The 72,089-nt window shown below is 43.1% G+C and overlaps 2 protein-coding genes and 1 pseudogene across 5 annotated transcripts in view; 2 read left to right on the forward strand and 1 right to left on the reverse strand.

Annotated features, from left to right (window-relative positions):
- The window catches only part of LOC311589901 (uncharacterized protein), a 15,346-nt gene extending 5,437 nt beyond the window's left edge, over nt 1–9,909 (forward strand). Inside the window, exons 2-4 of one of the 2 annotated variants that reach the window (XM_084768623.1) lie at nt 4,146–4,272; nt 4,744–4,839; nt 5,082–9,909. In XM_084768623.1, the coding sequence (XP_084624749.1) occupies nt 4,146–4,272; nt 4,744–4,839; nt 5,082–7,237 (2,379 nt within the window). In that variant the 3' untranslated portion in view covers nt 7,238–9,909. The remainder of the gene's footprint in view (nt 1–4,145; nt 4,273–4,743; nt 4,840–5,081) is intronic. The other variant, XM_084768624.1, reaches the window with a different exon arrangement.
- A 12,194-nt stretch (nt 9,910–22,103) lies between these two features.
- LOC311590003 (coordinator of PRMT5 and differentiation stimulator-like) lies at nt 22,104–22,620 on the forward strand (annotated as a pseudogene). Its single transcript has one exon. The product of its transcript is annotated as a coordinator of PRMT5 and differentiation stimulator-like (transcript).
- Nucleotides 22,621–27,667: 5,047 nt separating this feature from the next.
- On the reverse strand, nt 27,668–59,555 carry LOC311590042 (pyroglutamylated RF-amide peptide receptor). 2 transcript variants are annotated; one of them, XM_084768833.1, is made up of 6 exons: nt 59,195–59,555; nt 38,957–39,115; nt 35,751–35,812; nt 30,779–31,014; nt 29,351–29,448; nt 27,668–28,376 (listed from the first exon to the last, which is right to left on the reverse strand). In XM_084768833.1, the coding sequence occupies exons 1-6, from the start codon at nt 59,532–59,534 to the stop codon at nt 28,114–28,116; spliced, it is 1,158 nt and encodes a 385-aa protein (XP_084624959.1). In that variant the 5' UTR covers nt 59,535–59,555; the 3' UTR covers nt 27,668–28,113. The 2 variants fall into 2 exon arrangements, with proteins under 2 accessions (XP_084624959.1, XP_084624958.1); XM_084768832.1 differs by having other exon boundaries at nt 27,668–28,520.
- Nucleotides 59,556–72,089: the final 12,534 nt, after the last annotated feature.

A 72,089-nucleotide genomic window follows, 5' to 3' on the forward strand; every position in this document is an offset into this window, starting at 1 on the left:
AACAGCAGGACTAGCCAGCCAAAGAGTGGGACAGAGACAGAGCAGGCAGCGCTGGGGGAGGGGAAGGGAGGAGAGGCAAATGGTTAGCTTCGGTTAGCGAGCAGGCTCCTGGAGGGAGCTGAGAGACCAACCGCAAGCAGGGTGTAGGAGAGACTTAGTAAGTGCTGTGGTGACAGGAATCTCAGTTTGGGCTGTCCCCATGCAGACCAAGAGACTTGTCAGAGAGATGACCAGGATCAGTGCAGGGGCATCCTTCCTCCACACGATGGGGCACCTTATGGGGTGTGGGAGTCTTCTTGACAAACCTGCGGTTCTGTGGTAAGCTCCTGGTGAACAAAAGCTGCCTTAAGAGATCCACCTTTCTGATGGACAGAACCAACGACAACCCTTCTTTTTACCTGGCTAAAGTCCTATTTAGGACATTGTCACCATCACTGCCATGGGGGGGGGGGGAAGGGAAGCTTTGCACCTAACAGTATGTACATATTTTACTCTGTCTTTACAACTGTGTAAAGTGTGTGCATTTATTTTAAGGTTAGAAATAAGGATATTCCAATACCTCAGCTTGCCTCATAACATAATAATTACTAAGTTTAAAAAAGGCTATAGGCTTCATCCCAGATATTGAGTTAAACTTGCACCATTGGGAATCTTGCCTCAATTGTAATGGTCACCTTTTCGTGAATAGATATTGCACAAAAAGTAGAGTAGAAACACTAAATAAATGCTGAGAAGAGATGTCCTCGAAAAACATACTAATATCTATTAGAAAAAAAATTGAAGCATACGAACATATTTTACAGGACTATTGGCTTCAGAATGCAGATTAAAGACAGATTAAACAGATTAAAGAGAGGCATGGGTTAAAAAGTACACAGCATTCCTAGGCCAATAGGATCAAATCCGCCTTGAGGCTCCCGGGACCTAGAAATTCAAGAGTGAGCTCTTCAAATGGGAAAGTGTCTCAGGAAATGGTCACATTGCCTATTTCAAATTACGTGAGAAAAGATAGACTGGTCTAGTGAATTTGTTCTTAAGTACTGTAGCAAGTAGAGGAAGAAGAGGCAGCGCCTAACCGTTGCATTGTTTTTCTAACTCAGTACTTTTTAATTAAACCTTTCTATTACATGTATGTATTTTTGTGTATATATGGAACATGCATGTGCCACAATACATATATGACGGTCAGAGAACATCTTGTGGGAGTCAGTCCTCTTTTTCTATCATGTGTGTCCTTGAGTGTTGAACTCAAGCTGGTAGGCTTGGTAGCAAGCGCCTTTACCTGCTGGTTATTAATATTCCTTTAATTGTAGACAGAATCAATTCTAATTATAACTAAATTAATTACATATTATATATGTAAATATATAGCGTAGTATCACTTTGCAAATATAATTTTGTTTTGTTTAATTTTTATTTCCCTTTTTCAAGGGTATATAGACATATACTGGCATGCTGTATTAAAATACATTTCTTATAATGGGCTAAATTTATAAAAAGCAAAAACCACACATTATTGTTACTCAGCTTCCCTTTGAAATGTCTTTAAGGAACTTCTTGTTTACACTGTAATTATAACACGCACCTGCCTGTTACAAGGCAACAGCTGGTCTTGTGACCCGTATTGCTTTCTGTGCTTTGATATCTTCTCATGTGGCCTTTGCTGCAGTTGCTTAGTGCTTCATGACCCCAGGCCTGGAATGAAGACCTTAGACAAAATCACCTGTGTATATTACTGAACTCAAATTGCTGGGGGTGGGATTACCATGAGGAGAAGTTGGTCATGAGGTACATGGTGCAGGAGACTTGGGTGGCTGACAGTATAGGGCAAACTAGGGTCACTTCTGTGTCCCACGGAAAATGCTGGCCCCATCCTTAGCTGGAGTTTCCTGTTCTCTTCACAGAAGAGCGCTTTCTCCCCTCCCTTTCACAACAAAGCTCTTAGTGCACTGGGGCTCTGGGAAATGCAAGCTAGAATTAGCAAGTCTAAGTATCACTCAGAGCTAGCTCATTGGCACTCTTTTCTAGCTTGTAGAGCTTTGGACTCTGCATCTGCTTTATCCTAACACTCCGTTTTCCCCTTCCCCCTTCATTTTGTGACCCTTGGGCTGATGGTTAGAGGAAGAGCTGGTGGCCACCTGACAACAGCGAGAGATGGAGGGTAACCAACAGAGTAAAGGACATGGTGACACATGGTCAGCACAGGACTGCCCTCTGCACTTCTACAGTTTTGGAGGTGGAACTTCTCTGGAAGGAACTTGGATGCAGTTTTAAAAAAATTTTATTTTTCAGGACAGGGTTTCTCTGTGTAGCTTTGACTGTCTTGGACTTGCTTTGTAGACTAGGCTGGCCTCAAACTCACAGTGATCCACCTGCCTCTGCCTCCCACGTGCTGGGATGAAAGGTGTGTGTCACCACCACCCAACTAAGGAACTTGGATGTTTTTAATATACATAACTTATATATCTTGGGCTAGAGAGATGGCTCAGCAGTTAAGAGCACTGGCTGCTCTTGGAGAGGTCCTGAGTTCAATTTCCAGCAACCACGTGGTGGCTCGCAACTATCTGTAATGCAATATGATTCTCTCTTCTGGTATGTGTGAATACAGAGCACGTGCACACACACACACACACACACACAAAATAAATAAATAGATACACATTAAAAGAACTTATATATCCTGTGAGTGAGATTTTATCACCAGGCCAGCCTGGTTTCTCTGAGCCCTCTTCTGGACTAGGCTTAGCTTCCTCTGTGAAGACTTAAAGCAACCTCAACTGTCTTGAGGGTCTAGGATGTATTTTCTGGGATGGTCCTAGCACCCATTAGGATGCCCATCAGAGCAAACTGGAAGCAGACAGCAGCACTAACCTGTAGTATAAGCATAGTTTTTGGGCAACTGAAGACACTTACTAGGTCATAAAAAAGAAGGAGGAGGAGGAGGAGGTAGAAGGCGACTAGGTAGGAAGAAGATGGGCAGGTGTGGGAGGGCGAATATAATCTAAATACATATATACATGTATGGAAATGAAATCATCATGTGCACTTAATATATATTAAAATGTCTTTCTCTTAATTTGCTTCTGTGGGGTATTTTGTCATAACACAGCTACAATAACTAACATAGCCTGGCACATAAAATAGAAATGTTATTTTTTTTTCTGCTTTCCTGTTTAGATGTCCATTACTCTTTTCAACTGCTCTGGATGTACTTTATTTTGGTTTTTGTGTTCCTATCGTATGAATTCTAGATCAGCTAGAATTTTATTCAAACCCTGGCGTTAACATTTATAGATGTTTGACAAAATGTCATAGAAGAGGAAAAACCATTCCTGGTGTCATGGATTATTTGGGGGTTTTATGCATCAGTGTATCAAAAACTCAGTGACAGTATACTTTAAATGTTCAGAAAGGATAGTTTCTGTACTGCTTTACAATAAAAATGCAAATTCCATAAGCTGCTTTCAAATCTACCTCCACTAAGATTCCCTTAGTATCTGCGTGATTGCTGTTCAGTATTTTCTTTTTTGGCCCACTGACACTGGTGTTACTAGTGAGCTTGCTGCATTGTGAGAAATCTGCTCCCAGCTGACCTACTAAATTAGAATATCTGATTTTAGAGCTGGCATGTAGTTTAGTAATAGATCACTTTCCCAGCTCATATAAAGCCCCAGGTCTGAACCCCACCCCACCCCCAAATCAGGTAGCAATGTTTCAAAAAGTCATTCTTTTTGACTTTTTGACTCTGGAAAACATAATTCTAATAGGAAATTATATTTTAATACTTCCCATTTATGGTTATACATGGTTTGAAAAGTACCTTTCTCAGTATGTCCTTTTCACCTGAAAAATAGATATACATTATCTTACATTAATATAGAGCTGAAAATATAAGTACTTATGTTTATGCCTTTACATTTAGTTTTCCATAAAATTATATTATTTGTCCCACTTCTGTGTATTTCGTGTCATCTTTGCTCAAGGTTAGGTAATACATTAGCTAATATCACTATGTTAAAGCATGTCAGTGAATAGTCAAGACCACTTACTGTATGAAAATAGTCCTCCTAACTCATTTCATCCGGGGTTAGATAAGAACCAAACCAATGGCCACATGACCATTGTGCTGCGTACTTTCATTCCAGGAACCGCTGACCTTCAAGGATGTGGCCATTGACTTCTCTGGAGAGGAATGGGAATGCCTGAACGCTGAGCAGCAGAGTCTGTATAAAGACGTGATGCTGGAAAACTATAAGAACCTGGTCTTCTTGGGTAAGAATAACCCTCTACAGAATTCCTAATTTGTATTAAAATTCACTTTTTTTTTTTTTTGCATTGCTGAATATATCTTAGAAGCCTCTGTTTTCAGGGGAGAGATGGGGGCATTGAATTTGAATAGATAATAAATATTACTATTTTTAAATCTTTATCCTTGACCTCAAATTAAAATTAGTGGTAATTATAGCAGCCAAGAGGCATAAAATATTATAATTTACATTTTAAAGTTCAATTATTCCTCCTTTAGCTGTGATTTGGTAGTACACAAAAGTGAAGCTCAGAATCTATGAATTGAATGTGTATTACTATAGGGATGGATATATATATATATGGAAACAATGTTCTAGAATATTGTTATATATCTCTTATGTATCTTCTTTCCTACTGAACAATAGTCTAGGTCAGACATCTTAGTAGTTATGAGGAAAACCAAATAAGTGTCATGTTCTGTCTTCCAATAACCAGGGCTTGCTGTGTCTAAGCCATACCTGGTTACCTGTCTGGAGCAAAGGAAAGAGCCCTGGAATATAAGCAGGCAAAAGACAGTGATCTTGTTCCCAGGTAAGTAGGAGGGAATGAAGCAGAGCACACCGACGAGAGACCAGTATTTATAAACAAAAAGGAGTACTTCACCTCTTCCAGAGTCACTGTGGTCAGTGTTACTGGAGCACTGAAGGCCAGAGATTCCCCTTTCTGCTGTTTGCTGATGTGCTAGGCTCCATATAATTTTACATGCTAGTTTTATAAGTTACATTCACCAGAGTCTGGCGAGAGAAATGATTTCTTGTCTTGCCTTCTTTCAGCTATGTTTCCTCATCATAGCCAAGATGACTTTTCGCCAGAGCAGAACATGAAATATTCCTTCCAGGAACTCATGAATGGAAGTTGTGGGAATTGTGGTTTTGCCAGTTTGTACTTCAGAGAAGAAAGGGAAACGGTAGAGAAGAGTGACGTTCAGAAAAGCTGTTACAGTGGGCGTGACCACTTTGTGACAACTGCTCATAGCTCTACTCCCAGGAGAGATCAAAAAAACCCTCAGTTTGTGTCAGTCACTTATGAAGAGCCTTGTGCTTCTTTCAGTAAACAACAGAGTCCGTTTTTGAAACATGCCTCTTCTTTTAAAGATAATTTGGGAAATACACAAAGGGGTTTAGTCCTTTCTTCAGTTAATGACTTCAACAATTTTAAATGTAGCTTCGGGTTAAGCTTTCACTCAAACATTTTTGTAGGCGAGGAACTTAAAAATGAAGAAAAAATTTTGAAATGTAATCAATTTGAAAAAGCCATCATGAAAAATTCATTAGAATATAATCAACAAATAGGTCTTTCATGTGCCAAAACGCAGAGTTTTCATAAATATGGTAGGTTCTTCACACATCCAGTGTCACCTAACCAAAATTCAAATACAGATATTTTGGAAATTCAGTATATATGTAAAGAAAATAAGAAGGCCTTTCCTGAGGAACCTACCTTAAGTAATAACCAGGGCACGTATATTGGAGAGACAGTCTATCAGTGCAATGAAGAGAACAGTGACTTAACCCACGAGTCAGGCCCTGCCAGTCATCAGTCTGCTCATTTTCCAAAGAACCTGTACAAATGTTACAAATGTGACACAGCCTTTCATCAATACTCAGAACTCATTATCCACCAGTATATCCATATTCAAGATCAAATTTCCAAGGATATGGATTGCAACCCAGCTTTCAATCAAAGCTCAAGCCTTACTAGAAGCCATGCTGGAGAGAAGCCCTACAAATGTAAGGAATGTGGCAAAGCCTTTACCTATTGTTCAAGCCTTAGGCAACATCACAGGATTCACTCTGGAGTCAAACACCACAAATGCAAAGAATGCGGCAAAGCCTTCTACCATAAGTCACTCCTTACACAGCACCAGAGCATTCATGCTGGAAAGAAGCCCTACTGCTGTAAATTTTGTGGCAAAGCCTTTAATCAAAGATCCACTGTGACCCAGCACCAGAGAATCCATACTGGAGAGAGGCCCTACCATTGTAAAGACTGTGGCAAATCTTTTCATCAAAGATCAAGCCTTAGCTTGCACCAGAGAGTTCATACTGGAGAAAAGCCGTACAAATGCAAAGACTGTGGCAAAGCTTTCAACCGTAATTCACTCCTTACTCAGCACCAGAGAATCCACACTGGAGAGAGGCCCTACCATTGTAAAGACTGTGGCAAATCTTTTAATAAAAAGTCAAGCCTTACTCAACACCAGAGAATTCATACCGGAGAAAAGCCCTATTCTTGCAAAGATTGTGGCAAAGCTTTTAATCAAAGATCAAGCCTCAGCTTACACCAGAGAGGTCATACTGGGGAGAAACCCAATAAATGTAATGAGTGTGGCAAAGCCTTTAACCGTGTTTTCTTCCTTACTCAACACCAGAAAATTCACACTGGAGAGAAGGCTTACCACTGTAAAGACTGTGGCAAAGCTTTTAAGCAGAGGTCAAGCCTTACGCAACACCAGAGAGTTCACACTGGAGATAAGCCCTATCATTGCAAGCACTGCGGCAAGGCTTTTACTCAGAGATCAAGCTTCACTCGGCACCAGAGAATTCATACTGGAGAGAAGCCCTACAAGTGTCAAGACTGTGACAAAGCTTTCAGCCGTAATTTACTTCTGATTCAACACCAGAGAATTCATACAGGAGAGAAGCCTTACCACTGTCAAGATTGTGGTAGGGCATTTAATCAAAGATCAAGCCTTACTCAGCATCAGAGAGTTCACACCGGGGACAAGCCCTTTTGTTGTAAAGATTGCGGCAAGGCTTTTACTCAGAGATCAAGCTTTAACCGACACCAGAGGATTCATACAGGAGAGAAGCCCTACAAGTGTAAAGAATGTGATAGCACCTTTAAGTGCAGTTCCCACCTTGCTGAGCACCAGTGCACTCCGCTAGGCAGCTGCTTCCAAGACACAAAGTTTCTCCAATATATGTGAGTTTATTCAGTTAAAACCAGTTAACATACACAGATGGATTTATTTTAAAGGCTTGTGCCACCGTGCCCGGCTCCACGAGATGGATTTAATTTTAAAACGTGTAATTTGCTTGATTATGTAAAAGATAATTCTTTCTGTTGCAATACCTTACTGGATTTTCAGAATCACATTCTGGTTTAGTTGAATAATAATGTTTTTCTTTTTTTGTCGTCTTGTCAACTGGTTCTGTGTTAATAGTTGCAATCTCAAATGTATGTTTCAAACACTGTCCAGAATGTATACATAAAACTTACACATTGTCCAGTGTGTACATAAAAGTGCACACCAGGGTTTCACAGTAGTGTAGTCTTTGGCAGGTATCATTCAAAGTCCTTTACTGTCCCACCTCTAAATTATGTAGCATAGAGCTTTCCAAAAACATGTAAACTGTGTTTATGTCTCTTCTACAGCACAGATAAGATGAGATTTTTTTATAAGGATAACTTCAATAAGCAGCTTTAACCCTGCATGTATATTTTTTCTTCAGTTATGAAACTGAGAAACTGTAGAGCCCAGATAGCAAAAAGGAAGGAAGGAAGGAAGGAAGGAAGGAAGGAAGGAAGGAAGGAAGGAAGAAAGAAAGAAAGAAAGGAAGGAAGAAAGAAAGCCTTCAAGTGTATGTTGAATTGGTCTGAGAATCTTGACTTCTGAGTTTACTGATTAAAAGACTGCAAATATAAAGCTGATGCATGCTGAGTCCACACTTTTATACGGAAGGGGCTGTTGTGTGCCACAGCAATCATGTAAGAGTCAGAGGATAACTTACATTCCTTTCTTTCATTTCGTTGTTAGAAATTAAACTCGGCTCTTCAGGCTTAGCTGTGAGCGCCTTTCCCTGCTGAGGCCTCTCTTAGGTGATTGTACTGCATGCAGGGTCTAAGACGTTTCTGGCTTGACCAGAACAGCCTCTGTGGCACAGAACCCTGCTGTTTTCTACCCTTTTATAATTAGAAAGTTAGGCAGACCACCTACAGTTTCATTGCAATGCATATAATCTCCCTGTGATTTGAGGACATGACCATATTTAAAAATGAGACTGTTAAGAAAATGTAGGATGACATTTTTATATTGAGAGTTCAAAATGGACTCCTTAAAGCTAAAGGCCTTTCTGGGTAAGTTCTCCAGTGACCTTCGGGGATGTGTTGCCACTGATAGAAGGCTGTATGTTAGTCTTCTGTGGTGAGCATAGAGTCTGTAAGGGCACAGAAACATTGACATTGTACTTGGATTTGATGCAGTGTCAGAAAGGAGAAGAGCTGATAATAATGAAAGATAATTAAGCTCCTAATCCAAAGCTGTAAAACAACTGTTTGTAAACTATATACCAGAGTGTTGTTTCCCTTAGCTGATGGAGAACCAGTTCATCACACTGTCTAGGGTTTGTACCGGGGCTGTTTCATTCTCTTATGTTTGCCTGCAGTCAGCCTGGGCCTCGCCTGCCTGGATCATTATTCTCACTGCACCTGGGACCTGCCAAACATTTAGGTGCTCATTTGCACATTTGGGTCAGACTAACAGTGTCCCCACCTTACTCCATTTCGTGGGAAAAGCAATGAATGACTCAGAACTCCTTCACAGAAGCACTTTTGGTTCTCTAGAGGAATTATTCCAGGTTCCTGGGACTCAAGGGAGGAAACCTGTGGACATCTCAAGGCAAAATATACTCCATACATAATTTCTTCATGTGGTCTCTCTGTCCAAGACAACAAGAAAAAAAACAAACACAAAGCTGGAAACTTCTCAGTGTAAAACAAGTGGAGCAATGGTTGAACTTTGTATGATAGTATCAGTATGGAGAAGGGAAGGAGTGATTGACAAGTTGCAGTTCGCGCGGGAAGGTTTTCTTTAATTGCTGTATCATACGTTCTGATGCACTTCCACAGGGCCTACTCGGGAAGAGTTGTTTCTATTTGTTGTTTCCACCTTGTTGAAAAATATGGACTTTTATTACCTTAGTTAGAGTTCTGTTAACTTGGTTGTTCTTTTGTGTTATTAAGTTGGAAAATAACTGTAGTTTGCTTTCTCTTCCTGTGATAAATACGGTAATCAAAAGCAACTTGGAGGAAAAGGTTTGTTCAGGATAGGAGCTAAAGCAGGAACAGGGAATGGTACCATGTAAGACAGATGCTTACTGGCTTGCGCCCTCTGGCTCACGCTCAACCAGCCTCCCTAAACATCCCAGGACTGCCTGGCCATGGGGGGCACTGTCCACAGTAATCTGGAGCGAGAACCATTACAGACACGGCCGCAGGCCATGCTGATCTGGGCAGTTCCTCAGTCCTGTAATTGAGACTCACGTTTCACATGACACTTGGTTGTGTGAAACTGACAATGAAAACAAACCAGAGTAGTAATGTGTAAGGTAGTGTTAGGGGGGACAAAAGAGTGACACTATAGCAACACAGCAGTCAGAAGCCTACGTCCAATTTTGGGTTCTGCACAGATGTGCAGAGAATATTCTGAGGCTGTGTCCAAGTTGAGACCAACCATCACTCTCCCCTCAAGAGAAGAAATAATACTTCAGCATTGGTGGATACTTCGGCCTTAAATTTTGCTCAGGCCCGAAAGAAGGTAAGTTTGTTTGACAGGATGTCTCCTTGATTTCTCATTAAAGCTGTGTGTCCAGCAGTATTTTCTCAGACCCTCTGCCTTTTGATTTCTGCAGGTCTAGTAGCTGCTCCCCGTACAAAATAACAAGTACAAACTCAGTAAGATTTCCTCTGAACCACTTTGGGGATTTTCCTTTATTCTCCCCTCCCCCACCCAGTTATGGTGTTTAGTTCTTAATTCTCTGCATTAAAAATAAATGAATGGTACAGAAACAAAAGAAATAGAGCTGGTTCTGAGATCTGTGTGTTCATCTACGTGATGAAACAGTTCCCAGCTTCTAGGTCTTATGTCAGTTAATGTAAGTAATATGAAGTCTCCTGCTCACACATTCACAATATTCTCTGGGCACATAATATTTGCTTAAATAGACATTTTCTAAGTGACTAAATACATCTTGTGTTCCAAACTGTAACTTATGAACAGTTGCCTACAGCCGATATTAAAGAAGCAAAGAATGATTGAAGATTTCTACTGAGAACTGAGAACATCTGTTTTGAGGACGGCTAGTTTGCGTGAACCTTGTGGTGCTCATTTTTCTACCTTAGTGCTGCAAATGGCCGATGTAAACCCCCAAAAAGAATGTGTTTAAGATGCCAGCTCATGTGTGCCCCTCTAGTTTCTTCAGAATCACAATCAGCTCCTTAGATCTGAGTCCTATAATACCACATAAATGCTAGGTGACTGACATAAGGTAGTCTGCATGTTTGTTTTTGTGCCAGTGCCATGCAGTTACTTATTATTCATTCATCTATTTATATTGCTTTGTAAGGTTTTGTTTCTGCACATCTATATTTTTTTCCTAAAAAAACCATTTTATGGATTCTCTGTGAATTTCACATCATACACCCAGTTCCACTCATCTCCTCATCCATCTATATATCCACCTTCTGACCTTGAAACCTCCCCCAAAAGAAAACAAAAGATAAAGACAAAAGGGAGGGAAGCGGAGGGAGGAGGAGGAGAGACAGGGAGGGGACACACACACACGCACACACACACATGCACACACACACACACATGCACACACACACACACACATGCACACACACACACACACATGCACACACACACACACATGCACACACACACACACACACATGCACACACACACACATGCACACACACACACACACATGCACACACACACACACACACATGCACACACACACACACATGCACACACACACACACACACATGCACACACACACACATGCACACACACACACACAGAGAGAGAGAGAGAGAGAGAGAGAGAGAGAGAGAGAGAGAGAGAGAGAGAGAGAAAACATTAAAAAAATAAAGCATCTCACTGTGGAAGCTGTGGTGTGTCATGGTGTATCACACAATGTACCCTTTTGCCCACACAGGATTACTAGCAATTGTTGATTGCAGTGAGTCATTATGTGGTTCAAGGCCCCTGGCTTCTGCAACACTATCAATTTTGGATTCTCAGCAGGGCTCCTCTCAGATGTCCTGTTGTTGCCCTGTGTCATGGAGATGCTACAGCTTTGTTCTGCAGGGCTGGCCCCTTCGTGAGCTCCAGCAGTCCATAGATGGGGTGGATGTTGGGTTGGGCCAACTTGAAGCCCTGGATCTGGGCCTGGGTGGTGACCATGTTCAGTTCACCAGCTGTCTTGTGCCTGTGCCACCAGGGACAGCTCTCCTTTGGGCAGGCGATGGGCAGGGCTTGAGACAGTGTCAAGAAGCTTGGACTAGCTCTTTGGCTCACACCATTGGGGTCAGCTAATACTATTTACATTTAGGTTTGTTATTGAGATACACATATTTAAATGTCTTTTTTCTGGTAATATTGTTTTCTTCTAAATCATAGTGTATTGCTGTTTATTGTGATGATACTGTTTCTAGCCTAATTATCATTTGATTATTTTTAGTGAGATTTAAGCCCTTAGCATTAGTAGTTGTAGGAGTCTTTTATATACCATTTGCAATACTGGCTTAATGTCCTTGAGTAATTTTGGAAGGTTTTGTGTCTCCAGTGATTTTAAAGTATAGTTTTAGTTGTAAGCATTACTATTGGTTAGTAGCTATTTTGCTTTAGGGTTTGAAGTATATTATTCCATGTTGTCTTGGCCCTAAGATTTTTGTGGATAGTTCTACTGTTACTCTGCTACGTTTTCATTGGTCTATAACTAGATGTGTATTTCTTGGTGCTCTCAATATTCTGATTGGTACTCCTGGAATTTCACTAGAATGTTACACAGAGAAGTGAATAGCCATATATTTCCTTAGATTTGGATTATTTTAAGCTATTTCATGAAACAGATTTTCTGTTTTTCTAGGTTGTATTTCCACTCCCTTTTCTGTACAGTAGATTTATACGTTCTGTCTCTTATCGTGTCCTATCATTCTGGGATAGTACAGCCATGATCTCCCAGGGTTATTACTCTCTGTAATACTTTGTAAGCTTTTTAAAATTTGTATTATTTTAAAGTTATTGATACTTTTTTAGAATTTTTTTTGGTCAAGTATTTCATCTGCATTATTATCTTTTGCACTCAAATATTTGAAGGTTATTGGTTTGGTGGAGTTATGTTGTCCTGCTTTTTCATCCTGTGTTTTTTGTTCACCTTTTGGGACAGATACCTCTTCCACTGTTCTATGAGAGTCTTAGTGGTCAGCTTTCTCTTAAGGGCTCAACCCCTGGTTGGACTTCATGGGAACAAAACAACCTGAGATGATAATAACAACACAAAACAAACCAGATGTATAAATACAGTATGAAACAAAACACACCACACTCCCAACAACAACAACAACAACAAAGGGGCCTCAAAAATAAGAAAGGTTAAAGAAATGGGGACGTAATAGTTTGAAATTGAATGGTGAAAGGAAAAAAGAAAATAGACTACCAAGATTTGAGAAAAAAGGAGGAAGCAGCACCCAATCAAAATAAAGAGAAAAGTAAAAATTTCCTTGTGGAAGACACACACATCCCTCTCCCTGCACCTTTGGTCCACAAGGTATCCACATGGGGGAAGTGGGAGCAGTGTGCCATATTTCTTGCCCTCTAAATAGGTAAAGTCAGATTGCCAGTACAGAGGCTGACACTTGCCCCGCCATCCAGAAGGAGGTAAGACAAAGTGTCTAGGGTTCTATGCACACTGGTGTGTGCTGATAGGGAATGTTTGCAATACTGGCAGATTTATGCAAAACACCTGTCTGCTGAGCCTGTGGATGGGTTTCAACTGGCACCAAAATCCCTGTCAGCGTGGCTTGGAGCATGTTGGAACATATCCTCTAAATGGCTCTGAGCATGGAAAAGTGACCAAGCCAAGTTAATTTGCCAGATGCAGAAAGTCTCAGACACCAAATGACCACAGACCCTGGCCATGCGTCTCTATCTCAGCCCCTATGTAGATGGGCATACAGCTAGTTTCACTCTCCCTGGAAAGTAGACCACTGCTTTTCACAGGAACAATCTACTAATGTTCTCCTGCCCTGTAGAACTGTGGTAAAATTTAAAATAACAAACATTTTCTTGCGGTGGTTGCCTAGCTCCCTGTTTTATCACTAGTGACCCAGCTAGAAAGGACAGGAGACAACTCTCCAGCACCAGCATGCTCCCAGGAGCACAGATGTGTTCCACACCCTGCAAGATGCCGACTTTAATGTTTTCAAAAACAGTTTGACTTACCTCCTGGTATAGCCCTGCAAAGTGGCAGCTTTCCCTTTACTTACCATCCTCTGGGTCACACATCGTTAGTACTGTGTTTCAATTGCGACGACAAGATCTCTTATTTCTAGATTTAATCTGATGGCAGTCCACTCCAACCTGGATGGTGGTAGGTAGCACTGCGTGGCTTCTGATTGGAGCCTGACCTCTTGAACCTGGACATCTCTTGGCCCTCAGACCCCATTGTACATGAAAGGCCAGGCTGGGGAGCCAGAGGCAGAACACTGTTTTGGTGGATTGATGCAGCAAGTCTCCAGAGAAGTCTTGAACTGGTTGGTTCCTGACCTGGACAAATAACAACTCAAGGTGAGATGCTGTCATGGAAAATACTAGGCCTGCCTGCAAAATTTGGTGTCAGGAGCAGCAAGAGCCCTCTATCAGATGAGAGGTAGCCATCCTGAGGTTTCTCTGTGTAGGTTGTGGTGAGGGCCAGGGACACATCATAGGATTCCCAAGTACTGCTCATGGACCAGACCTTATCCCTCAAGGGCAGGCTAATCTAAAAGCAGTAATTCCTGCAGAACCCTACCCACCTTCCTTCACTCTTGTCTTCTAGGCAGCCAAGTTACAATGGTAATGACAACAGCAGGCCCTGAACTAGGTGCACTGGGTGAAAATGGCAGAGGATGTGCACGAAAGATATTGGCAGGTCAGGGAGCTGCTTTGGTTTGTAAAGTTGAACTTGGCCAACGAGCTCCTCACAGAGTCTACAGAGGCTTACGTTCCACCTGTCTTGGTCTCCCACCTCTGGCTTCCCAGTGTAGAAAAACAGCTCAATTCCCATTGGCTAAAGGGAACTGCTGCTCATTTTTTAAAAAAATTTACCTAAACCCTTCCCCAGTAAAGTGGGATTAAAAGAAAGAAAACTAAGCAAAAACCACAGTGTTTGCTGAGAGTTAAATCAGTTAAATTTATAGTGAATTTTGTCTTATCTAAAAACAAACAAGGAAACAAAACAAAACAAAACCAAGCCCATCGTGGTGCTGTACACCTTTCACCCTAGCGCTCAGGGGACCAAGGCCAGCACAGTCTACAAAGGAGTCCAGGACAGCCAGGGTTTGTGGCACAGAGAAACCCTGTCTCAAACAACCTCCCCAAAAAGAAGAAAACCAAACCCCACTGTGAATAAATAAAAACTTTCCATTGTTCAAGAAACCTTGATAAAAGAATACTAAGAAACCAGGTATGTGCCAGATATCTTTTTAAATCTCAGCACTAACAAGTCTGTGCAGCTAGAAATGAATAGCTATCTGATTCATCATCTTTGGCAATTGGTGAGACCAAGGTGACATTATGCTTGTTAGATTTATACAAATTAGGGTTGGGAAGTGAGGAAAGAGAAGTTCCTTATGTTGTAGTGACCTCCCAGACGTAGTTATTTTTGTTGCTTCTTCATAACTAATTTTGCTGCTGTTATGAATTGTAATGTAAGCATCTTTGGAGATAGACATTTGCCAAACTGATCGTGACCCACAGGTTGAAAACTGCTACCCTAGATGCTTGTCCAACAACATCTTGAAGCAGCTGAGCCTACTTATTACTTCAGGTCTCTGTGAACAAGGAGATTTGTTCTGTACATCACTTCTTCCTTGCCTCACCTTCTTAAACAACCCCATTGTCGCAATGACGGCCGCCCCGCTGCTTAGGGAATTGCACAACAGAACAGTTCTGTAGAGAACTTATGACCTAGAGTTGCACGTAAACTACAAATCTGGCAAACGTTTCGGTGCCTCCAAATGAGATCTCTTAAATAACGACTCCATATTATGATATAAGGAATCAGCTAAATAAGACTATACAGGCGCTGTAAATCTGTAGGCATTTATGACCTAGCGCATCCCCATCATTTGGGAGGCTGAAGTAGAACCAAGAATCTGTGGCCAGCCGAGCTATGTAGCAACATCCTGCCTCCTGCACTTAGTAGGGAAGCACCCAGCTGGGCAGTGGTGGCTCACACCTTTAATCCCAGCACATGGGAGGAAGAGGCAGGTGGTTCTCTATGAGTTCAAAACCGCCTCCTCTACAAAGTGAGTCCAGGACAGCTAAGGCTACACAGTGAAACCCTGTCTCCAAAAGAAAACAACAAAAGTAAAGCTCCCAACTTTATAAGATATATGATTAGACTCAAAGGGGAAAGATAGGCTCAAATTTAGTAATAGAGGGTTTCAAAACGCTGTCAACTGACAATTAATTAGACACTATATCAGGGCATGCATTGTTAACAAGAGCTTACAAATTAACAAAGCTGAAAATTTGTATCTTCTGATCATACTAGACTGAAACTATAAGTTAACAAAAGAAACCCTGGCTAGTTTTTTTTTTCCTAACTTGACACAAGCTAGAGGCATTTGGAAGAGGGAACTTCAACTAAAAAAAAAAAAAATGCCCTGTCCACATTGAGCTGTGTATACACTTTTCTTGATTGCCACCGGATGTGGAAGCCCAGCTCATCACTGGCAGTGCTACTCCTGCTTGGTCTCAGCTGCTCTAGGGACAAGCCAGTAACCTCTGGTGTCTACTTCACTTCCTGCCTCTAGCTTGCTGACACATTTCTCTCCCTGACATGTTTCTGTGATGGACTTGAATGTAAAAGTGTAAGCCCAATACCACCCCCACACCCCCCAAGCAAGTTGCTTTTGATAATAATGTTTTATCACAGCCCTAGAGATCCCAATTAATACAGAAATTGGTATTAGGTTGTGGGCTATTGCCATGGCAGACCTGGCCATGTGTCTTTGGGAGGATTGTAGTGGTATTTGAACTTGGGGCTGGAGAAGTCATTGAGTGTTCAGAGCTAAGTGTCATGTTCTGTGGGAGCTCAGAAGGTGAGGGTATTGAGAACAGTGCAGATGCTGGAAGCCCGCCTTGGAAACTTTAGAAGGAAGCAAAGACTCTATCAGAGCCATTTGTGTGATATTCTCAATTAAGAGTCAGTAAGGGGCTTCACTATTAAGTGCACATATATACTGTTTTGAGACAGGATGTTGCCACAAATTCTTGGTTCTACTTCAGTCTCCCAAATGATGGAGATGTGCTGCCATGTTGGTCTATAAATGCATATAGATTTACAGTCACTGTATATTTGCTGGGACAATTGATGTTGGACAACTGAGGCTGAAGAGTCAGCCGTGATTAAGAAGAGACCAGCATCATTGAGGATCTCAGGGTCAACACACAGACTCTGTGGGCCAATGCTGCACCTCGTGTTGACAGTGGAAGTTGGTAGTATTGAACAGTTGCCCATATGGTACTGGTTTTGGAAGCGTAAAGTGGGCGTGGAGAGCAGCTGAGGCTTGGCACAATATAGTGGGGGTAGACTCCCTGGAAAGAACCCAGGAGAGGCTCTGAATGAAGGCTCAGCTGTGTTGAAATAGAACCCCCCCCCAACATTTTGGAGGTGTCATTACATTGGATGGCTGCCGAGGACAATCCAAACCTAAGAGACAAGCTGTGTGTACTGACAAAAGTGGAGCGCCCAGGTGTTCAGGATTAAGTCCCAGATAGCAAGGACTGAACTTTTTACACTGTTGACCTTTGGTTTTTCTTTGATCTCATTCACTGTGACTGTGCCCTGCTTCTTCCCTTTTGGAATAAGACAGTATTTAATTAATTTTTAAAAACTTTACAGGAACTCAGTTATGAGGTGTAGAGTATTTTATAGAAACTTTGGAAATTTAGAGAAACTTTGATATTTTAAAGACACTCTAGAAGTTTAGAGAGAGGCTTGCAACTTTGAAAGACACTATGGGCATTTTAAAGAGAATGAACTTTTAAAGTGTTTGAAGTATTTTTAAAGACAGAAGGACTTAAACGTTGGAATGTTTTGTTTTTGTTTTTGTTTTTTTGAGACAAGGTTTTTCTGTAGCCTTGGCTGTCCTGGACTCACTTTGTAGACCAGGCTGGCCTCGAACTCACAGCAATCTGCCTGCCTCTGCCCTCCCCCCCCCCCCCCCCCCCCCCCCCCCGCGAGTTCTGGGATTAAAGGTGTGTGCCACCACCGCCTGGCTTAAACATTGGATTGTGATATTAATTAATATGAGTTCTTGGGGATGAACAATAAAGGAAAGATTATAATTAAACGGTAATGTGTCTGTGTGTCTAGTTGACAAGGGGCCAATTGTTCTGGTTAGTTTTTGTCAAATTGACAAATTGGAGTCATTTGAGAAGAGTGAATCTTACCTGAGACAGTGGTGGCCTGTGGGCAAGCCTAGAGGACATTTACTTGATTAATGGTTGATATGGGCTGATCTCCCTGGGTGGTGCCACCCCTGGCAGGTGGTCCAGCGTGGTATAAGAAAGCAGCCTGAGCAAGCCGCATGGGTCAAGCCAAGCGGTAGCATCCTCCATGGTCTTCGCATCAGTTCCTGCCTCCAGGTTCCTACCTTGAGCTGCTGCCCTGTGGGTTAGTGGGAAAAATCAGGAAAGATATTGAAATTTTTCTTTACACAGTCAATAACTATAAACACAACATGCCCAAATCTGTGGTGCATAGCAAAAGCCACACTGAAGGAAATGTATAACAATAAATGCCTACATTAAAAATAGAAATGTTTTTTTAACTTAATGGTGCACTTAAAAGACTTTAAAAAGCAAAATCAAAACTTTTCAAAAACTCATAAAAGGACAGAAACAGAACAGGACTAAAGAAAATGGAGACAGGCAAGAGAGGGAGAGAGGAAGGAAGGCCATGCCATGGGGTAGGTGGAGGGGAAGCACATGGCCGGCGTGGATGGAGGCTTCGGCCCAGAAGAAGAGCATTAGCAAGCACTGTCAAGGCACAGCCTGCTGTCTCCGTTGCTTAGTGTCACAAGGTTCAGATGCTTCCACAGAGCCTCTTTGCTGAAGAAAATCTGCACAGCACGACAGAAGCAGCTGGGCCTCTGCGATCGCCTGGCTAATGAGCCTAGCAGTGACTGGGGTATCGACTACTGGGCCCCAGAAGCAAAACCAGAATCTGCTGAGAGAATTTGTCAAAAGCCAAAACAAAGAGCAGAGACCGCGTGCCCCAGATCTGGAGCATCTCTCTGTAAAACCTCCTTAAGCTGTGTGCCACTGCCTGGCACCGTGGGCAGGCAGAATACAGGCACACACCGCTTCTGGCACTGACCTCGGCTTCCTGCTCTTTAGGCACCTGAACCTCTCCTAGGACAGACATGTAAGGTGCAAGATGATTCACTCTAACCTGTGCTTGTTTGTACAGCACGGGTCAGACCTCTTGCAGGCTGTGGTGCAGGTCTGCCACAAGGGGGCACTGTAGGGGAAATCTTTCAGCTGCCTCAGCCCCAACAACGCAAAAGACACAGCTGCTTTCTATCTGAAGAGCTGCCTGCTCCACCCTCCTTTACCCAGTGACTCAGGGCTTTATTAAAACTGCTCCTTTCCAACCTGATCCAGTTCTTTCTGCCAAAGAGAGCCGGTCCAAACCCCTGAACTGAGCCCATCAAAGGCACAACAAGATGAATCCCACACCCAGCAGGAATGCTGTGAGCACTCTGCTTAAGTCAACATCCTCATCAAATTTTCTTCACAACATGCACTTTGTAAACTGAAAGATAATTGATTATTGAAGGATATCAAGAGAAAGAGAGGTAGAGAAGGAGACATCACAATGGATGCCAAAGACTCAGAGATGGGAAGATGGCGGGCGACATCCATTCATCAACTGCTTAGGATCTCTTGGAAGGGAAAGCAGCTATCCACTGAAGCAGATCTTGTCAGGAAGGCACTGAGGTTACGGTAGCAAGGAAAAAAAGAAACTTTAAACAGAATGTAATAAAGTTTGGTCTTGAGGCCTCTGCCCCAAGTGGGGAGTATGCAACTCCAAGTGCATTGCACATGTAATGGGAGAGACTGGGAACCACAGCCTAAGACAGAGGCCCCTAAGAATATGTACTCTGATTTTCAGTATCAAATAATTCAGAGGGTAGAGGTGGGTATTGGCTGCAAGAGACAAACGTTACATGGCAAAGAGAGGGGCAGGGGCTAAAACCCACCATATAAGGAGCCAGGTGTGATGAAACGTGTCTTTAATTTCAGCACTCAAGAGGTAGAGGCTAATGAATCTCTGTGAGTTTGAGGTCACACCAGTCTATATAGTGAGTTCAGGACACCCAGGGCTATACAACAGACCCTATATGAAAACAAAAGGAAGAGCGAGCACCAAGAACTCATCATATTGGGCTCATCATTTGGTACGTTTGTAATCTGATTAGACAGGCATCAAAGGGCCTGCATGCATGTAAGGTGCCCGGAAACTCCTGTCATTGGCATTTAGGAGGCTAGTGGCAAGAAATGATCAAAAGCCCTTGGTGATTGAGGGGCTGCATGCTCTAGAGGCAGAATTTCCTCCCTGTCTGTACAGTCCATGCTGGTGCCCCAGGGCAACTGTCAGGAGCTATAACTGAGATCTGGGCTGCAGAACCCCTCTAGTAGCTAGAGTCTCGCCGGAAGGATTTCAAGTCAGAACTGCAGTGCCCTGCGGTGTAGAAGTCAAGTCTGAGCAAGTGGGAGCAAGAAGGATGAACCGTGTAGTGCTTAAAGGGGCGGGTGTGGAAGACACCAGTGCCAACAGCTGTTGACAGTCTTCAGGGACAGAAAGAGCAGGACCAAGAGAAGGAACGACCACAGCTGGGCTCATGAACTCCCTCAGGCCGAAGCCTTAGCATAACAAAGATCATCACAGTAGGGCGCAATGCCATCAGTTCTTCTCTCATCGGAAGACACAAACCCACACATCCAGAGAATTTGTAAAAGGGACAAATTTAATTTAATGGAGCCATTTGTTTCACAGATGGCTACAAAATAAATATAGGAAAAAAGTGAACCATGTAGAGTTTATATGGAAAAATGAGCATGTACATAAATTTTGATTACACACACACACACACACACAAACCCCACCAAAATATTTTTAATTACTTAAATGGAAAATTGTAAAGGTCGTGGAGGAAGATCTACACATCTTGTCCTCTAAAATAATGCCAACTAGGTAGGCCAGTGAGTAAAGGCACCTGCTGCCAACCTAGCAATTGGAGATCAATCCCTGAGAGCCACGTGGTGAAAGGCGAAAACTGGCTCTCGCTCATTGTGTTCTGAAGAGCAAGAAGCAAAACTTTTGTAGCTGGTGACTGATCCTTTGCCCTTCCTGGAACCCAGAAAACCCAAAGCTACACACTCCTCCCTTCTCATTTTTTCCAGTCCTCACTCTGAGCTATGCACAACTTAGAACGGCCAGGATGATGTCCCTATGTGTCCACCTGCATGCTTGCACTTTCTCTCTTTCACCAGTTTGACTCTAAAATGCACAGCACACTGGACCGTCAGAGAGCTCCCCATCCTTAGTAACAAGGTATGGGTGGGTGGGGGGTGGGCGGGTGGATCAGCAGTGGAACATTCTCCTCTTAGGAGATACCTGATTGTACAGAATCTTCCAGGTCCTTGTCTCACACTCATCAATTCCCACATGGAGGAAACCCACTTGGTGCTTCCTGGAACACAGGCGGCTGGCACTCAAGACTATTCAAACAGGGCTAAGGCGCCATTGATGCTTGTTAGCAGAATTCTCCAGGGAACCCTGGGAATTTCTATTGCATTGAGGATAAATCTTGGTGTGGAGTGTTGAACAGCATGTCAGCCCATGTCTGTTCCTCTTTACCTGGTTTCCCAGGCATGGTTGGCTTGACTGCTTCTAGAAACTGCAGTGTCCTTGCTTCTCATGTCTGGAGGCCTGGCCACTATGCCACTGTATCTGGAAACCAATAAAGTATCTATCACTCATAGACGTGACCTTTGCCAATCTCCAGTTTACTTTCTTACCTGGGCACTTGTTGACCTTGTCAGACACACTCTGGAGTGGGCAACCCTTGCACCAGCATGCAGTCCATTAATGCTCAGGCATGAGCCTCTCTGCTTATTCACTTTGGTGAGGCTTATTTGTTCCATAAAGCTCATAAAGAATCAAGTTAGTATAAAAATAATTACTTTTTACCAAAAGCCTGTCTGGGTCCCCTACCAGATGCCATCAGGGTGTCAGTGTGATATCACTCCCATGATGTCTACAAGGACCTTATGATAGAGACTGCAATATTACTTAATTTCCATTGGAAGATAAACAGAGGGATTTAGATTACATAGTATTTTTATTATCAATGTGGTGTGTGTGTGTGTGTGTGTGTGTGTGTGTGTACTTGTGTGAGTCTGTATGTACCACACACACATGGATAGCTAATGAGATCAGACTCCTGGAATTGGACTTATAAGCAGTTTTCAACCATGGGCGCTGGGAGCTAAACCTTGGTAGTCCACAAAATCAGTAAAGTGCTCTCGACTGCTGAGCCATCTTTCCAGCCCCAGATTCTCTACATCCATCCATCCTTCTGTTCATTTCCAATTTTGTTAAGTCAGTGCTTACAAAATTTGATAGTAAGTCCTGTAAGTGTGTTGTCTCCCAGGTTCCTTCTTCTCACTAGCTTCTCTACAAACTATCCTTTTGAAGTGTACCAACTTCAAGTGGGCGTTGGGGCATGGACCCTCAGGCAGCAGTCACTGGTCAGGCCCAGGCAAGCCAAGTGCCCCCAGTGAGGAGGCTGGCTTTGCCACAGCTGGCCTCTCTGGTCAGGACACAGAGACCGACATGGCCATGGATTGCCTAGCCAGTGGAGCCCAGAGCGTCCCTAATGATGTTCCTACCCATGCTAAGAGCCCACATTGCAAAGAGGAAGGCTTTGCTGGGGAGAAGGAAGCTGGTGGGGACCTGTATGCCCAGGGGCTGTCAGAAGGTCCACCCTGCACATCCATGCAACAGGCTGCCAATCTTTTTAATGAGGACTGAGACTCGGAACTGAAAGCTGACCATGAGAACCCTTAGGATGCCGACGATGTGCAGGGGAGCATGTCTCAAGAGAGTAAACCTTGGCTGTGCAGTGCCCCAGAAGAAGACGTGATGTATGGCCCCCAGTGGGCACCACCCACCTCTGCTGACACCACATTATTCAAAGATGGTCTCTGAAGACAGGACAGTTTGATGATGCCGAGGACTAAAAGTGTTGCTTTCTGTCGTGGGGGAGTTTTTGTATCTTCCAGATCAAGGATTGTTTCCTGTGTTTTAAGTGAGATATCCTTTCCAGGGCCTGGTTCCCAGTGGCTCCTTGGGGGCTCCAGACAGGTGTTAGCCAGGTCCCGCTGCTGTCCCATTTTGTTGCTATTGTTAGTGGGCTCTTTGGGGTGTGTTGGTTTTTTTTTATCTGTGTCAGAGTTGTGTTCTTTATAAATGAAGGTGGGGCTGGGGAAGAAATGTACCAAATTCTGGGAATTTGTATAGATAGATTCTCAAGCTTTGTCTCAATCCTAACTGGACTATCATTTAGTAAGTCTGGTGATTTTTTAGTTTCTTTTTTTGGTAGAAGGAGGGCTAGAAAAATAGCTCATCATTGCTCTTCAAGAACATCCATGTTCAGTTTCCGTCATCCACATGAAGTAGTTCAAAGCCACCTGTAATTCCAGCTCCAGGGCATCTGATGTCCTCCTCTGGCTCCTGTGGGAAACTCCACTTGTGTGCACAAAAGGTTTTTTTAAATTATTATTTTACTATTTATTAAAGAGTTTTATTTATTTGTATTGTATACATATGAGTGTTTGCCTCCATGTATGTGTGTTTACCATGTGTCTGTAAGAAGCAGACAGAGTGCTAGTTTTCAGATCCTCTGGAACTGAAGCTACAAATGGTTGTGAGCTTCCAGGTGGGTGCTGGGAACTGAACCCAGGTCCTTTGCAAGAGCAGCAAGTGCTCTCAGCCACAGAGCCACCTCTCCAGACACCTTATTATTTTTAACTATATGTATGCATGTGTGAGTGCATGCACATGAGTTTGGGTGCTTGAAGAGACCAGAAGAGGGTGTCAGACATCCTGGAGCTGGAGTTACACATGTTTATAAGCTGCCCAATGTAGGTGCTGTGAACTGAACTCTGGTCCTCTCCAAGAGCAGTAAGTGATCTTAACTGCTGCGCCATCTGTCTAGCCTCGCCTCAGCTCTTTAGAGAGCAGAGTATGCATGTGTACTAGGTGTGATGGTAAACAGTAAGAGCGAGAACCTTCTGGATAGGAATTCTGTTGATCATGTCTAGTGGAAGACACTGGAATAACTACCTGCTCTGTAACTAGTGACCATTTGTATTCATCTTCTCAGTAGAAACCACCGCAGAGACCCTCAGTTTCCCCCAAGATGCTGCTGAAGAAAACTCTCCTCTAGGCATATGCTATGGTTTCCTGTATTCTCTTCACAATTAAACATTTGCCATTAAAATTCAGTTTTCGTTATCATGAACTTTATTGTGATTTCTCACTTGCTCTGGCTACCCTCCCTTTTTCATCATTGTTGTAGCTTTGTACATTTGTTACTTTTTAAAATTAGCAATCTAGTAGAAGAAATACATGTTTATTCAACCTGCCATTTTGATGAAGAAGTCAATGCACAATTACTTTTGAACCAACAACTGTTATTGGAGTTTTAAGAACAACCACACACTTGATGCGCTTGCTTCCTGCGGAGAAGAAGCACAGTACTGGGTTTTCAGATGTTACTTTGCCTTGAAGCCTTTTAAAAATTGCTTGTGTCAAATAATTAAAGATTCAATAGTAAAGTCCTCTTCTTGTGTAAATTTTCCTGATTTAGCATCACTTTGCAAATATAAAGGAAACCAGGGGTTGGAGCATACTGATCAGAAATTGCTGGAGTTAGAGCAATGGGTTTTCTACTGTCCTCTCAAAAGTACAGGATTCACATAGGCTTATTTAAAAAACCCATTCTTTACCTAATTTATTTATTTTTATATAAGCTAAATCATAGTCATGTTTGAAATGAAAAATGTTTTCAAAGTAAGAAGAAACCATGCCTGAGATCTAAGTTGATAGAGATATGTTTAATTTGAAAACATACGGATTCTCCTGATTATTTTTAGAACTGAGTTTTCTCTATTATTTCATAGGCAAATCAACCCACAATCAATCAACCAGCATTATCTGGGTCTTGATTTGGGAAGGGAGAGAAGGTGTCTAAGTTGGACACACTACAGGAGGGTCAAAAATAATGGTTGAATTCCCACACCTAGGGCAACATGGAGGAAGAGAGGACAGAAAGACTGTAAGAGCTGGAGGGTCAGAGAGTTTGCTGTGAGGTTGTGTCTCCTAGCAATGTCAGAAGCTTCACGCAGAAAGTCTCACCAACACGGTTTCCCACACATGCGCTGAACAGGGACACCATCAATGGCCATGCCACAGTGGAGGAGGAAACGCCCAGGGGGTCTGACCCTACAGAAAGAGCTATAGGCAACTAACAAAAGATGGGAGTGGGAGAGGTGGTCTTCCTCAATGAAGAGAACACTACTTGGTTGCCTAGTGCCTAATCGTCAGCTCTGAAAGCACAGATACAGGTAGCATTATACAGACTGAGCAGGTTATATTTAGGAATATGTATGTATGCACACATACATATATGCATACAATAATGATTAGTGGGGAAAAAGGTTTGAAGAATTTGAAGAAGAGTAGGAAAAGGTATATGTGAGGGTTTGGAGGAAGGAAAGAAAAGAGAAATGTAACTATATTATAATCTAAAAGATAAAATTAAGAAAAATAATAGCTGAATAGCGTCCATTTTAAAAACACATCTCATAAAAACCTTTAGCTACTCTGTGTGAAAAGTAGTAGCACTTTCACATCCAATTTTGCTTACAGAAATACCTTCTCTCTCGCCATTTCATCTAAAGAATCTACTATTCTTGCAAGAAATGGAGTTACGTGGCTACATGTTAAACTTTGGGCAATATAAGTGAAAATTGTTAGAGTAGTGCAAAAAAATTCTTAATGGAATGTCACATAAAGGGTGACATTTATAGGTTTGATGGTAGTAAAGATCAATTTAAACATTAGGAAGAATGACCCAGTGGTCCAGAGCACTGGCTGCTCCTCCAGAGGACCCAGGTACTATTCCCAGCACCTGTGTGGCCGTTCTATCTCCAGCACTCACATGGCAGCTCGTTACCACCTGTAAACCAGTTTCAGGGAATCTGTTGCCCTTTTCTGACGTCCGTGGGCACCAGGCATGCACGTGGTACATAGACATGTGAGCAACGCACCGCCCCCCCTCCCTTCACCCTGGACACACATTAGAAGTTGTGTCATTTCCGATAACTAAAACTACTTCATCCGTCACATAACCATCTACGCTCCTTGAAGAGATGAGCTGTGCTGATGTAGCATTGTCCATTTGGGAAGCCAACAGGGGTGGCTTTCTACTTTGAGTTTAGTATTTATAGATAAATACATAAATATACACATAGCTTTTTATTGTCACACTGAAGTCAGATGACTATTTAACAGTTAAGTAAAGATATCTAACACCAGCGCATTCGTTCCATGTTTAAGGACTTATCAGTGTAGGGACCACTGTTTTGATAGAGGGTAACTAGATAAAAAGATGGCACTTGACAAAAGTGATCCATAAAAAAACAATAAGCTTTCTTTTCTTCTCTTTGCTAATTTTCCTGTGCCATGCAATTTGTCTTTCTTATTTGACACCCTGTTTTGCCCTTTTCCTTTTCTTTTTAAATTATCTTTATGTAATGTGCGTTTGCACTGTGCCTGCATTTATGTTAAGGATGTTGAGATCCCTGCAACTACAGTTACAGACAGTTGAGCCGCTATGTGGGTCCCGGGCACTGAACCTGGGTCCTCTGTTAGAAGAGCCAGTGCTCTTAACCACCACGCCGTCTCTCCAGCCCGCCTTTCTCCTTTTCAATAGCACTTCATTGATGCACATGAAATGAAACGCCTGTGACCAAGGAAACCCAAGTAGTTTGTCCTCTTTGGCTTCTAAAGCTTAAAGTTTAAATTATAAAATATTCCGAGTTTTTCAGATGGAAAATGAGTGATCAAAAACTGGAGGCAGAAGAAACATTTTGGCTCCACTGGGAGCACTAAAAATGGCATGGAAGGGTTGAGGGATGGAAGGATCCAGAGGGTTCAGGAGCCCCACAGGGAGACCACCCAGGCCAGCCATCAAGGCTCTGGAATCAGGGGGACCTGCATAAACTGATGCACCAACCAAGGACAATTCATGCAGAGAGCCTAGACTGCCCCCGCCCCCGTCAAATCTAGCCGATGGACAGCTCATTCTCCAAGGCTGTCGGGGGTGGGGGTGGGGAGTGGGACTGCCTCTGACATGAAGTCTGATGTTCTTGATCTATCACTTCCCCTTGGCAGGGAGGCCTGGCAGGCTCCCAGAAGAAAGGGGATGCAGGCTAGCCAGATAAGACCTAGTTGACTGGAGTCTGATGATGAAGGAGGAAGGCCCTTGTCAGAGGCCTAGGGGAGGGGAATAGGGCAGAAGAGGGAGGGAGGGTGGGAATGGGAAGACAGAAGTGAGGGGATAACGATCGGGATGTAAGATGAATAAATTATAATGAATAAAAAATTTTATAAGCTACAGAGAAAGTCTCTCTTAATACGTAACAACAACAACAACAACAACAACAACAACAACAACAACAACAACAAAAGCCTTTTATCCCACCGGAGGAAATAAAGAGCCAAAAGAAATAAACATGATATCTCTATCACCTATCTTTTATCTATCTATCTATCTATCTATCTATCTATCTATCTATCTATCTATCATCTATTATTTGTCTATTCATCTATCATCTATCTATTATCTATCTATCTACCTATCTATCTACTTATCAGTGAACAAGGTTGCCCCATCTTTCTTTTGATGGGAAAAACCAGTTACAAAACAGTAACAGAGGAGGCGAGGCAGGGCTGGACTAAATAGCAGAAGGGAAAGCAGAGCAGGAAAGGGGGCAGGAGACAGGAGGGGCAGGGCCAGGACAGAGCTCATCACTGTAGAATGAAAATTGTCTTCCTTTTCTGGCACACTTTTTTTCCATGACTACTCCATGAAGTGAGTGAGATAAAGGCTCCATTCATACAGGAACAAATAGAGACTTAAAAAGATGAGGTGACTTGTCATCACAGAGACGGCCACATAAAGGACCATGTGCAGCTCCAGTGTGATGTTTGTCTCTTAGGTTTTATTACTTGTCATTTGCCTGATTCTTCATCATCTTTGACTTTTTTTAATTATGGTACAAATGTCAGTTGCAAGGATCGTTTTCCTAACTTCAACAATACACTATAAATTACATTACAACGTTCATTGTTTCATATTCAAGGACGATAATACAATTTTAACAGTTTTCATCCATTTTAGCAATACACAGTCACATTACATTAACTACATGGATTAAAAAACTGCTGTCAAAAATCATTGATTTATGTACAATGTCTTTTATAAATGTACTTAAATAATCTGCAAAGCTGTTTTAACAAACTTCTGAAGTGAAAGCTTCACATACTACGATGGTTTAAATGGAAAACATGTCTTGTTCTCCTTCTTTTCATATTTCAAAAAAATAGTCTTTGATTTTTGCTCAAAAGGACTTTCCAAACAAATGATATTAATTTTAAAGATGTCATTATAATTCCTGTCCACTGCCGAACGTAGAATTTTCAGAAAGTTCAGAACTGAGGAAGGCAAGCTGCCGCCTGAGCTGCCTTTTCTGCCCCGGCTGCTCACACAGTTTGACCTCGATGTTGGCGTCACTGAACGCATCCCCTTTGGTTTCCTCTACTGGGCGCTGTTGGCGTGATAGCTTTGCTCTCGTCTGCATCATAGAAATTCCAGAATTTCCAAGCTTCCGTTCCGGGGAGAAGGTTTCTCTTACTATGCAATAACAAACTGCAGACAGGAAATTCTTTTTGAAGTTTTCATTCATAAACGCATACACAATGGGATTGCAGATGGAGTTGAAAAACCCAATTATTTGTACTACAGCAAAAACCATCTTGATTGTGACATCATCATATTCTTTTTCAAAATTACCTGAAATAGAATAGTGCTTTAGAATGCTGACTGGCTTTTATGAAGAAAATTAAAAACCGTTTATCATCGGACATTGTCAGAGGCAAAAGGCATGCAAATTCCTGAAGGCCACTTGGGGAAGAGGAACCTGATGGTCTGCGAACAAATGGCCTTTGTGTTGAGCGCCCTCGCACACACAGGCTGGGGTCCAGCAAATGTTGCCAGGAAATTCTACTAAGTAATTCAAGTGTTGTGTAGGCTAGAAGCAGGAAATACCCCTCAAATATTCATTTGCACTGCAGAAAACACAGTCACGGTGACAGTCCTAACTTATCAGGGGGAATTCCCTGAGTGCTGACTGAGTATGAAGTACAAGTCAAGGTTGTAAAGAGACAATTCATAGGATGCGACATCGCTCCCCTTATGAGTAGTGTAAGAATCTGGAAGTTTTTCTTTTTTAAAAATATCTATCTATCTATCTATCTATCTATCTTTATATATATTTTATTATTTTTTTCATATTACATCTCAATTGTTATCCCATCCCTTGTATCCTCCCATTCCTCCCTCCCTCCCACTTTCCTCCTACTCCCCTCCCCTATGACTGTGACTGAGGGGGACCTCCTCCTAGAAGCTTTTCTTTATTGCGTACAACTACTGAAGTACGCGTGTCCTCGTCACACATAACCACCCACCACGCAGCGAGCTGGTGCTCTTTCAGCAGGAAAGAATCAGACTCAAGGCTTGATACTTAATTCAGCCAGTGAACAGCCACAGGTTCCCAGTGGTTCCTGTCTATTCTAGCAGGAGACGGACGTGAGAGTCATTCAACGAGGACGCCAGGTACTCACTGTATTCAACCATCATGTGAACAACATGGAAAGGTGCCCAGCATGCAGCAAAGAGAGCCACCACTGTCACCATCATAACGACAGCCCGCTTCTTCTTCCTAGACCCACAAGAGAGTAGTGTGTTGGTTTGCTTTCCCACGGAAAATGTGTTAAACAGCAAGACTGAGATAGAAGTTGAACTTAGTCCACCCCAACATAATTACAGGCAGTTTATCAACTTTTCCTGTTTGTTTCACCCTTGTCTTCATGTACTTAAACATACTTATGATGCAGGAGCATTGTGGGTCTGGTACTTTGCAGAAACGGAGGCATCGAGAAGCTTCTGTGATTTGCATCAGTCAGGTAGCTAGCAAGGGCTGTCCTTTGGGTTTGGATTTAGGGGTCTAATTTCAGTGACTAAGCTTTAATTCACTGTGCAGTGAAAGTCATTCATGTCTGTGGTAGCAAAATATTGGTATTTATAAAATACAGCAACCTTTAAGGATAGAATTAAAATGCTGGTTTTATCTAGGAATTCTAATTCATTTCTTTCTTCTTTGTATAAGGCAGACCCATATCTGCACTAGAACTACCTATTTTATTTATATTTTAAAAGTTCATTCTCCGTACCTCTCCTTTCAACTCATAAGCTCTTCTTTTCTTCCTGAGGAAATGGAACAACTAATTCAATAAAAATTTCCAAGTCTTAGGGAAGGGCCTGCCTGTACACAAACAGGTCACTAGAGGCCACTGCACACACAAGATTCAACTAAATCTCATTAAATCTCTGGAAGTTTGCATAGAAGGCATCACTTACTTTCATTTGAATGGTCAGTATGGATTATAAAGTAAGTCTTCTCTATTGTATATGCAGCATCATAGTATTTTTAAAATGATACTAATGAATAAGGTCAAAAGATAGCTATTATGTTAAAGTCAAATTTCATCAATAATAATTTAATGTAATATATGCTCTGTTTAAAAAGTTATACAGTCCGTCTCATGTATGTTAGCACCATCTTTGAGTAGCAGGAAGTAAAAATAGATGTCATTATGTAACCTTGTATATATGAAAAAAGAGGGGAGCAAAGGTGTGGATCTGTGTCACACGACCAGCAAAATGTCAGAGAGAAGAGACCCCACCGGACGGCAGAGCCCTGACACTGGCTTTTATAGTCCTTGCTGCAAATTATAATTATATATAGATGAAAATGCCTCCATCCTCTTAATTCTCTTCATAGCTCCAACTTCGCTCTTGATTTAAGAACTAATTATTTTGATCTAGCTTTCTGCAACACATTAAATTGCACAAAGCCTCAAGGGTTTAAATCCTCTTAACCTAGATCACTTTGACCAATTACCCAATAGTTCTGGCATCCTTGGCCACTGCCCCTTCTAGTGCAATAACTAAGCCACTGTAGGCCGAGGTAAGCACTTAGTCAGACAGACCTGGCTATTTTGGACATTTCTTTCCCATGAATAGTTTCAAGTGCGGAGCTGTCTCCCACTCTTTTCTTGATCCACAGTTCATAGCCAATCTTGCTGTAGAGGACAAGCATCAGCAGGAGAGGCAGGAGAAAGAGGATGACGAGGATGAAGGTGGTGTAGATTTTCTGGTGCACGGGGCTGGCCCATTCTTCTAAGCAGCAGACATGTTCTTTCTCATACAGGAAGTCATACTTAATCTTTTAGGAAGAAGAATTCAGTTACAAGAGCCAGCAGTCAGCACCAGGAGCAGCCAAGTGTCATTACAGTAGATCATTTTAAAGACTTCAGGTTTGTTACTGACGTTACAAGTGTGAATCACTATTTTATAATATAATGCAGTTTCCCCGCTTACCTGCTTAGGCGTTTGGAGAACTTCATGCGTTTGAAGTGCAACTGAGGTCTGTGCGCACCTCTCCTTTCATGCCTTGCCTTTCTCAGCTTTTATTTCTGCTTCTCACAACCTTTCAGTGAGCTAAAAGAGCACCCTTACCACACCGTCTACTGAGAACACCATATGCTGTCTGCTTTAATATTAATTAAACTAATGTATTTTGCTTTCTCATTTGTTGAAGAAACAGGCTTGGCGAGTCACCAGACTTCCTTAAAGTAATAGACGCTCAAAGAGGCATTTAAAAAAGGCAACGGGTAGTTTTAAATTCTAAGGCAAATAGGAAGAATGAGGTTCAAACTACTGCCAACCTAAAATAACCCAAATGATCTTTGCTAGCTGATTTATTCAAACTATTTCTGGCAGAATCATTTTTAGGTTCACATATTATGAACAACAGCAGGAAGTGGCGTGGCTCCTTGCTAGATCGAACTGAACCCTTAAGGAATATTCAAAAGCCACACTTCTGGGTAACAGGAATGGAAACTGAGAGTGTGTCAGGAACGTTGTCCTCCCAGCCCACAGGGTCTTTTCAGGCGAAGCTTACTTAGGTGGTGAATGTAGTTTCACTTTTGTTTATGTGCTTATGGGCAATTTCATCACAATCTTCCAGTAGCGATTGATATGGAAAGAAAATCCAAATTCTGGTCTAGGTGTTATTGGCAAATATAAGCAGGAACGATATGAACCATTAGAGAATGAGTTTACGATCTGGATTTCCCACGAATAGAGGCAAAACCCCACGCTATTCTGACTCCATATAAGCAGACCCTACAACGACCATGAGGGTCATGGAGTAACAAAGCGCCATGCTAGTCTCTGACGGGGCCGCATAGCTCTAGGGACAAGCAATTAGGTGTAGTCTAATTCAGATATTTTCTCCCCAAATTCTCGTGTGTGCGACATTCCTAGCAACATATTCTCCATCTCTAAACACACATTTCTCTAAAGTTTTACTGTCTAAGATAGCACTGATGGTAGAGATACATTCTGGGCCTGTAGTTCCACCTCTGCTTTCACCATCCTCCTCCTCCTCCTTACACACGAGTCATATTTCTTCCCAACACAAATCTCACCATGGGCACCAAGGGAGGAGACCCTTTATTACTGATTCATATGTCAACAGCCCATGGGGAAACTGTCTGCTCTTCCCACTGTTCAATATATTTGTACTTAGTGTAAAGCCTGAGTGTAGGGGAAATGGTATTTTGACCAGTGCTGGGATGGGACATAAGTGGTGAAAGTCTTCATTTAATTATTTCTTTGCTCCATTCCCTGAGAACTGAGAAATAAACCACACCTGAGAGAACAGAGTAGCGAGAGCTTGATGAAGACCATTAATGACAGAGCCTCAAGTTCCATCACCTGAGTGAGAGACTCAGGCTCCTGGGTGCTCGCCCACACACGAATAGTGTTTAGGAATGAGGTGACCATGGGATGCATGCTAATACAAGGTAAGAAGAAAGTGTGATTGGCTGACCTGATAGTGAGTACATTTTTGTTGATCAGAATGTACAATATGCATTTTCTACCAAATAAACGAGTCATATATTTAAGGTGTATTTAAAGTATACACTGGAGTAATGTTTTTTAAAAAATTGCCACATGTATTTGTTTTCTGTGGTCCAGAAGTGGACCTCACGATTGGAATGTGTCATTTGTGAAAGAGCCCATCAATCTACACCCTGTTGGTGGTGCAGGTGGCCTCCGCAGCCTCATCTGGTCATGTTTGTGAGGTCTGAGGAGCGGACAAGCAGCCAGAAGTGTTGGGTGTCTTGGGAAAATCCAGAAGAAAAGCATCAAGTACGAGTCCCAGTCACACCCAGAGGTCCTGTTTCCATTTTTCCCTCTCCCTGTTCTCCGCATCAGCTTGTGGGAGGGAAAGGCTCACCCAGAATGCAGCCGCAACCCTTCACGTTTCCAGGCCTAATGTCAATTCAAGGCGAGGGAAGGGCCAAGTTTTAGATCAATTGTATGAACTTAAGTGACTAAGGCAGTGGACTGGACATTTTGCAAGAGATGTAAGACTGTTTGTGTGTGGAAAGTGAGCAGAGAGCTTTATCGGAATGCTGGCAGAACTGGTGTGGCAGGTTGAGACATCCTCGGATAGCGTTTCGTAAGTGGCGACTGCTCTCTCCTCTCACACTGTTCACCTCACTCAATACTCAAGCTACAGAACAAAGATCAGATTGTTTTTAAAATCTGCTTTTACCGTATGTCACACTTGATATCCTTGCTGATGGATGTGGCAAGCCTAGTAAAATTCCACATTTGTCTTTGTGTTTTAAAAAGTAGAAAAGAACATATCATTTTATACATTTTGTTAGGGGCTCTGTGAGCAATGCTCTGTTGCTTTTGAAGATGTCTGTCTGTGTTGGACTACAAAAGATGCTTATGATCACACCAACAGACGGGTTGGGTCAAACCAACACCCACCTCCCTTCACTCTGAATCCTCACACATGGCCGAAGCCATCAGATAAAGTAAGAAAAGGACAGGCATTAGATAAGGTGTTCTCTGAAGGTGTTTTCTAGTCAAATGTCTATTTACCAATGAAGATGAGGCAGACAAGAAAGGCCGTATGAAGAGAACCAACCGATCTATTACAATTGTTTGTTTTGTTTTGTTTTGTTTTGCATGAGTGAACAATGGAGGAAAATACAGAGGAGGAAGAGGAATAGAACAGATAGTGATGGACGGGCAGGTGAGGAGTGTAAGGAGGACAGGAACACGGAACGGAATGTGGGCAGGGACAGCTAAAATTAAAGGCTACTTGAGGGGGTATATGGAAAGTTAATACAGTAGAAGCTTCTTACATTATACACCTGTATGAAGGCACTCTAAAGGAAATCACCAAATAACAGGGGAGACAGCCTCAACTGCATAACTCTCACCACCAAAGGAAGCTTCCAGGACCTGGAACGGGTTGTATCCAATCTCACTGTTAACCGAAGGGTTCCAAAAGAACCCCCAGTAACCTAGGCTGTTACAATGGCTATAGGCTTCTCTCCACAAATTGATGGCAAGTCTGTATTGCTGAAAATAACACACACACACACACACACACACACACACACACACACACACACACACACACACTCACTTCATTGAACACAGGTAAGTCAAGCTGGTGCCTGCCTAGAGCCTTCACCACGACTGTCTACTGCTCTTGGTGCCAGAAGCTACTCCGCATGCCACCAAAGGAGAAACAATAACTCCATCCCAGCTACAAACTCTCTGATCTACAACGGTGTGCTGCCTGCAAGATTACACTAGTGCAATGGTGGCACAAAGCTTGTGAGAATAACCAGCCAATATGTGCTTTGACCTAAGGCCTGCTCCACGAGGTGGAATCCATACTCCATGCTATTTGAGTGGCCAAGAGCCTGAGACTAGAAAGCCCAGGGACCTAGGGGTAAAGCAACTGCTCCTGCTCTACAAAAGGAACATAGCAACCAAATGCCTCTTCATGACATTCCTCTGCACTCATAGGTCAGTACTTTGTTGCGTCACCATCATAGGAACTTCCTCCTGCAAGAGATGGGAACAAATACAGAAACGCACAGCCAGACAGTACGCAGACGACGAGAGACCTCGGAACACTCAGCCCTCAACAGCATGTCTCCATCAAATCCCTCTCCTCACAGAGAACCGTGTGAATGAGGAGGCAGAAAGAGTGTAAGAGGGGATGGAGGGCAGCAGGAGAGCAAGGCCCTCTCGATGCAGCAGGACTGGGGCACACATGAACTCACACAGACTGAGGCCACCTGCACAGGGCTTGCATGGCTCTGCACTAGTTGGTGTTCTGGAGCTGAAAAAAGAAGAAGACACATGTGCCATTCCTTAACGCACAAGCTAGATCCAATGGATAACCACTTGCAAGTCTCTCTGGGGAAACAAACAACTCTTAAGTGTAGTCTAAGTTGGCCAATAGAAAGCGAATTCAACTGCATATACAGAGGTTTTCTTGTCTCATAAATTTCTGTTGGGGTATTTATTTATTTATTTAACTTACATTATTGGACTCTTTTCTTTCTGTTTGTTGTTTGTCCTATTTCAATTTGTTTGTTTTTTGGTCTTATTATATTTTATTATTATTATTCTAGATACCTATTTGTTTTCTAATGAGAGACCCGAAAGGGTGTGGGTCTACGTAAGGGTGGGAGGGGGAGGAGCCGGGAGGAGTAGAGGAAGGGAAAAGTGTAATCAGAGTATATTGTATGAAAAAGATCTACTTTCAATAAAAGAAAAATATAGAACAATCATTGGATTCTCAACCATACCAAGACATTGGAGCATTCTAGGAAAAGCATGTCCAATTTGCAGGAAAATGGAGAAAGTGACCTTGGAACCTTTTAAAAAAAGATGTTAAGCACCAATATTAGCAATACAGTGTCTAGAAGAATTAAATAAAGCAGGTAAAACCATTTTATTTCATTTCTGTAGAGGAGGTGAGGCACTACAGACTTGCAGAAATGTCCCCAAGATGGACAGCAGCTATAGAGGAGTGTGGAGAAGTATAGAAAACAATTCAACCCTGAATACCTCAAGTCGTTGCACGTGCCACATGGGTGATCCGACGATGATGGCCACCAACCAGACCACACCTATAAAAATGTGAAATCATCAGAATGTGGTAAAATGGAGCCATGCTTGACCATACAGCTGTCTGTCTTCAGTGTTCCTTATAATAAACACCAGTTGAATTTTTATAATGGAAATACTGTTATTTATTTCACACAGTATATGAGTTAAATTTGCCACCTTTGATGATTCCATCAACTGTACACTGTACATCTGATTATTATAAATTCAGATCATTGCGAGGCATCTTAAGATTTTAAGACTTGTGCTGGGTGTGTTGGTGTACACCTATGAATCCAGAACTCAGGGAGGCAAAGGCAGGTGGATCTCTATGAATTTGAGGCCAAACTGGTCTACAACAAAGCAAGTCTAGGGCAGCCAAGCCTAAACTGAGAGACCCTGTCTTGAAAACTGAAAAAAAAAAAGATTTTAAGACTGCCAACAGCCATTCTGTTAAAGGAGCTCCCTAGGCATGTGGGCTGTCTAGGAGGTCGTCTGGTATTTGCAAGGTCTGTACTGTGATGCACCCGCGGAACTGCTTCCAGCCTCTGACATGCTGTCAGGAGCCATTGATTTGGGGAAGTTCAGTAGACATGAGAGATCTCTGGAAGGGATATGGTATTTTGCAAGGTCTGTACTGTGATGCACCCCAGAATTACTTCTAAACTCTGACTACCCTGTCAATTGTGCATCGCTGCATCTCTCTAAAATCTGGTGTCAGAGCCAGGCATGGTGGCACATGCCTTTAATCCCAGCACCCAGAGAGGCAGAGGCAGGTGAATCACTGTGAGTCTAAGGCCAGCTTGGTCTACAAAGTGAGTCCAAGACAGCCAAGGTTGCACAGAGAAACCCTGTCTTGAAAAACCAAAAGAAAAAAATCTGGCATTGGTGTGAACTGTCACTTTCTTGGTATTGACCAGCTCGGATTGAGCAGACTTTCTACAGGAGGATGTACTGTTTATTATTCATATGAACTAATCCCTGATTATGGAATTCCTGATTTGATTCAAATAGTTTTAAAAGTTAAATTGTTTTAGATCTTCTAAAATCACTGTAGAGTTTATGGCTGCAATAAATACCTTTGTGGACCTCCAGATGCCTCACTAAGGATAGCCTTGTAGCAGATTTGTGGCTTCAGATAAGCCTTCACTCCAGATGGCACTACGAATCCTGGTATTTCACCATAAAAATAGGCAAGTTGGTTTAAACCTCCCATGAGCCCAAGTTGGAATGAAGCTACCTAGAGATGTCTGAAGTTACTCTGTTTCTTAGAATGACAGATAAAATTATTGTCCTGAACTCATTATGAACTAAGAGATAGCTGCATAATGTATAGTTAGGTCAGTCCTAATTGATAAGTCGTATATTCTTGTAACTTTTAGGCCTTGTCACTCTGAACTCACTCTTTTCTCAGAAGTATAAGTGACCCAACAATAAACATTGTTGAAATTGGGAAACTTAGCCTCAGTTGGAGTTAAGATGCCTGACTTCATCTACCTTTTTTTTTCTTGAATGTGAGTGGGTGTGAGTGGTTGATTTTCTATCTATTTCTTATTTCCCTATAGATTCACAAATAAGTTAGCAGACTCAGGGCTTTATCATCAGCCTTTTAGGATTAACAGGCCTAAGTTTACACTAGCTTACTGGAGGTCTCCTCAAAGAGGCCTATCTGCAGATCAAAGAGCCTACTTCTACAACCCCCGTGTAGTCTCTAGCTAGAAGCCACTTTTATAGCCTCAGCTATGGGAATGTTCTCCTCCTCAGCCACAGTATAGCCATTTCCTAGAGAAGAAACCCTGGGCCCCATTTCCTCTTTCTTCTTTCAGTCCTGATCAGTTGCCTGAGCCATCAGCTCTGGCCACTCAAGAGATAAAGCAAACTGGAAGGGCATCTGCATCCAGCCCCAGAGACCCGACCCTGGACCTCTTCAGAGCAGCAGCTGGCCATTACCCTAAGACTCAATGATAATTACTAAAAAGGGAAATTAATCTATTGCCTTGCTGGACTTTAGGACATTGCTTTAAATTCATCCTTTTTATGAGCTATGCTGTATTCATCATGTATTTATTGTGAGTCAGGAACAGCGATGGAGTGCTAAGAATCTAGAATTGCCTCAAGCCAAGTGAAGAGAGTGAAACGCGTTTCTGTCAGGCCTCTGAAGAACTCTGTTCTCAGGCACTTACAGGCTCGATGTGAGTGATTAGGGGGGCAGCCCAACACTCCTGCCCTCTGCTTCCCTCAGAGCACACTTCCTGTTCTCTCTCAGGATCTTCTTGCTCTTGTGTGCTCAGAGCTCTCATCTCAGGCTCAGATGAATGTTAACATGAAAATGCCACTGGTAGGTACCGTTCAGTAGCTACACGCAACACTTAAAAGCTGAGGATATAAACTGAAGAAACATATCCACAGCAATATACTTAAATATGAGGGTAGAAATAATGGAGAGTTGGTGTAGGGTGAATCCCTCAAAGTGTACAGGAACACCCATACATCAAAGAGGAACTGTGTTTCATTATTCTGCAGTGAAGAATGGCATTAACATTGCAGGTGGCACACTGATAGCCACACCTAACGTTACAATTTAAGTATTAAATGCCTTTAAAGTCTCAAAGGACTTGACTGCTGGCTCAGGGGCTTTGGGGACGTTATTGGATCATGAAGGTACTAACGTTGTGAATGAATTAATCCACGGATGGATTCATAGATGAGTGGACTATGGACGTAGGGCCTGATTGGGAGAAGTAGGTGACTGTCATACAGCTTGTCCCAGACTGTTCTGTCTGTATACTTGTGGCCTGCTATGAGGCGAGCCACTGCTGTGTCACACGTTTATGTTTTCTGCTTTACTGCCCAAAGGCCTAGGAAGAGTAACTGAGCCAAGTGGCCATGGAGTGGAATCTATGAATCCATATGCAAAACAAATCTTTTCCATTTTTTAAAAAAATATTTTTATTTAATTTTAATTTACGTGTGCTGGTGTGAGGGTGCCAGATTTTGGAGTTACAGACAGTTGTGAGCTGCCATGTGGGTGCTAAGAATTGAACCCGGGTCCTTTCAAAGAGCAGGCAGTGCTCTTAACCACTGAACCATCTCTCCAGCCCCATCTCTTCCCTTCTAAATTGTTAATATCAGCTATTTTGTCAAGTGACAAAAAGTGCCTCACATACCCAAGATGGTGAAAGCCCTTCGGTTGGTGTACTGCCACTTCATTTTAAAAGGATGGACAAGTCCTTGGTGCCTCTCAACAGCAATGCAAGTCATGGTGAGGATTTCCGTCACAACGGCAGTGGACTGGACAAATGGCACCATCTTGCAAATGAAGGCGCCTGCAAACAAAGAAACAGACCACGTCACGCAAAAACTGTCTTTTAAAGGTCCTACCTCTCTGTTTGTAAACATTACAACTCATTAGCTCCGAGCTTCCACTGAGAAGCTTCATTATTATAACTGTGCCACAGATGCAAACTAATGAGCAGTGTGTGTGCTGGCTCATGGCTCTTCCACATTCCTGAGGCCCATGGCATTGTACATAAGACAGTGGGAGACACAAATCAGTAACAAGGGAAAGAGTGTATGAGTAAAGCTGTGGGCACCCCTACTTCTCATTCATAGGAGACCGAGGCAGGAGGGTGGAGAGAATTTGGGTGCAGTGTGGGCTACATAGTAAAACCTTGCCTCAAGGACCATGAACAGAAAAAGCCATGAGACTATTATTTACAGAAGAGCAAAGTTGAAATGAAATTGTCAACTGAGATATAATCTATGAAATAATCTTTGATCTATCTTGTCATTTGGCTCTGTGTGAAAGCACAACAAAGGAGAAATCCTCATTAAAGTTCAGTTTATTAATGTGTGTGTGTGTGTGTGTGTGTGTGTGTGTAAGTTTTCATGTGTGTGAATGCAGGTGCACATGTGCCATACAGCTCACGTGGAGGTCAGAGGACAGCTCTGAGTGCCAGTCCTTTCGCACGAGGTGGAATCTCTTTATTGATCACTGCTGTTTATGCTGTTGTACCTGGCCTGCAAGCTCTCTTCTGCCTCCTATCTTCCCGTAGGAGCTGCAGGGTGTTGTCGCTGGATGCTGGTTTACACTTATTCTGGGGACTCAAAGGCCTCACATCTGTGCGGCAAGAACCTGATCCACTGAGTCCTCTCCCCGGCTGAAGACTAGGGTTTCTTCTTTTATCTTGTATCTTTTATTCCCCTTAGAGTGTCTATCCAACTTGATATATAGATTAAACTATTGACCATTACATTTTTTTCAGTTCTATACAAGGCTATCTTTTTCTTTTTGTATTTTTTAAAATTGAAAATAGATGCTCTTTTCTTTTTTAATTTTAATTTTTTATTAAATTTTTTACATATACATGTATTTTATTACAATATATACAATAAATACATACAACAAGAAGAACCATGAAACAATCAGGAATTGTATAAATGTTACAGTCATGGTGTTTTGGCTACTTGTCTTTGGCAGCTGTGAAGAAAACATCTTTCCTATCTTGGTGAGCCTAAAATTCTGAATGTAAATCAATCACCTATCATAGCTCATCATTATCAACCTAAAACATCTGTCTAGACCTAAAGACATCTTAACCCCTAAACAACTAAGCTTCATTGTAAAACTAAGCTATTTGGTCTTCAACGCCATCAGAGGCTTGAGAAGGACTAAACTAATTACCTGAGTATACAGGGAGTGCACGTTAGCAGCTTCCCAAATGAGAAGGTAACAGAGACAGTTTGCTGCCTGACCAGCCACCCAAAAACTCTCTTAACGTTGGAGCATCTTCTTCAGCCTTCTGCCCCAATATATCTGACAGACGTATTTGTGAGGCACCAACTATTGAGGACTTGCTTACCCTGTCTTGGCAGAGTTTGGCCGTCAACTCTGCCTGGAAGATGGATGCTCTTTTCATACGATATTACGATATATTCTGGTTATGGTTTCCCCTCCCCCATAGTCCTCCCAGCTCCTCCCAGTCCATCTGGATCCACCCATTTTCTATCTCTCATTAGAAAAAAAACAGCATCTAGGGGATAATAATAAAATAAGGCAAATAAAAACAATCAAAATAGAATAGCACAAAAGAAACAAACAGAACAAAAAGAGCCAAAGAAAAAGCATTTAAAAATCCACATATAGCATGCATGGAAACCCTTTAAAAACACAAAATCAGAAAGTATAATATATACACAAAGGACTTTTAAGGTAAAACAAACAAACAACAAAAACAAAAACAAAAAACAAAAAACCAAAGCCCTTACTCAATATTATGAGACAAACAACTTCAAAAGATGCTGTTGAGTTTGTTTCATCCTGGCTGTCTACTGTTTGGCATACATTACAATTTTAACTTTCTTTACTTTTCTACTTTAAAGGTCTCAAAGTGATGGACAGAAAAAAGAAGCCTCGTTTTCTTTATAACTAAAAAAATTTGAGAACCACCCACACATCAGCTATTCCACCCGTTGGCTCTAGGACAATGTAGAGACTGATCTGCACCCCAGTTAGAGACCTCCAGCTCCTCTGCCCACCCACCTGTCTGTCACCCCACCCACCCCTTGGCTACAGACCAGCTGGAGTCCAACTGGGATCCCTCATAGCCGTTTGTCTGCCTACACCACTCTCCATCCCCTATACCAACCTGGAACGGTGTGAATTTTGAACCAGATTTCCAAGTTGGAACCTCCAGAGTCAGTCCTCCTGGCCTGCATCAGCCACCACACCTATTGCTCGGCTCTGGAGTTGAGGGGATGCAACCCAGAACCCCAGTTAGGACCTTCCCAGAGCCGGTCCTTTTGCCTGTCAGCCACCTCATCCACTATTTGGTTCTAGGACCAAGTGAATCAGACCTAGCTCCCCAGAGTGACCCCGAGACTGAAAACCAGTCATTACCCACTTGGTCTCCACTAGCTGATAGTCATTTCAACCTCATGAGTTCAGATCCTCATGTGTTTGTCACCCCTAAGGCTTTTCTTGGTGATTGCCACAGCTTTTCATTTGATAGGCTTTTCCGATCTTCAGTTCCTGGACCACACTGACATTCTAGGCTATCCAAGGCAGACACTTGCACTCTATGACTTCCCTACATCCGACCATCCTTTTCTGCAAGTGTACCAAAAACTAACACCAGCCTTTATACATTTCACTCTTTAAATATTTATTATGTTGCATGAATCACTTACCCCACATCTTGTATGGATGTGACAGTTTAATAAGTTAATCTTTAAGTAAAATGTTATGGCGATCCCTTAGAATTTTATTGAAAATTTAATCAGAATTATTTGCTATTCCTTCAGAGAGATTGTTTATAAAATAGTATTCAGTCCAAGGCCAAAGCGGTATCAGAAGAAACTTTTAAAAATTATTCCTTACATTACTATTTTTCGTTATTTTTTATTATCCTCTCTCTGTATACATGACATGGTGGATAACTTTTGAGTGTTGCTTTTCTCCTTCCACCTTTTTTGTTGTTTCTGCCATGGTTCATACTTCCTGCTAGCTGGCCTTGAGCTTCCGGAGGATTCTGCCTCTGCCCTCCATCTCACAGTAGGATTGCTGGGATTACAGACGTGTGCCATTACATCTGGCCTCTATACATGGGTTTCGTGGACCAAATCCAGGCAATCAGGCTTGTCCAGCAAGTGCTTTGACCAGTGGAGTCATCTTGCAAGCCCATCAGTATGTCTTAAGCATCCAAAGCTAGACCATTTTTTCTGCAGTATTTGTTGTAGTGTCATCTCGTGATTAACATGCTCATGCTGTCCATCATGAGCAAGATGGGGCACATAGCACCTGAATTCCCAACTCTAGGGTGCATCCGGATCCTTATTTATCCAATCAATTAGTGACTCTGGACCTCAGATTCGCCCTTTTTAGCAAAGGATTGCTTGTTCTCCCCATCCTAGGTCCAGTGTGTTTCCTAAACCGATGTAAATATTCAATACATGATTAGCTTCTTCATGAGTGGCAGCAAGGCTGAAAGAACTGGGGTGCTCATGGAACACTCGGGGCTGCTATATATTTTTACTATAAACTGATAGCCTCATTTCTGGGAGAAGGATATTGTAAGTCACAGGATTCAGCCAATGAGGTGCATCTACCTGGCTCTTTAAGGACAGAACGAGGCATGGATTCACACCCTCTTCCTTTACAGACTCCACTCACCTTTGTAGAGCCAGGCTATGTGACAGTGTTCTGTTCTACGATTTGCATATGTTATTTCTTTAATAACCAACTTGAAAGTTTGCACCTAACCTCAGATCTGTGATTGGTGCTGTGTGCACTTTTTGTTGTTTTGTTTTGTTTTGTTTTTCAAGACAGGGTTTCTCTGTGTAGCCCTGGCTGTCCTGGAACCAGCTCTTGTAGTCCAGGCTGGCCTTGAATTCACAGGCATCTGCCTGTCTCTGCCTCCTGAATGCGTACACACACATATGAGTTAAAAATAAAAATAGAAATAGAAAATCCGACCCCACTTGGTCAAATAATAAAGAAAAGTATTCCAACATTAACAAATTTTAGTAGCAGAATGTTAGAAAGTAATGGCATCCCCAGCTGAAGCGTTTGACTGCAGAGCTGGGCTCTCTCTTTTGAGCTACTTTGTCCCTTCAGTGTGGGTTTGACTTTTGCATTTCTCCTTAGATGTCACTCTGGGTAAATATGATGGCTGCATTATCTCCAAACTCCCTGTCTCAAGCTTTATTAAAAGACCATAAGGGGTAGAGGAAGTAACCAGTTTTTTCAAACCGTTTCAGTTACGTTTCATGTTGCTGTAACAAAACACCTGAGAAGAAACAGTGTGAGGAAGAGAGGGTTGGCTTTGCTAGAGCAGACATCCCATCACGGTGGGCAGGCACTGCAGCAGGGACGGGAGGCTGGCTACCTCCACTGCATCAGCAGCGGAGAAGCGGAGAGCAAGCAGGAAGTTGGGTCAGCCTGTAATCTCAGGCCACCCACAGCTGACCCACTTCCCCCAGTGATGATCTTCCTAATAAGAGCTCCCAAATGGGGTCACTAACATGGGGCTAAGTGTTCAAGCACAGAAGCCTGTAGTGACATTCCACATTCAAACCTCGAGACCCTTTATCAAGTGTGAACTTCAGACTCCATACTCAGAACTGTTTGCACGCTTGTTTTTAGAATGATCGACATGGGAAATTAAATTTTAAAAATGAAACTTAAGCAAATTGATTCCCCAGGCCAAATAAGAGACCCAGCCTTTCTTATCAAACATGCCTACCCAATTTCTAAACATTTATTTCTCTGTTAGCAACAAACAACATGAAACAAGAACCAGGCACACGGAGGATTATTCTGTGCGTGTGAATACGTCTGTACGTGAGGAAGGTTCACCCCTTCCTCATCCCTCAGAGACTTCAAACAGCGCCAGTTTATAACTCCTTGAGATGGGCTCATTGAGACATTTAGATAGCTTTCGATGAAATAAAATTCCTCCTTATAAAATTAAATCCAGGTTTTAAACTAATGCGGTGCCACTGAGTAGGATGTCGAGCTACGTTGAGTCTGAGTCAGTGTAGACTCTGGTGAACATGAGTGTACACGCGTGGCTCCCCGGTCAGGGCCAAGGAGAGTCAGTGGACAGGAATACATTTTCGTGACGGTTTCTAAGGAAAAGGTCATATCACATTTTCCTTCAAGTTCCTAGCTAGCCATCAGAGCATAAGGGTTAAAACTGCTGCAGTCCCTCTAGCTGCACCACAGGGACAAGGTGGGAACAGAAACAGGCAGGAGGCTAGAGTATCTGAAGAGGAGACATCTTCAGTTTTCACTGTAGCTGCCGCAAAAAGCCCAGACTGAAGCGGATTCCTCAGGATCAAGCCTGCCTACTAACACCCCCTAAGTAAGCTTAGACAGCTCACTGCAGGAAGAGATTGTACGGCAAGAGGGTAAAGGCTACGGTCCCTTTCACCACAGACTTCAAGCCTTTGGGCGTCCTCCTCCTCACATGGAAGAATGTTTCTCTGCTTTTTAAAGCTGGGCCATGACTTACTTTGTCGCAGGAGTGGTGACTTCCTGTACGGGGTCTGCAGAGCTCTTGCCTGGCACGCAGTGACTGTGTGAAGAGCCCTGGGCTACCCTGATACAAGAAAATGCTAGGACAGAGACCTCTTCCTGAGATCTAACGCAATGAGTTCCTGGCAGTTGACCAGTTAAACTTAGTCTCATGGGAGAGGCCAGTGAATCTAGCCTAAGGACCCCCCCCCCCCGCCTCCCTCGCCCCCCCTTCCCCGCTCTAGGTGATGCCTCATGGGATCCTGAACAAGGCGTTCCTTAATTTCTCCACTTTTGAGTGGTTTGTTTTGCAGAATAGATAACTGAACTCCCCCACCGTGCCTGTAAAATGAGAAAGAGGATTCTCAGCACGTGCTTAGCTCTGTGTTACAGAGGTAGGCGCTCACTTCAGAGAGGCTTTTCCAGCCTTCCCGTGGTGCACAGCAAGGCCGAGTGCTCAGCTCTGCTGAATGCAAGCGGAGCAGTGTTTGCGTCACATGCTGGTGGCCAAGGTGAAGTGATTCCAACAACATTCATTAGACAGCATGTCTATCTGAAGGGAGGTTCAAGGCGAGGGGTGGCAACTTTGCCACACGGGGTTGTTTTAAATTCCAGCCTGGCATGGGGCTTGGCAGCATTTCTGAGTGAGGACATTGATGTGACAACATGGTGCTACAGGCTGGGGTGGCCCGGAGCCTTGCAAGGAACTACAAAGCCGTACCAGCTGCAGCAGTGTCCTCACCACCACTGTACCCTCCACTAGGGACATGTCGCTGCCTCCACAGTAAATGAATTCAGCACTATTTCCTGCCTGCTAAGTACAAATAATTAGTTTGAGCCCTTATAATTTACAGAAATAACTTTCAATGCAAAATTTCCAATACTAAACACAAATAGACTACATATTAGACTAGCACCATTTTGAGTAAATTTACGTTGTATATATTAGAGATATTACTAACAATGTGCTGGTTTTGTTTGGTTTTGTTTTTTAGCATTTAATCAGATTTACTGGACACAACCCTATTCTACAAACAAACACTTACAACATTAGCACTCTATCTATGAAGATCAACTACATCTTCTTGAGAGAGGACCTAAGTTCCCACTCTTTTTCCTCATAGAGTATTCATTCCCACACCAGCCCTATGAAGTGGACATACGGGTTCTTCCAGGCTTACAAAAAAAAAAAAAAAAAAAAGACATCATCCCAAATATTTCAATAATTGTCTCGACATCAAAACTATCCTTTGCTAGCATATACTAGTCAGAGGTTTTACATGCATTGTAATTCCACTAGGAAAACGTCCTTAAAATAGTATTTCTGTCTTTTCATGTAGTATTGGAAGAGATTTCCAAGTAATATTTTATAGGCAAAAATATGTATATACTATTTCCTTCATTCTGGAATCAAACTGGAATCCGTAAGGAGTGGATCTGCACTGGATCTGTTATGAATGGTTTTTCTTCTTTGGCGGCTTCATAGTGGTATATAATATACAATGGCTACTTGCGTCCCACCCGCTATCTCCCTTCTAACTCCCCCAATGCCCTCCCTTCACCTACCTCTTTACTCCTTACAAGTCCCTTTCTCATATTCACATCTTTGTGTTTTGTGTTGTGACGCACTGAGTTTAACCAGGGCCTTGTGGGCACGTGGGGTTTGAACCATTCACTGAGCCCAGGAGGCTTACCCGTGAATACACAAGTCTCTCTCTCTCTCTCTCTCTCTCTCTCTCTCTCTCTCTCTCTCTCTCTCTCTCTCTCTCTCTCTCTTCTGTCTGTCTTCCAGCTTTTACATTCTCTCCGTCTCCTTTTGGCAATGTTCCCTGAGCCTGTGAAGGGGAGGTGTAGGTACTTTGTTTAGGGTTAGACATTCAGTTGTCACTTTCTCTCAGCACCCTGAGCAGCCATGAGTCTCTGCTTCCACTTCCTACCAGTTATCACAAATGGAAGCTTCTTTGGGTAAGTCTGGGAATAGCATCTGTCTATGTGTATAAACATTAAAACATTGACTTTAAAAAAAGCCCAACGAGATGCAAAGCTCATGTTGTTGTAATAGTTCCTATAGCTGTTCTTTGCCACCAGATGGCAGCACCAGACATTATTTTTAAGCTTCTCTGTTTGGTCGTCTAATAATGCCAGGCAATATATTATACAACCCAGCTAATAATAAAGCAACCAATAAACGGCGGAACATTGCATAAGCTCATCTCTCCTGAACTGTCTAATCTTTCCCAGGAGGCGAAAGCAGACTGTCTTTTAAGATTTCTGCGATCTGTACTGGCTCACCACCCCGTGAGTGCAGTTAGTTTTTGTTTCACAAAGTCAGATAAAACAAAACAAAACAAAACAAAAAAACAAACAAAAAAAAAAAAAACAAAAACAAACAAAAAACAGAACAAGAAAAACAAAACAGCATTTCTCCAGCTGTTACAGGACTAATCATTAGGAGCCATCATTCTCAGAGAGACGAGGAAACAAACACAACCTCTGCTGCATGTGCCTCGGCGCCACGGGCTGGGATAAAGCTACCTGGGAAGCTCCAGTTTTGCTCTCTGATCTATCTATGATCCCCCAGCAGAGGAAGGAAGCCGCGGGGGGGAATCGGCAGCGTAGAAGTCGCTCTGCATAAAACGCATGAACTTGAAGGAACAGGCAGGAAAAACCGTTCTGCTTTGCATCAACTACAGAAGCAGTTGACGCATCCCCCCGTGGAGGATACAGTGGCGGTGAAGACACTATCGGGGTGACATGGTTTTTGTGGCTCCTTGCAAAGCTCACGTGTGTTTTCGGGTCACCCCAGACAGTCTAGGAGGGGTAGACACAGAACAGCTTCATAATGCTCATTAAGCTCAACCTCAGAGCCTCACACAGGGACTAGGTCACGGGGTTGGGGGAGGGGGGGAGGTGGCGGGGGGGGGGGGGGGAGGATCATAGCTGTCACTGCTGGAGCCATGAGCTTAGCTGGCTATCGTTTCACACATTAAGTCAATGAGCTCCGTACTCCTGAGCCCTCGTGAGCCCACACAAATCCAGGGAGTTTATTACTTAGACAACGCAAAACAGACCGGCTCTGTGTGCCTCCAGGCCCACAGAGAGAGATTCAACCTGAATGGCAAAATGTCTAAGAGCATAAACACACCATGGTTCACTCTGCCAGGTGGAGAGAAACTACAGAGGAACCCTCAGATGGTACAGCCTGTGGCTGGGTGGGATGCTCTGAGCTCCCCTGGAACCAGGCTCAGGAGTTGGATGAGAAATAACTATCTTGCAGTGTGTGTTGCTCTATAAGGTACCATCAGGCATCCTGCCCAGAATCAGCCTGCATGACCCCCTTGGAAACATACTCTGTGAAACGGAGCCTGAATGTCCCCAGAGTGAGTCTACTCTACGTAAATCATTCAAGTAGGAGAGATCCTAACCCTCCCAGCCTGATCATCAGCGACCCCCACCCCCCCACCCCCATCACATGACTAGGTCCTGAGCACAGGGTTCTGCCGCTTTGTTCACAATAACTGATTGTGTAAGAGGGAGGCCTACCTGGCTGGAACCCTTCCATAATTTTCTATACAAACCAAGAAGTATCCTTTTTTAATCTTCTCAGGTAGAGATCAATTTTATTGTTTTTGTTTTTTTCGAGACAGGGCTTCCCTGTGTAGCCTTGACTGTCCTAGACCCACTTTGTAGACCAGGCTGACCTCCAAATCACAGCAATCTGCCTGCCTCTGCCTCTCTAGTGCTGGGATCACAGGCGTGTGTCACCTCACCCAGCTGAGATCAATTTAAAAAAAAAAAAATATATATATATATATTTTATATATATGAGTGCTCCATCTGTGTGTATGCCTGTAGGCCAGACGAGAGCATCAGGTCCCAGTATAGATGGTTGTGAGCCACTATGTGATTGCTGGGAATTGAGCTCAGGATCTCTGGAAGAGCAGTCAGTGCTCTTAATGCCTGAGCCATCTCTCCAGTCCAAGATCAATTTTTTAATATACATCTCCTTTCCTGCCACTATTCTGATTGCTGTTGGGCATAGAGAATATCTTCTACATAAAATCCTGTGGCTGCTACTTCCCTCTTCTACTTTCCATGGAAATTTAGTGATTTTCTTGACTTGTAGTAACAGAAAAGAGACTCAAAATGTGCACAGAGCTAATTTGGAAAAGAGCACTCAGATTCATCATCCCACGGCGTGATTTCTGAACTTACTTCCAAACTTAACTGCTGCTGTCTACTTCTTGATTATTTTTCTTTTAAAAATATACCTCTCCTCCTTCACCTTCTGTAAGATGGGGGTGGGGAGGGCGGGCTTGGAGCAAGAGTGGGGTCAAGCATGTCCAAACCCTGGACATCCCATCCTGAGACAGGCAAGACTAGGAACATTCCTCACTTACCCCTGCCCTGCATGCAAGGAACACTGAACCCTGTGTCCCTGACCTTTGCCTCACCAGTGGAGGTCAAGTAGCCAGCAGCCAGGTTAAATGTCCTTTCCCTTTATAAGGTAATGTCCAGCCGCGCATGGAATTCCTCCTTATGCAAATAAGGCATCCCCAGCATCCTGGCTCAGGCCAATGTTGCACATTCTTCCTACACACTCGCTAAAAGTTTAAATAGCCTTTGCTCTTCCTAATTAAATGATCTGTCTCACTGAAGCCTGTGTCCTGAGAGTCTGTTCTCACCACCTTCACTCACCAACTGAGGTCTCCATCTGCCACTTGTTCCTGCCTTGCTTCCCTGGCCAGCTCACTACAGGGAAACACAGCCTGAATACCCCACCCCCCCCACAAAGACTATTTAGTAGTTGTCATCATCACCATTAATAGATTTGGGGGGGGCGTGGAGACAGGGTTTCTCTGTATAGCCTTGGCTGTCCTGGACTTGTTTGTAGACCAGGCTGGCCTCAAACTCACAGAGATCCACCTGCCTCTGCCTCTCAAAGTGCTGGGATTTCAGGCGTGCCCATTAATAGATTTTTAAAGCATCCCATGGTACTCTTGATTTCACATCAGTTTGGTCACATAGAAATTTCTGAAATGTAAAATAAAAATAAAAATTATTACAACAAATGTAATTGATGTCATCTCAACACTAATCGAACAATAAAATAAGGTTCCATGATAAGCCCTCGGACCCTAGCTGGCCTCATAAATTAATATCTTCAATAAAATAATGTTCAACAACTTCCTTTAACCTACTTCTCAGCTACTAGTTTGTAAGCTCTAAGAACTCACCAGCTGTTCCCGTCTCTCATCAACCCAGTGAGATATTTTGCTATCTTTTTTATATAAGACCACAGGCAATGTTGGATTTGTTAAAAAGAGTGATAGGTGCTGTTCTGATAAAGCACTCCTTTCTTCATAAGCCAGTCCTTGAAGCTCCGGTAAACAGACTGAGAGCCTCTGGGAGGCATGCTAATTCACAGCTACAGCTGTATTCAAAAGGGAAAAATCCGTGTACTTTTTTTTTTTTTGGTATGTTTCTTATTCTAATCTTTTTATAAAAGAGTTTTTTCTGCCTCTTTAAAAATTTGTCTTGAAGGACGCCAGAGAGGTGAAAGGCCTCTCAGTAAAGTTACAGCAGACTGCCCACGATGGGATAGCTGCCCAGAGTCCTTGCTGGACTGTGATTTGTACATCCTCCCGTCGGATTTTTAAAAACACTTCTGATTCTCTTTCACATAAAAAAAAAAAAACCATAGTAATCTCATTGAAATTGTATCTGTGGAAGTCACTGTGCCTTTTAAAAACTCTGTCTCAATAATTAAAAAAAAAAAAACAACCCTGGCCTTCATAACAAGCTAACCCTTGGCACTGTCAGCATTTATGCCCCACAGTGGTTTTCAGCCTTGGCTGGAAATTGTATAATCTTTCCTAATGTGCGGAACTTTTGAAAACATGGAACGAGTTATCACACTCAGACCAACAAAATCAGAATGTCTTGGTGTGGGACCAAACAGTTGCTAACGGCTTCTCTATTTGAGAACAAAATGATGCGAAAGGCTGAGAATCAACCGCATCACCGAACTTCATCTTCCCTCATCACTTCCCCCTTCCAGGGCCCTCGCTTAAGATCACAATCCCTCCTAAGCAATTGAAGTTTAATCCCAAAGCCGCAGGCACAGGCTCCAAGCTCTTCTGCTTTATCTCCCTCGCTTCCCCAGGCTTTCCCCATCTATCTTCGGTCAGGGCTGGCACTTCAATTCGAATGCCTTGGAGAGCCCAGGACAGTGACAGGAACAGACTGAAAGACTTCCCCTTCAGGAAAGGGGCGGAAGAGGGGCTCTCGCAACCCAGGGCACCAAAATGGGACCCCGGAGACAGAGGAAAGGATACAAGCCACTCAGCAATGCCCTACTCCTTTCCTTGGGGATAGCCAATACTTAACAGTTTGCCCTCTGGCCAGGTTACAGAATCACACTCGACCACATCCTTCTCCAGACCAAGGATGCTCCGCAGTGATGACGTAAGAGTGGGCTCCAGGCACTGTAGGACCAAGTTTCCCAGGCTCCCTTGCAAGCGGCTTGCCCTGCACCAGGGTCACCGCTCTGCACATCTCCTGAAGATGTCAGCATCCTCCACCCACTTCTGCAGCAGGGGCCACAGCCACACATTCTTAAAACTCAGCTGTGAGTCCTCAGAGCCGCAAACGGTTAGCTGGCCGAATCTTTCTAAAGAGAACGGCTCAGAGTGAGCCCCACATCGGCCAGGATATATCCCAGGGCCATTCTCTTCTGCTTGAGCCGCTTGACAACCCGCTCTAGTTCTTTCTGCAGGGCCTTCGGGTCTTGGGAATTCCTCAGGACTTGGTTCCACTTTCTCCACCTTCATGACTCCTGGCCGAGGGGAGGTTCCCTCCGAGCTGCTCTCTCTATTCCAGCTCCCGCCTGGCCGGCCCTTAGGCTGGAACTCTTCAGGCCAGTCTGTGGAATTAGGCCCGCTCCGACCTAAAGTCCACAGTACGCCACCCCTCCAGGCAACCCATATGGTAGCGGGAGACATCGGGAGATCCCCCAACGCCTTTGAGCCTGGCCCAACCCCTGCCAGATTCCAGGTCTTCTCAGAGGGTCTTGGAAGTCCCTGGCCAAGTTGCAGCCCTCCTGACCTGCCATCACTTCTGGTGAGAGTAAAAAGACGAAGTCTGAAGTTAGGTTGACTTTTATGGGGAAGACAGCCACTCCAAGCCTGATGGAAGCAGGCTTCATCTAGGGATGCAGAGGTACATTTTTTACGTCAACTACTGAAATCTTAAGTTTCTATAGCTCCTCACTTGCCGAGTGTTCTCGGCGAGCGCCTTTTGAGTGTAGTGAGAACGCGTGGATGTGCTCTTCTCTTGATGGTATTGACATTACGTGAGATAGTTGAGGAGCTTTTTTTCTTGGAATTGCTTTTAGCCAGTTTGCCAGGCACCATTAAAACACCCTTTTCACTGCTCGTTGCAGGATTGTGGAAGAGCCATAGACCTGCAGGCCCCAGGGAAGACAATCTCTCTTCAGTTGAGCCTGTACTCAAAGCAGGATGAAATGGGCACAGAGCTCCGGGGGTCTCCCGGCAAGGCTGCCGCTTTTAACTGCCTTTAAACCAGCAGTCAACCTGGGAGTCACGCCTCCTTTGGGGTTGAACAACCCCTTTACAGGGCTTGCCTAAGACCATGGGAAAATACACATGCTTACGTTACAATTTGTAACAGTAGCAAAATTACAGTTATGAAGTAGCAACGAAAACAATTTTATGGTTGGGGGGAATCACCACAGCACGAGGAGCTATATTACAGGGCCGCAGCATAAGGAAGGTTGAGAACCACTGCTTTAAAATCTCCAATCTTACTTTATAACGATGATATAGGATGATAAAGAAGAATGGGATTCGAACTGATTTTCTACTTCCTTCTGGGTCTTCAGAATTAACCCTCCCATCCCCTAGGTTTCCATTTATTCTAGTCATGCAAACCCCACTCTCTCTTAGACTACCCCACCCCCACCCCCTAGCCCCACCCCCGTCCAGACTCAAACCCACTGGGCTCTGAACATCCATATTTAGGCTCTTTACACTTACACAGCATACTCTGAAACCCCTTACAGTTACACATTTCCTCTCACTCTCCATCTTCATGCTGAATACTTCCTTCTCCTCTTGATTGAACTAAAAACTAGCCATCCTAGCACAGCTTTGTCAACACCTAATGGAGAGAAGTTATACAGTGAGCGCTGAAAACAACCAAGATTGTACTGTGATAGTACCACTGGGTACCGCGATAGTACCACTGGGTACCGCGATAGTACCACTGGGTACCGCGATAGTACCACTGGGTACCGCGATAGTACCACTGGGTACCGCGATAGTACCACTGGGTACCGCTTAGGCCTTGGGCAGAAGGTAAGATATGATGAGGGATCAGAGGATGTTGATAAGATTTCACATCAGTTTTTCCATATGGGAATTTCTGAGGTGTAATAGAAAAAATAAAAAGTAATGCAACGTTACGGTGCATCAACTTCCAGTCAGGTGGGAGACTGTGTCTTCAGATTGTGATTAAAGCTCAGGGTCGTTTGTCAAGCCTGAGAGCCCTGACCTCAGCCTTTCTATGAAGAAATGAACAACGAAAGGAAAAGACATTGCAAAGTGGTGGGAAGTGTGAGAACCACTAAAGGTCAGAGGCTTTAAAAGGAACCTGAAGAAAAAGAGAGACGGAAAAAGAAACATTGCTCTTGACCGGTCGTCGGAGAAAAATCAGTTATCCTGAGTTATCTAGAAACAACACAGGCAGGAATTCAGAGGAGCCTTTCAGACATCATGAAACGTTAAAACAAGGAGGAAGAAAGGGCAAATTGAGAAAGCTGTCCACAAGGACAGGCAAATTCGATGGCTGCAGGAGAGCAAAAGGCAACTTAATGTTAACATCTGACCAAATAAGTCAGAGGAGAGGACCAAGACAAAGCTTCCAGTCCTGTTGCTGAAAGCCACGGGTGGCACGGCCCCACGCTTGCGCCAGAATAAAGAAAAGCTGTAAGCACTTCTCGCTCGCAGTGAGAATCTCCACTCCCGCTACCTCCTGTTGGAAGAACTCCTAGAAAGTAGTGAGCCAGAGAAAAACTGAAATGCCAGACCAGGAAAGGGATGTAGGGGAAGAGAAATCATTACACATTTCTGATGAGATGCAAACTGGTATACAGCCACTGTAGAAATCAGTATGGAAGGACTTTAAGAAACTGAAAATACAGCTCAGGTCTAGAACTGAAAGATTCTAAGTCAGCGAGCCACAGAGATATTTACATATCTAAGTTTAATGCTGTACAATAGCAAAAATATGAAATCAACCTAGGTGTTCATCAATGGATGAGTTCATAAAGAAAATGTATCACACACACACACAAACACTGGAGTTTTATTCATCTATAAAGAAGAATAAGATTGTTATTTGCAGGAAGGTAGTTGAGACTGGGATGATCATATTTGACAAACTAATCCAGACCCAGGAAGACAAATAAGAAAGACAAACATTTCAGATATTTTCTGAAATGGATGCTGAAAAGGAGAGAACCTACAGAGAGGAGAAAGGGAACAAAGAAAGTGTTAATGGGAGGAAAGAGATAAAATGTTGCATATTTTCTCTCCTATGTGGACTATATAAAAAAAATAAGACATGACAAATGGTATATACTCACTTATATCTGGACACTAGCCCAAGGAGCATGTCCCACGAAAGTCTTCACTTACCAGAAAAGTGGGACAGTGGGGAGGACATCCTATTGGGACTCTAGGTGAGAGAAGCATGGGAGAATGGGGAAATAGAAGGATCCAGAGGGGCCTAGAAACCTACAAGAAGAACATTATAATGGGCAGATCTGGGCCTAATGGTCCTGCTCAAACTATGGCACCAGCCAAGGACAATACATGCAGTAAACTTCGAACCCCTACCCAGATCTAGCCAATGGACAGGACATTCTTCACAGTTGAGTGGAGAATGGGGTCTGACTTTCACATGAACCCTGGGGTCCCATATTTGACCACGTCCCCTGAATGGTGTCACTCAGAGGAAGGATAGCAGGTTACCAAGAAGAGACTTGATACCCTACGAGCATATACACGGGGAGGAGGTCCCCCTCAGTCACAGTCATAGGGGAGGAGAGTAAGGGAAAAATGGGAGGGAGGGAGGAATGGGAGGATACAAGGGATGGGATAACAATTGAGATGTAATATGAATAAATTAATAAAATATATTTTAAAAAGACAAAAACAGAGCATCGAATGTTTGGGAGAAGAAAGGGGTCCAACATGAGGTGGGGAGAAGGAAGAGGAAGAATATTAGGAATGAATATGGGCAAATTACAGTGTTGTATATGAGTGAAAATGTCAAAATGAGACCTGTTATTTTGTGTGCTAACAAAAAAAATAAATAAAAAGTAAAATTTTTAAAGAAAAGGAAAGCTGACAAAAGGAAGGCAAGCACGGTGGTTTTGAGCCCATCTCCCTGTCTTGTGGGGATCAGTTATAACCTCTCCGCTGCTGCAGCACTATGCCTGGCTGCCTGCTGCCATGGTCCCCACCATGCTGGTTATGAGCTCACCTCTAAAACTGTAATCAAGGCCCCAATTAAATGCTATTTTTTTTTAAAAAGCTGTCTTGGTCAAGGTGCCTCTTCACAGCAATAGAAGAGTAACTAAGGCAGATAGGTAAAGAGCTTCCACTTCAGCTTGCTTTCTGCTGGGCAACTTGTAGATGCTATGGGTTAGCAAATCTCCTGACTGGAGAGTAGTCAAGTAAATAAACTCAGTGTTTGTAGACGATTTTCCTACCTGTCTTTTATGGGACAGGGTGGTTTGAATTGGACTCGCTCCCATAGGCTCATACATCTGAATACTTAGTTTTCAGTAGGTGGAAATGTTTGGGAAGGATTAGGAGGTGTAGACCTATTGGACAAAGTGTGTCACTGAGGGTGGCCTTTAAGGTTTCGTAAGACCTGTGGCTGTGTCTCATCATGTGAGCTCTCACTTATTCCTTCGCTCCTGTAGTGTGGGCTCGAACCCTCTGAACCCATAAGCAAATTAGATGCTTTCTTTTATAAGTTGCCTGGGTCACTGTGCTTTATCACAGCAATAGAAAAGTAAGGCATCCAAAAAATAAATAAATAAATAAATAAATAAATAAATAAATTAATTAATTAATAAAAAGTCTTTACTCTGCGGTGCTATTTGTTTTCCAGCCATCAACTGTAGCTGTTGATTGATATAGTGTCTCACTAGGCCTGACTACACACAGTAGCATGACATCCCTGAAGCAGGCTCTGAATGGAACTGAGGCCCGTGAGCTCCACCTGGCAGTTCCAGTTGGCTCCTAGTTCCTGTCTCTGGACTCCAGGCAGGCGAAAGGCATTTTCTAAGAGCCCTTTGGGAGATTTTTCTGTGCTGGCAGGTCTGAGAACCACTGCTTGCCAAGCTTAATTTGCATTTATTCATCATCTGGGGATCCTGTTAAATTGCAAGTGCTGACTCAGCAGGTGCTTCTGGTGCTTCTCAATGGAAAACACTGGACTCCAACAAAACGCAGTTGCTCACCTAACCACTGTCCAGAACGTTTGGGAGAGTGGCTTGTTAGAAAACCCACTAACTAGACCTGTGAATTATTCATGATCTGAGGAATAGAGATGTGGTTTTTTTAAATGTTAAGTTTTACTTTTTAGTTTGAGTTACCTGTCAAAGTCATAACATCCGCATCCTGGGCTTCTCTGAAGGAACAGCCGAGGCAGTTATAGCAGAAGAGGATGCAGAAGACCAGGCCACCACCCTGCTCTTCTGGGAAGCAGCTACTGCTCGCCATCACTCCCTCCTGGTGAACTACACATGGATGCTCCGCTTTCCTTGCCGCCCCCATGACACATTCTTGGCTTTTACATAACACATTTCCTTCCCTAGTTGCAGTGACCTGCTTTTCTGTCTCTGCCCATCATTTCCCACTTGGTAAAATTGATTGAAATGCCTTCGACAGCCTTCTTATAATATAGCACTGCTTTCTCTCCCCAGCTACAAAGTGACACGCGCTCCCAAACGCCCTTCTCTGCTCCAGTGCCATTTCCTTGGGAGTGTTCCAACAACAGAGTGGATGCTCATCGATTCCATTTGTATTTTGCTTACTTGAGGCCTCTTGTCTTCTCTGAGACCCCACACGGACCCCAGGCTTTACTTACTTTTGTATTCCCAAGGCGATGCTTTGTGACAGAGGGATTTTTTTTCCCCAATGGACTTGTCAAACAGCTTATGAATTATTTTCCATCCTTTACATTCTTGTGAACTCTCCTTTGATAATGTATCGTGGTAGTTTTGCAATTATCACGCTGCTTGTAGCACGCGAGTTAGTCCTCTCTCCACACCTATCTGTGGGTCTTATCCAGGCTTTTTATTTCCATCTGAACCGTAGTTTTGCTGTTCTACACTCAACTTATAGACCATTATTTATCTAGTCCTTTATCAATATAAGCCACCTCCAACTACACAGCTCTTAATCGTATCCGTTCCCAGCATGACCTCTCTCTCTCATTGTTTTGTGATTGCAGGGTCTTCTTATATAAGCCCACTAGGTAGCCCAAGCCTTCCAAAACCCTGCAATCCCCCTGCTACCACCCCCTCCATGCTAGATCACAGGGATGTACCCATGCCTAATGGGGCCATTTTTTTTCCAAAACACTCTTATGCTTTCTCACACTAACCCTACAGCACAAATATCCAGCATTACTGCCCCCCCCACCCCCCACCCCCCGAGCATTTAGAAGCTGAACTGAATGTTTCCCATAAAGCAGGAAGCAAAGGGGACAGACGCATATGAGGTAAACCTTGGCTGTTCCTACCTAAGTCTTCTTCATGGAAGAAATGCCCGGCCCTCTTGGGGAACTACACCTCACTCTGGCTCTGAACTAATGATCTCCTCTCCTCCGTTTCAAAGCTCTTTACTCTGTAATACTTCATTGAAAAACTGAAGCCCAGACCTGCCCAATTAGCATGTATCAGAACTTAGGAGCAATGTAGTCTTTAGACTACTCTAAAGGTCCCCACATTTCCTACGTCCTTTATAAGTGGAGTACAAATGCTTTTCTAAAGCTGTGCGCAAACATTCGAGTTAAGACCTTGCCTCAAACAAGGAGTTCTGTGCAAGGGTCCAGAATTCTCCCAGGAACTTGTTGGCGCTAGTCACCGTAGGCAAGCTTCAAACGCTCAGACACAATGATTTCACAAGACAGTAAGTGTCTGGTCTGTGGACCAATTTATGACCTTCTACGCCATCATTGTCGAGTCAATGCTGCATGCCCCATAGTTAGTCACATCTTAGCAATGCATGCTAGTGAGATGAGAGCCAACAACAGAGCCATCTCACCTGCTGAAACAAGCTCAGGATAAACGAGTGCAAAACAGCCATGGCAAAGAAAGACACTAGAGATACGCAGTGGGGAATGGTTGGGTGAAAAGCACTATTCATACAACAGAAAGACGACAAGGAAAGGATGGAGATGGCAGAGCACCAAGGGATAAAGAACAACCTTTAGTGTTTAAAATCACTTCCTAGAGATTTTTCTGTGGTCACGAGAACACACTTATTTATGAAAATGGCTAGAAGCTGTAACCCTCCGAAGGAGCAACAAAGCAGTGGCAAAAACACATCGCACAAATCCACAGACACCAGCTGTGCGTCTGTGGGAAGACTAGAAAGTCTAGTTTCTTGTATTTCTGAGTGTCCACATACTGTTCCAATCTTAGTGACCCCACCCAATGGCTTCTTTGTGTTCCTGCCCCTCTCCTAAAAAAGAAGGGGCAAGGTCAAAGCTCCCTGTCGTGAAGCTAAGAGGTCAAGTGCTTTCTGCGGCTCACCCTACATTACTCTGCTTAGTACAATCTCTACAAAGGACTTGTTCCAGGATATTATTTTTGCTGTAAGTATATTATCTGTTGTAAAAAAAAAATTAAAGATCATATGTTAGCTAGCACAAAGAAGTATTTATCTGGAAGCCACACAAGCAACTGGGAAAGCAAGTCCGGAAGTCTGAGAATGGGAAGAGGTTTTTAACATTGGGGATTTGTATTATTCCATTAAAAATAGAGGGGACTCTCACCTTGTGATTATGGAAAAGGGTTGAAATAAGTGCAGGCACAGGTTGCTTGAACTATCACCTCAACCGATGTCTGGACTAAACTGTGAGGACAACGCCCCCAAACCCGTTTCTCGTCTACAAGATTACAAGGTGGGGTATTTCCAAGAAGGGCACAGGATTCAATTCGACAGAGACATATAAGATCAGAAGTGTGAATGCAGTGGTGTGTGTGTGTGTCCGTCCGTCCGTCCGTCATCCGTGTATGTGTGTGTGTGTGTGTGTGTGCGCGCGCGCGCAATGACTCTCTTACCACCCAGCCACTTGTCGGAGATGTTCTGGAGCATCGTGACAGGGATGCAAAAGAAGGCGATGAGCAGATCACTGAGGGCCAGGGAGCAGATAAAGATGTTGGTGACGGTGCGCATGGCCTTGCTGCGGGTCACCACGTAGACCACCAGCGAGTTGCCAAAGAGCGCCAGGGCAAAAATGAGCGCTCCTGCCAGCGCAAAGGCCAGTTTCGCACGCGCAGGCAGCTCAGGAGTGTAGACCAGCGGCCGCAGCCCGTAGCGGTGAATGAACTGCTCCCGAGTCAGGTTGTGCGCACTCAGCAGCCGGGAGAGCTGCTCCGCGGTGATGTTGAGCGCCTGCATGCTGAGCGCGGAGTCCTGCCAGCCTTCTGCTCGGACCGTTCCAAGTCTAAGTCTCAGCTGACAATGCAGCGCTCAGAAGGAGTGAGGCAGCAGCGCCCAGACCTAACCTGCCAGCCGGAGCAGGAGGCGGGGCCAGGCTTTCTCACGGCGGAGTGTCTGAAGTTCACAAAAGTTCTGCAGTCCGTGGGGATGTTTGAGCCCTGTTTCTCTGACTGCAGTCTCAGGGCGTGCAGTTGCCTCCTCAGGCTAAGAGAGCTCGGGGCTGGTGACTGTAGGGCGGAACCCACCATCCACCTGCTGGCCGCTCCCCTTAGCTCCTGGTCTTGTGAAGTTGCAAGTGAGAACTGAGTTTTGCATTTCTCCTTTTGAGAAATAATGTGAGCCACAGCTACCCAACTCAATTAAAAGCAAATTTACACAAGAGGAGGTTGCAATGATCGTGGAGTGATGGTCCCTTGTGTCCTTCACGCCGTTTAACTCTGTGCCTTAAAAACACAGCAACACAGACCCAGGAACCTTTCTCTGTCTCTCTGTCTTAGTCTCTGTGTCTCTGTGTCTCTGTGTCTGTGTCTCTGTCTCTCTCTCTCTCTGTCTGTCTCTGTCTGTCTGTCTGTCTGTCTGTCTGTCTGTCTGTCTCTGTCTCTCTCTCTCGTTGCCTGTACATGACTATGCATGTATGAGGAGCAAAAGAAACAGGTTTCTCTGTCACTCCTCAACTTATTGACTCAAGATAGGCTGTCTCATTGTCCCCTAAGGTTGTCGGCTAGGCTGGCCATCCATCCAGAGCTGAGCTCTTGGAGAAGTTGTACATCTTGATGCACAGCATGAGTGTGGGGGTGTTGCACACGGGCATGCCTAGCTTCAGATGTAGATGCCGTAGTTAAGCTATGACCCTCACGATTTCACAGCAAGCTCTCTTATCCGCACAGCCCCATCAATCCCTATAGTTAAAATCCGAGCTGTGCTAATAGACATGTAGTGATCTCAGCGGTGTCATCTGTACTTTCCCGAAGGTCCAGTGACACTGAATTCTTTCATGCTTACTCCCTGGCCCAGTGCTCCCGGCAGAGAAACATCCCCACATGAGCTGCCCTTTTCTAATCGAACTGTCTACTTTACATGTGTTTAAGGGCTCCTTTACATTCCATATTGAAGTCCTTTTTCAAGAAGGTAGTTTGCAAATATTTTCTTAGAGTTTATGGCTCAATTGTTTTCTTACCTGTACCCTTCCTTTCCAAATTGATACTTTAAATTGTGATTGCACTGATTTTGCTTTAACTTTTGAAGTCTAAAACTAGTTATTTTTGTTCTTTGCTTTCTTACTGATTGACTTTTAAATTTAGCATGCTAAGTAGTGGGTTTCATAAACATACATCTTTATATTTTTCTATTCATTCCCTTCCGTTATTTCACTGCCACACCCTCACTCCCTTTTTCTACTCTCCCAGGCCACAAACAGATCCTCCCTTTGCTTTCATGTCACTAGTGCCTTCTTTCCCCTGCTCCATTCTGAAGACCTCTGTTGCTCCTCCTTTCATGACCTCAACACACACACACACGCACACACACACACGTGCTCACACACACACACACACACACGTGCTCACACACACATTCACACACATACAGATCCTGCATATGGAGGAAAACATATAGTACTTCTGAGTCTGGTTTATTCTGTTCATTTCCTGAAATTTTCATTTTCTTTTTTTTCTTTTTTCTTTCTTTCTTTTTTTTTTTTATGGCTAGAAAAACTCCATTTGTGTATTTATTCCAACCAAGGATACTCGGTTCCTTATCCATTCATCTATTGACAGTCATTCAGACTGGTTCCATCTGCGGGAGCCCTCCCCCTCCTTGATTTCTCTCTTGGTGAGTCCGTTGTTAGTATATGGAAAGGCTGACGATTTTTGTAGGTCAGTTCGTGTCCCGCTATTTTGCTGAAAGTGTGTCTCAAACTAAGAATTTTTTAAGTGGATCTGTTAGGCTCTTTTAAGGATCATGTCCTCTGTAAAAAGGAACACTTTGGCTTTCTCATTTGCACCCTTTTCGCTTCTTGCTTCTTCCTCTTGTCTTATTGTTACAGCGAAGACTTTGAGCTCACTTAACACTCTTTTACCTAAAATGACAATCTTCAGTGCTCCCCAAAACCTTTCATGAGGGTGTTTCCCAGGTGTGCTGGGGGTGTCAAGCAACCGCAGTGGTGAGATTTGTAAGATAGAGAACCCATCTTTGTGCTTTTAAAGGGTCCTGAGTATTCAACAAGCTGCTTCTAATTTGGGGGTATTCAACAATACTTGGAGATCTATCTGTTTTCAATTCAGCTGGCATTTGCTCCACGTGCCCTGTAGATTTTTGCCTTATGAATACACACATTGAAGTGGTGTGTAGGCATCACTGTGTGCTGCCTCTCTCTGTGCCAATGATTCACTTGTTTTTGTTATTTTGTTTTTTATGCTTTATTTATTACATATACAGTGCTTGCCTGCCTGCCTGTGTGTCTGCACGCCAGAAGAGGGCACCAAATAGACGGTTGTGAACTACCATGCGGTTGCTGAGAATTGAACTCAGGACCTCTAGAAGAGCAGAGAGTGCGCTTAACCTCAGCCATCTCTCCAGCCCTGACTCACTTGTTTTAAGGGTCACTCTCCAAATAATTAGAGAAATGTCCTGACTTCTTCTGATTAGTGTTTTCCTGGTGTGTCTTTTCCACCCTTTACTTCTAATGTAAATATAATTTTCAGTGAGTTTCTAATATACAGCATAGCCTTGGGTCATGATTGATTTGTTTACTTCTTCTCCAGTCTGTGAATCTCTGTCTTTTGATTTTCATTTAATGTAACCACTGATAAATTAGGATTTCAACACATTCTTTGCTTTTTCTTTGTTCTGTTATTAATTTATCTGATTTCTTTTTCCCCACCTTCCTTTGAGTTATATAAACATTTTGACAATTCATTTAGGTTTATCTTTAGTAGTTTATTTGTTTTGTGTGTTCCTTTATATACCCTTTGGGGTGAGTTCTGTAGGTATTACACTATTTGGACATAACTAACTACAGTCTACTGGGGTTAATGTTTCCCAAGTTGAATCAAGTGTAGATATCTTACCTTTTTTGTTTCCATTTAACCTTGCCTAAATTTACTATTTTAAATATTGCCTCTACATTTAGAATAATAATGGTCATTGTTTTAACATTATCTTCAACTGTTAAAAATAACTCAGAAATGTGAGAAAGAAAACCTAGGTGGGTTTTTTTTGCTGTTTTTTCCTTTTCAGTGATGTTCCCTTTTGATAATTCCTCTTCTCATAATTCTCTCTGATTTTATAGGGCATCCTTTCTGAGATGCTGGCAACAAAATCATTTTGGTTTTTTGTTTTTCTTTGCAAGAAAATGTCTTGATTTCACCTTTATCACTGAAGAACATTTTTACTGGATATAAAATTCTGGTTTGAAAGACTTGTTGGTTTTGTTATTTGTTTTTGTTGTTGTTTATTTTATTTTCCAAATCTTCAAAAATACTTCACAACTTTATTTTGTCTTCCATGGTCTTTGAAGTGAAACTCGTCACCACCCTAATGATTTTTTCCCCCAGTAGGAGTAAGGCACGTTTCTCTCTTGCTGTTATATCAAGACGTCTTTGTTGCCTTTGAGTTTGCAGGAGAGTTGCTACCCTGTGTCTTCTGGTTCCTCTCTTTGGCTCATCCGTTGCCATTTCCTGAGTATTCGGAATTCTCAGCCTTGTCTTTACCTCACCTGGGAAAATTTCTAATCTTCCTTTCTTCACACACAGTTTTAATCCTGCCTCCCTACTCCTGTCCTGTGGGATCTTAGTTGTTATAGGACCACAGATATCCCCTCCTGTCTTCTTGAAGGAGAGAATTCATCAAGATGCACAGACAGATGGAATAACAGTACACTCCTGCGGGCTTGGAGTAAGCTGACTCAAAGGTGGACAGGAGCAAAATAGCTTGAAGTTTCGTTTTTCTTAAGAGTTCTTATGAATATTTATGAGGTGGGTGGTTACGCATGGAGGTAAAATGACGGTTAGTCTCTCCCAGGCCATGGTGAAACAGATCTTTTTACACAATAATCTTGAATAGCCGATAGGAGGTGTGGTCAAAAGCACAGTAAAAATGATATTATAATTAAGTTGACACCTTTTGGGGGTTCAGAGGTTTGGTGTTTTTGAATGAGAATGACCCCCATAGGCTCATAGGGTTAAATGCTTAGTCAGCAGGGAGAGGAACTCTTTGAAAGGATTAGAAAGATTAGGAGGGGTGGCCTTGTTGGAGGAGCTGTGTCACTAGGGGTGCGGTCTTAGGTTTCAAAAGTCCATGCCTGGACCAGTCTCCTCTATTCTCTCTCTCTCTCTCTCTCTCTCTCTCTCTCTCTCTCTCTCTCTCTCTCTCTTTCTCTCTCTCTCTCTCTCTCTCTCTCTCTCTCTCTCTCTCTCTCTCTTTCTGAGGATCAAGACGTAGAACTCTCAGCTCCTTCTCCATCACCATGCCTGCCTGCATGCTGCCATGCTCCTCAGCATGGTCATAATGGACTCACCTCTGAAACTAAGCCAGCCCCAATGGAGTGCTTTCTTTTATAAGAGTTGCCTTGATCATGGAGTCTCTTCATGGCAATAGAACAGCATCCAAGACAAGACCTTTCATTGGTGCCTAGATGTAGCAATCAGGGAAACTGCCTTGGTGCCTGAGGCCTCTGACCTACTGGAAGGAACTTAATTCCAGCTGCAAAGGTGTTTAGCTGCCGAGGGGCAGTCTTACCTTCAGGAGACAGAGCTACCAACATACAGGTCAGGCCTCCATGGTTCTTTCAGGTTTAACTTTGCTGAAGGCCAGCTCTTTTGTTATAGTGACACAGGTACCCGAGGGCCCCTGTCCACTTTGGGAGTGCGGGAGTCCTGTTTTGTTTAGATCAAGTAATTCTGTATATAAATGGTGAAGTTCACTGGCTCTTTCCTGTTTTCTACTCTATTGTTTTCCTGGTGTTGACTCCATTTATTGAGTTGTACATTTTGGTTATTATTTTTCAGGTCTACAGCTTTTCTTCTCTCTCTGTTGTGCTGTATCTTACTATGTAGCTTAGACTACGGTGGAACTCACTGTGCAACCCAGGCTGACCTTGAAGTTAGGGTCTTCCTAGCTCGTCTTTCAAAATGATTAGATTCTAGGTGTGCAGTGTACGCTGTTAGTCTAATTTTTGTTTGTTTGTTTTTCTCCATGCTGGGATTCAGCCTCAGGGCTCTGTGCATGCTGGGTAAGTGTCCTACTACTGTGCTAGCCCCCTGTCACCCACCCCTGCCTCCTTATCTTCTATTTTTTTAAACTAGGACTTTCTGTTTGCCTTATTTAAAATATGTTTATTATCACTTGCTAATTTTTTTTTTTTTATGTGAAAAGACATGTTTCCAATCCATCAGAAGTTAGGAGTGACAGACATGCAAATGAGATGGCAGTGTTTTACAAATATCTTAACTCAGGCTCTCTTTAAGCATAATGAACAGTCTTTTTTTTACAAGTGGTTTTAACAAGAGAAAGAAAAATAAATTAAAAGAAGACACTAGACAACCGTGCTGATTGCTACACAATAAATTAAAACAACTACAACTATGAAATGTCTTCCATTTAAATTAGTCCTTACATTTTGTCTTACAAACAAACTGTTCAGTTCCAAAGGCCCGTCAAGTGCAGTGCTTCATGGGAAGGACAGGCCGACTGTCAAATCAAAGCTAAAGTTTCAGTTAGCAAATGCTGAAGGAGATGAGGCAGGAAGAACTGGAGCTCAAGGCTAGTGTGGGTACATAGTGTAGGTTCATCAAAACAGCCAAGCAAAATGAAACATGCAGGTGTTTGATCAAACGGCTTTATGGAGTTCAAGGCAACAGACCTGGGGCAACATTTATAACTCACCTACTTTCCTCTCTCCCAAACGTGGATCATTTTACTACATTTTTGGAAATCTGAAGTATTAGGTTATGAAAGTTTAGTTTTTAACTAATTTTGTTCTTGTGATTTTTCTGTCTAGCTGATGAAAGAAGAACACTCATGTGTGTTAGGCGGGGAGTCTTAGAACACCACAGAACTCTCTCTTCTCCCTCCCTCCTTATTTCTCTCCCTGCACCAACTAAAGGGCAAGTGAGACACAGTGAGAAGGCAGCCATGGGCAAACCAGCAAGCAAGCCACCTGGAACTCTGGTCTTGAACTTCTAACTTGCAGAGAACTCTGAAAAAGTGCCTATTGTTTAAGCCACCCAGAACAGCACTGTGTTATGGCTGTCCAAGCAGACAAACACAGCTACAGTTTTTTAACTTTGCTCCAATTCCTTCTTTAATTAATAGGGATCCCATAGACCCATATATTTTGTTTTCATTTACTTTCAAGATCATATACTAGTTGGAAATTATAAATGTAATACTATTTATGCATAGAGTTTAAATATTCTGATTTCTATTTCTGATACTGTCATGCTGCATAGAAATGGATTTATCTACACCAAATCCCTACATCTACTCATGTGTTATTATAAATCAGTGCTTCATATGGGATTGCATGTTTTTATTATTTAAAAGACTCTGACATTCTAAGGGAGCAAAAATAAATAAAGGGTGTTATAACTGTGGAAGGACATTGAAGCTCTAATGGTTGTAGCTTACCCTTGCTCTCTTACAGGAGTAGTGACTCACAGTTGTGACCTCAATTCTCTGGCTGAGATGAAAGGTTTAGGTCTTAAGAGCAGTTTGTCAAATGATCCAGGAAGCACGGAGGTAGAAGGTCATGCCTCCTTCTCTCTGGTCCTTGTGTTGGGATCAAGGAAGACCATAGTGTAGTTGCAATTCCAATCCTATCCCATAATGACCCAGAGAGATTCCAGCTAAGGTTCTCAGGGGGGAAAACACCATCCTGGTTGTCTTAGGGTTTCTATTTCTGTGACAAAGCACCATGACCAAAAAGCAAGTCGGGGAAGAAAGGCTTTATTTGACTTACATTTCCACAGCACTGTTTATCGTCGAAGGAAGTCAGGAGGGGAACTTAAACAGGACAGGAACCTGGAGGCAGGATCTGATGCAGAGGTTACCGACGAGTGCTGTTTACTGGTTTGCTTTTCCTGGCTTGCTCAGCCTGATTTGTTTTAGAGCCTAGGACCACCAGCCTAAAGATAATTCAACCCTGAACCCTCTCCCTTTAATCACTAATTAAGAAAATGCATTTTCTCAGCTGAGGTTCCCTCCTTTCAGATGACTCTAGTTTTGTCAAGTTGACATAAAACTAGCGAGGACACCAGTGTTAAAGATTATGTAAGACGAGGAGATGCAAGATGGCGGCACCAATCACGCACCGTGTCTGATCCGCAGGACTGAGTCTAGGGACTGGGCTGTGAGCTCCAGACCGCAATACCTGGAGGGCTATCGGTGAGAGGGATCCATATGGTGTAGAGCACAGATGGGTCTGTCCTTGGTCCATCCAACTGGTCCACAGAGGACAGGTGCCCAGTCCCCAGAGTTTGGATGTGTACTCACCTTTGAAGTGCATCTGCGCTCTATATCTTGGATTGAATTGTGGGCAGTGGAGCACTGGCATCTGGATCTGCTGACCCAGGGGAGAACCAGGAGAATGGGTGGATCTGAACTTGAACCACCCCGCCAATCCACAGAAAGCCCCAGCTATCAAGCTTTACCTGTAGTGTGGGCTACAGGGTACCAGTGTCTGTGTCCGCAGGAGAGTGTGGAGCTGGCATAGATCTGACCTCAGATCACCCCGCTAGTCCAGGGAGGGACCCAGGCCCCAAGGGAGGTGTGGGTACATTCTCCAAAGCCGAGCCAAATGCCACAGGCTAGCGAGCTATACCCGCAGTCTCTCTTTGTCCAAACCAAGGCCCCATGGCCTGGGCTGGCATAGGCAGTGCCTCTAAAGCCCAGTCAAATGCAGGCTATCTGACTGTACCTGCCCTCTCTCTTGGACCTTGGCCTGTAGAACATCAGCATCAGAGTCTGCTGGCCCGTGATGAGCCCAGGATGTGGAGCAAAGTCCTCAGAACTGAACCCAGGTCACCTGCCTGATCCACAGAAGGGTTCCCTGATTCCCGCAGGTAAAGGATCTCGACTTATAGACACTCACCAACAAACTGCTCTCCACAGTCAGTGAAGGACACCAGAAACAGAAGGATCACCAGAAGGACACCCAGGATCAGAAACAACAAGATGACTAAAGACCAGCATAAAAACAACAAAATTCAAAATAATATAGCATCTCCAGAACCCAGTTATCCCAAAGCAATAAGCCCTGGAAAATCAAACACTACTGAAGCACAAGAAAATAACCTCAAAATTTTCATAATGAAGATGATAATGGAGGAAAATCTGTAAATAAATACAGGAAGATACAGTCAAACAGATTGAGGACATTAGAGAGGCCATGACAGAGGCCTATAGAGAGGAAATAAAGAAATAACCAGAAGAAATTCAGGAAAATGCAAACAATCAGGTGAAGGAAATCAATAAAATGGTGCAAGATCTGAAGATGAAACTGGAAACAATGATAAAAGCACAGACAGAGCAAAGCCTAGAAAGAGAGAACTTAGAGAAGAAAACAGGAACTGCAGAGATAAGCATCGCCCACAGAATTCCAGAGATGGAGGAAAGAATCTCAGATGTAGAAGATACAATGTAAGAATTTGACGCAATCACCAAAGAAAATGTTAAATTTGAAGATTTTTAAACATCCAAGAAATAAAGAACACCATGAAAAGACAAAACCTAAGGCTAATAGGGACTGAGGAAAGAGAAGATGCCTGGCTCCAAGGCCCAGAAAATATTTTCAACAAAATCATAGAAGAAAAATTTCCCAATTTAAAGAAAAAGATGCATATAAATATACAAGAGGCCTACAGAACACCAAATAGAGTAGACCACAAAAGAAAATCCTCCCACTACATAATAATCAAAACACAAAATGTACAAAACAAAGAAAACATATTAAAAGCAGAAAAGGAAAAATGCCAAGTGACATATAATGGCAAACCTATCAGAATCACACTGGACTCTTTAGCAGAGACCATAAAAGCCAGAAGGGCCTGGGCAGAGGTCTTAGAAACCATAAGAGACCACAGATACCAGTCCAGACTATTACACCCAGCAAAACCCATCAGTAACCATAGATGGAAAAAGCATGATAGTCCACAACAAAAACAAATTCAAACAGTACCTATCCACAAATCCAGCCTTACCGAAGTTACTAAAAGGAAAACTCCAACCCAAAGTGGCTAACTACAACCAGGATAACACAGGAAATAGATAACTACACTTCAGCAAAAACAAAAACAAACACAAAAAACAAACAAACAAAAAACCAGTCCCCCCCAAAACCAGACAAACAATTTACCATAACCAACATCAAAATGAAAGGATTTAATAATCACTAGTCATCGATCTCTCTCAACATCAATGGCTATATACAACAAGCCAATAATGAACATCAAATTCAATGGACAGAAACTCAAGGAACTAAACTCAGGGCCTCTGAGCACCCAGTGCTCTCAATTTCTGAGCCAACTATCCAACCACATTAAGCATGCTCTCTGTATGCCTGCTCACACAGACCTACCTTACTTAAACTGAGGCACCAAGACTAGAAAGATTAGTTTTCTTTTTCCACTGCTCTCATTAAAATGATCTTTCTCGCTCTCTTTTTTAAAGACAGGGTTTCTCCATGTGTAGCCTTGGTTGTCCTGGACTCGCTTTATAGACCAGGATGGCTTTGAACTTACAGAGATCTGCCTGCCTTTGCCTCCCTCCTGAGTGCTGGGATTAAAGGTGTATGCCACCACCAACCAGCTAAAATTATCTTCTTATTCAGTATATTTTAGACAAAAATTCCAGAATTTAGAGTGGCAGAGTGCTGTTTTTAATCTCCCCAAAAGAACTTCATTTTGAGTCTCTTTATCTTAGATCTAAATTCCTAGAGGCAAAAACCAATATAACATCTACTAAAAACATTATACCTGGATGCAACCAATTAGCTCTCTATGCTGCTTGGCTGGAGAGATGACGCAGAAGTTAAGAGCAGTGGCTGCTCTTGCAGAAGACCTGGGTTCAATTTCCAGCACCCACATGGTAGCTCTCAACTGTCTGTAACTCTGGGGGATCTGACTTGCTTTTCTGACTTTCATGAGCCTGGCATGGTCCACAAACACATGAGCAGGCAAAATACTTACACACATTATTTCCTTTCTTAAATTAACCGTGTTAAGATGAGGTACGACTGTCAGGCTGAAAAGGCTCTGAAAATTTCTATGAGGTGCTCAGACTTTGGCCTCCTTGGAGTAACCCTGACTCTACAGATGACTCTTTTATATAAGTTATATGAAAATAGCCAGTCTCCAACAATAACACACATGGTGCTTTTTTATCAAAATTGCACAAATGCTAGGGCAAAAGAGGCCTTTCTATAGGTTTAAGTACTAGAATAAGAATTTGAAGTTCACCAACGTTCCATAAATAAATAAATAAATAAATAAATAAATAAATAAATTCCTTAAAAAGTGATTCTTAATAAAAATAAAATATTCAGATAATGTTATTTTTATAAAAAGAGGCTTGTAGCCTATGAGACTCATTAACCTTACTAACTCATTTTCAAATAATACATATCTCCAAGGGATTGTAAAGTACAGTTACTGGGGCTTTGTGTGACTTTTCCTGGGGAAATTCAAACAAATCTTTATTCACCCCACATTCACCAGTGAACAGACCAAAGAAATGACTCCACTCAAGTTCGATTTGGTAAACCAGTGAGTTTATCATCCAGGTCACTTATAGGAGGAGAACGGGTCGGGAGTTTCTCGTACAAGCACAGACAGCTTACAGGCAGCTGCATCCCTGGAAAGGTCACCCTTTCCTGTATCTCTGCAGGATGTTCTCACTGCTTATACAGCCTTGGGGAGAGAGAGGCTCCAGAAACCCCTAAGTTTTGGCTGCCCGCTTCACTTGTTAATTTGTTTATGTCCTGAGTCTCACGTGCCTCTGTCCTCCATCTTGGAGAGAATATTTCATTCAGAAGAAATTGTTACACAACACTGGAATAGAAAAGTCACATCTTGACAGTGGCAAGTAGAGGGGCAGTATTTCAAGTAGTCACTTTCCCTTTCTTATTGTGAAGATGATTTGGCTAGGCCCTCGAAATATGGGAAAACCCTGATTTATTTATAAATCTGGCCCCTTGTTTCCATAGCTCTCACTAATGATATTTGGTAAAAGGGCTATTTTATTACAAGGAAATCCAAAGGGATACCATATTTTTTTTTTATCTGATCCCTTCTGTAACGTGACTATGCGATTGTCTTCTCAAACCAAAATCTGACGTAATACTCAGATAACAGACCACATAAAAGTATTAGCTATGAATAAGAATTTCCAAACAAGAGCAAGCCGTCCCTCATGATGTCATGATTACAAAACAGTCAAAAGTCCCTAAAATTAAAACACGAACAAATTTTTCCAAATACTCCAAGCATCAAATACATGGTTTTGCACTCCACTTCTTCTCTCAGGGCACCCAGGCACCAATGCACCCTGGGCTGGGAAGGATGTAGGATCCAGGTCCGGCTGGGAATGCCATGGGGAAAAGATCTTCTCCGAGGACACTGGCGTTACTGCTGGCTCTCTTAGCTCTCCCAGTGAAACAGCTTGTGTGGGATGAACAAATGCCATATGAACCTTGGGGGTGGGAAGGGATTCCCGGGGTGACTGTTTATCCTTCGCTGGCTGGGGACTTATGGTACTGAGATGCCTCATTTGCATGGGGGTGCTAGGCTGCACGACTACCTCAAGAACTGTGGGGGCGGGGCTGCAGGACTACGTGGGCCAGGGCATGCAGGCACCACGGAACAGGGAGGGAGCGATCCTTGCTCCTGTTGGTCTCAAGATTGAGATGTTGGGGGTTTGGACAATGTCTCAAACTCACTCTGGCTCTAGAGAGCAAATGACTACAGACACAGGACAAAACCACATGGCCAGTCTGTTGGAGGAGATGATGACATGCGGATGACATGTTTGGCTCAAGCCCTTCCTCTTCCACCTGCAACCTTTGCTTTGGGCGCAGACTGTGTTCTTGGTACCTCAGTGATAATATGCCTGTCATGTGCTACATTTAAAATGTAATGATGACAAAAGAGGGCGATGCGTTGTAATACTGAAATTTCTGATAGTGTAGTCCCCGGGTGTCATGAGGGAGTGGAGTGTGGGGGGCAGCCTTGGCTGCTATATAAGTACATAGATCCAGAGTGTTCCTCTACCTCTAGAAAAGCCACACATGCACATGAGCAGATACAGCAACACGGAAAGTAGTGACTCCAGGATGGACTATAACTGTTTTAGTGAAAAGTGCTTCCACAAAGAGAGAGATTATGTAATTATGAGCTAAATTATACTTCAGAATTAATTTGTCCTTAAGGCTATCATACCTAAAAGCTATATGTTAGAATTAATAAGTGAATTCAGCAAAGTTGCAGGATACAAAACTAATGCCAGAAATAATATTTGGGA

Source organism: Acomys minous, assembly GCF_964271855.1.
Source record: "Acomys minous genome assembly, chromosome: 19".
Lineage (NCBI taxonomy): Eukaryota > Metazoa > Chordata > Mammalia > Rodentia > Muridae > Acomys > Acomys minous.

Coding starts and splice junctions, on each gene's coding strand:
- LOC311590042 (XM_084768832.1), bottom strand. CDS start 59,534: ATGCAGGCGCTCAACATCACCGCGGAGCAGCTCTCCCGGCTGCTGAGT. Junction 39,116..59,194: donor CTCCGACAAGTGGCTGGGTG/GTAAGAGAGTCA, acceptor CTTTGTTTGCAG/GCGCCTTCATTTGCAAGATG. Junction 29,449..30,778: donor GAAATGTCCAAAATAGCCAG/GTCTGTCTGACT, acceptor TTGTGGGTCTAG/GAAGAAGAAGCGGGCTGTCG.